This window comes from Kogia breviceps, chromosome 1 (assembly GCF_026419965.1).
Source record: "Kogia breviceps isolate mKogBre1 chromosome 1, mKogBre1 haplotype 1, whole genome shotgun sequence".
Lineage (NCBI taxonomy): Eukaryota > Metazoa > Chordata > Mammalia > Artiodactyla > Physeteridae > Kogia > Kogia breviceps.
In genome coordinates this window covers 195585441-195656728 of record NC_081310.1, presented here as the reverse complement: position 1 = coordinate 195656728, position 71288 = coordinate 195585441, and the positions used below count along the sequence as shown (strand labels likewise).

General features: G+C 51.8%; 1 protein-coding gene and 1 long non-coding RNA gene across 2 annotated transcripts; one reads left to right on the top strand and one right to left on the bottom strand.

Annotated features, from left to right (window-relative positions):
* Window positions 1–13799: 13799 nt before the first annotated feature.
* Window positions 13800–33347, bottom strand: GPR157 (G protein-coupled receptor 157). Its single transcript, XM_067018104.1, is given in 5 exon segments — window positions 13800–16443; window positions 16445–16530; window positions 17056–17250; window positions 20577–20790; window positions 32897–33347. Coding segments are annotated over 5 exon segments (1248 nt in total). The 5' UTR covers window positions 33280–33347; the 3' UTR covers window positions 13800–16073.
* A 5844-nt stretch (window positions 33348–39191) lies between these two features.
* LOC136792955 (uncharacterized) lies at window positions 39192–41715 on the top strand. Its single transcript, XR_010837592.1, has 2 exons — window positions 39192–39263; window positions 39410–41715. It is a non-coding gene; the product is annotated as an uncharacterized lncRNA (long non-coding RNA).
* Window positions 41716–71288: the final 29573 nt, after the last annotated feature.

Sequence of the window (71288 nt, the reverse complement as noted above, 5' to 3'; positions counted from 1 at the left end):
ATTTATAACTATAAAAGAACTCTAAAGAAGGGGGTTGGGGGGCTGGTCAGGGAAGACTTCCCTAAAAAAGAGAACTTGAGCTGAGATGGGAAGGATGAATAGAGCTTAGCTAAGCAAAAGGGGGTGGGGTGGGGATGGGGTGGTGGAGAGAGCCTTCCAGATAGGGAGTAGTATGTGCCAAGGCCCTGTGGTACAAGAGAAATTGCAATCAGTGTAGCTGAAAGCACAAAGCAGAAAGGAAGGCTGGATGGAGAGGGAGGCTGGGGAGGTAGGCAGGGCCAGACTATATTCAGCACTTATAGACCATGTGAAGGAGCTTCATTTTTGTTCTAGGAGCAGAAAGAAGGCATTAGAGGGTGGAGGGTGACCAGATTTGTGTTTCGAAAAGTTTACTGTGGCTGCCTAGAGGAGAACGGATGAGGGGACAAGAGACCAGTTGATTTGGGGAAGAGGAGAGGGAGCTGTTCATTGCCGCAGAGCAAGTGAAATATGCCAGTGACTTGGACCTGCGTAGTGGCAGAGATTAGAGAAGCAAATGCATCTGAGAGATATTTAGGTTGTAAAATTGACAAAACTAGGTGATTGACACCAAGGGGAATTAAGAGGATTTTTGTATTACTTTTAAAATAAAACAAAAAATAAAAATGGTCTTTCTGAAAATGAAGCTTTTCAGAATTAAAAAAAAAGTTTGTATAGGAAAATTTAACCAGGATGTAAACTGTTGAATGAGCATCACAAAGCAGGTCAGCAAATCCTTGGGCTGTTCCTGAAACGGAGCAGGACCCTGTGGTGCTCTTGGGCACGGAAGCCTTTCTGTGTCCCCCGTTTCTTGTTCGTAGGGAACAGACTCCCGCCTCCATGGCCATCCCTCAGTTCCAAAGGGCAGATTTGAACAGTTGCCAGTCAGGGACGGGAGGGAATGCAGAGACAAGGGAGGAACAGCCAAGAAACAATACTGCGGCCCTGGGGCAGGGTCCTGGTTCGCCTCAAGGGATACACATGACAGTATCTTTAAGCTCTTTATGGAACTAAAACCCCCAACAAATGGAAGATGTCAGCATTCTTCATTCCAGAGAAGCTTTTCAAGAAGACCATATGAGGCCAGATTAAAGGAACCACTGGGGCTTCCCTGGTGGCGCAGTGGTTGAGAATCCGCCTGCCGATGCAGGGGACACGGGTTCGTGCCCTGGTCCGGGAAGATCCCACATGCCGCGGAGCGGTTGGGTCCGTGAGCCGTGGCCGCTGAGCCTGCGCGTCCGGAGCTTGCTCCGCAATGGGAGAGGCCACAACAGTGAGAGGCCCGCGTACCAGATTAAAAAAAAAAAAAAAGGAACCACTGAAGCTCATCGGATTACCTGAGACCAGATTAAAGGAGTACAGGCCCTGCACACACCCTAATCTTATCAGCAAGCCCATGCTTGAACTGTAGGTATAAAACTCCTCACCAAATCCTCCCGGGTTGGGACACATAGTTTGTGAGGAGCACGAGCCCACTGTGTCCCCCTTTGCGTGGCAAAGCAATAAAGCCATTATTTTCTACTTCATCCAAAACTCTGTCTCCGAGATTTGGCACTGGCACACAGATACCGAGTTTTCGGCATCATTCTGAGACCAGACGATACCAGGACTTTAAGTCACTCTTGGTCTCATCTCTACTAGGAATGTTCTGGAATTTTAAAGTTTTGTCGGGGGCCTCTATTGTACAGACTGCTGTGGCTCCCCCAACCCATCCCCAAATCCATTTGCCCAGTCCTTTTAGTAATAGAATTTGGGGCAGGACCCAAGGCTGCCCAAAGGAAAGACTAGGTTTCCCATCACCCTTGCGGTTGGCAGGGACATATGACAAGTTCTCTCTAAAGCAACATATGTGAAGGTGTCATGTACTGGCTTGTAAGAACCTTTCTCTCTTCTTTGTTCCTTCTGCCATCCTGCTGCCTGGAATACGGCTGCCACCAGCTTGGACCACAAGGTTGAGGCCACACAGGACGGAGCAAGAAGATGGAAGGAGCTTGGGTCCCTTCCCCTTTGAAGTCCTGCTCCAGCCCAGACCACTGCCTGGACTTTCCATGAAGGAAAAACACTCCTCTTTTTTCATTTTCTGTCACTTGTGGCCAAACCCATTTCTTACTGATATAACCATCAAACATTTGCCTGAAAGTCTGTTAGGACAGAAAACGGGAAGGGACTCTTACCCTTGAAGAAGCTGTGAAGACATGTCTCTCTCCTCTCTCTCTGTATGTATGTATATATATATATATATATATATATATATATATATATGTATGTATGTGTTTGTTTTGACTACAGCCTAAATCAGGTTTTTAAATTGCATGGTGGTCTGCCCCAACCCTATTTTCCCCTTAAATCCTGTTATTGATTTATGTGCCATATGATAGAAAGTGGGGTTCTTTAGGAACACATGCACTGCATTATAGCAGAAGTGCCTGCACGTGCCTTGGGCCTCGGAGGGCACAAGACCAGGCTGCTACCAAGGTGCAGAGCGTGTGTGGATTGCTTGATGGGAGGCAGGGGTGGGAAGGCAGGAAACAGCTCTGGGTCTTCCCCATTCCAGGTGTAGATAAGGAGGAAGTAATTAGCAGGTCCCGGCATGCATCCAGCTATCTACACAGGCAGCGCTCCTGTTGCAGGGGGCCTGGTAGGATGACACAAGACTTCCCAAGCCCAGTGCCCAGTGGGGCCAGCTACACCTCGCCCAGGCCTGCCTGGATTCTGGCCATCAGAACCCAACTCTGCAACGCGGGTGGAAGGAAGAGGGAGAAAACGTGCCTGATCCAAACCCTCTTGCTCCACAGGCCAAGATTTTATCAGATGCCCCCAAGGCAGAAAGGCTGTGGATCACGCTGACACACCTGGTGAGTAAACTTCAGAGAGGATACAAGGTTCCTAAGTTTTCTTTCCAAGAATAGAATTTGACCTCACCTATCAGAGTGCCCATGCACTCAAGAGTGACCTTTGGGAATCATGGACAGAATGCATGAAAGCCAGGGGGTCTGGAGGCTTCTCAGGGACCCACGTGGCTTCGTTGGTTACACATTACCTTGGGTGGACAACTTTTTTTTTTTCAAACTGTGGTAAAAATACTTATAACAAAAATTTGCTTTTTTAGGTGTACAGTTCAGTAGTGCTAAGTATATTCACTGTTGTACAACCAGTCTCCAGAACTTTCTCATCTTGCTAAACTAAGGCTCTGTATCCATTAAACAATAATTCCCCCCAGCTCTGGCAACCTGTTTTACTTTTTGTTTCTATGAACCTGACTACTTTAGTTGTTTCATGTAAGTGGAATTGTAGAGTATTTGTCCTTTTGACTGGCTTATTTCACTTAGCGTAATGTCATCAAGGTTCATCCATGTCATGAGCAAGGATGTGGAGAAACTGGAACCATTGTATGTTGCCAGTGGGAATGTAAAATGGTGCAACTGCTGTGGAAAGCAGTTTGGTGATTCCTGAAGAAGTTAAAAGGAATTACCATTTGACTCAGCAATTCTACTCCTAGATATATTTTAATTCTAAAAGAATAAAAAAAGAAACCGGCACTCAAGCAAATATATGTATATGCATATTCATAACAACGCTATTCACAATAGCCAAAAGGTGGAAACAGCCCACACGTCCACCAGTGGATGATTGGATAAACAAATTGTGATATATACACACAACAGATTATGCAGCTATAAAAAGAAATGAAGTCCTGACACAAGCTTACATGAACCTCGAAAATATTATGCTAGGTGAAAGAAGCCAGGCACAAAAAGGTCACATATGGTATGATTCTATTTATATGAGAAATCCAGAAAAGGTAAATCCATAGAGACAGAAAGCAAATTGGTGGTTGCCAGGGGCTGGGGGGAGAGGGGAACGGGTAGTGATACTTAATGGGCGTGGGGTTTCCTTTGCGGGTGATGCAGATGTTTTGGAACTAGATAGAGTGGTGATTATATAACACTGTGAAGGTACTAAACGCCACCGAAGTGTACCCTTTAAAAAGGTTAATCTTATGTGAATTTCTCCTTAGTAAAAGCAAGGGAATAAATGCTGGAATACTCTAGAATAGTATGCTACTTTGCCCATGTCTTTCTGACTCTGGGGTTAGTGACCTTACATTAATAGTGTTCAAGGATAATTTTCAAGAGAAAAGGTAAAAATTATGACTTTTTTCCTTCCAGTTTTATTGAGATGTAATTGACAGCACTGTTTGAATTTAAGGTGTACAGCATAACGGTTTGACTCTCGTACATCACGAAATGATTTAGTGAACATCCATCATCTCCTATAGATACAAAATAAAAGAAAAAGAAAAAAATATTTTCCTCGTGATAAGAATGCTTAGGATTTACTCTCTTAACTTTCATATATAACAGGGTCCCCCAACCCCCAGTACCGGTAACCAGTCCAGGCCTGTTAGGAACCGGGCCGCACAGCGGGAGGTGAGCGGCGGGCGAGAGGGTGAAGCTTCACCTGCCGCTGGCCTGTCACTCCCCATCGCTTCCATTACCACCGGAACCACCCCCGCCTGCCCCCCGCCCCGTCCGCGGAAAAACTGTCTTCCACCAAACCGGTCCCCGGGGCCACAGAGGTTGGGGACTGCTGATGTATAACACACAGCGGCACTAATCATATTTATCATGTGGTAGTTTCCATCCCTAACACTTATTTATCTTATAACTGGAAGTCTGTACCTTTGGACCACCTTCCTCCTATTCCCTTCCCCCTGCCTCTGGCAGCCACTAACCTGACCTCTTTTTCTATGAGTTTGTTTGTTGTTTTTGGAGTGTAACTGACCTACAGCGCTATGTTAGCTCCTGGTGCACAACACAGTTATTCTATATTTCTGTCCTTTTCAAAGTGAGCGCCACGATAAGTCTACTTACATGAAATAGGTCGCCGTGCAAAGATATGACATCGTCATTGGCTATATTCCCCACACTGTACATTTCATGCCTGTGACTCATTTATTTTGTGACTGGAAGTTTGTACTCTTGCTCTCCCTCATCTATTTCTCTCCTTCTCCCCCCTCCCTCCCCTCTGGCAACTGCCTGTTTGTTCTCTGTAACTATGACTCTGAATCTCTTTTGTTATGTTTGTTCATTTGTTTTGTCTTTTAGATTCCACATATAAGTGAAATCATGGAGTATTTGTTTTTCTCTGTCTGACTTGTTTCACTTAGCATAATACCCTGTAGTTCCACTGGCAAGATTTCATTCTTTTTTATGGCTGAGTAGTATTCCATCGTGTGTGTATGTGTGTGCGCGCGTGTGTGTATGTGTGTGTGTATGTGTGTGTATGTGTGTATGTGTGTGTACCACCTCTTCTTTTTGGCTGTGTCTCCCAGCTTGTGGAATCATGGTTCTCTGACCAGGAATTGAACCCCCGCCCTTGGCAGTGAAAGTGCGGAGTCTTAACCACGGGACTGCCAGGGAATTCCCACCACCTCTTCTTTATTCATATTTCGATGGACACGGGTTGCTTCCATATCTTGGCTATTGTAAATAATGTTACAGTGAACATAGGGGTTCATATATCTTTTCAAATCAGTGTATTCATTTTCTTTGGATAAATACCCAGGAGTGGAATTGCTGGGTCATATGGTAGTGCTATTTTTAATTTTTTAAGGAACCTCCATACTGTTCTCCATAGTGGCTGCACCAATCTACACTCCCACCAACAGTGTGAGGGTCCCCTTTTCCCCACGTCCTCACCAATACTTATTTTTTGTCTTTTTTTTTTTTTTTTTTTTTTTTTTTGCTGTGTGCTGGCCTCTCACTGCCGTGGCCTCTCCCGTTGCGGAGCACAGGCTCCGGACGCGCAGGCTCAGCGGCCATGGCTCACGGGCCCAGCCGCTCCGCGGCATGTGGGATCTTCCCGGACCGGGGCGCGAACCCGTGTCCCCTGCATCGGCAGGCGGATTCTCAACCACTGCGCCACCAGGGAAGCCCTATTTTTTGTCTTTTTGATAACAGCCGCTCTGAAAGATGTGAGGTGATATCTCATCGTGGTTTTTTTTTTTTTTTTTTTTGCGGTATGCGGGCCTCTCACTGTTGTGGCCTCTCCCGTTGCGGAGCACAGGCTCCGGACGCGCAGGCCCAGCGGCCATGGCTCACGGGCTCAGTTGCTCCGCGGCATGTGGGATCTTCCCGGACCAGGGCACGAACCCGTGTCTCCTGCATCGGCAGGCGGATTCTCAACCACTGCGCCACCAGGGAAGCCCTCATCGTGGTTTTGATTTGCATTTCCCTGATGGTTAGTAATACTGAGCATCTTTTCATGTGCCTGTCGGCCACCTGTATGTCTTTGAAAAAATGTCTGTTCGGACCCTCTGCCCATTTTAAAATTGGGTTGTTCGGGTTTGTTTGATGTTGAGTTGTGTGAGTTCCAGCATCAGTTACCTACAACTTGCAGAATTGTAAGCGCAAAGGTAGTACCAGGGCAGAGCGCTGTGCCAGCGGGAGGTACGCTGTAAACAAGGCGCGACCTTCCCCCGAAGCACACACTTCCCTGCAGCCAGTTGAAAAGAACCTCGGCGGAGCATCACAGATATCAGCAAAGGCTGTAAATCAACGCCACCCCCGCCTCCAGTTGGTCCGTTGTTGAACGCTTACAGCATCCCACGGATTCTAGTGCTACGTGACGCCCCAGGACCAGAGAATACATTCCACGTGTCCAGCCTGGGGTCTTAAGGAGCATCTTGCGGAAGCCAGAAGCCCAGTGGGTGCTGCCGGGCCGCTCAAGTTCTCCCTGAAGCCAAACCCTGCAAGCGTCCGCCCTCGCTTCTGAAGCCCCTGCAACCAGAGCTCCTCTAGGTCTCCGAGGTCTGCGGCAGCCGCCTTACCTGGGAGCTTGTGAAAAATACAGACTCCACCCCAGACCCGCTCAATCGGAACCTGCATTTTAACCAGAACCCCGGGTGGCCCCGGCTCTCAAGAAAGTCAGAAGCCCTGCTCCGCGCTTTTCCGGAACGTGGCATCGGCGACTCTCCCTAGACACCCAGCCCCGAGGTCTCCCGGATCTGTGCCCAGCCAGGGCGGACTCACCCCCGGGGCGGACACAGTGCCCCCAGCGCTCTCCTCGTCACTCGTGTCACTCATCGTGGCGCTGGTTGGTTAACTTCAGACAGCACCTGCCCTCCGACGCCCGACGCTCCCCGTCTGCTTTTCCTCCTGGGGTGCTGGTGCCGAGACAGGGAAGAGACAAACGCTGTCTGCTGGTATTTGGGAAGCTCTCCCAGATGCAACGGGTCCAGGCAAATCCAGCGATTCGCTGGGTGCCAGGGAGAAGAGAAGCTACAGAAAATGTTAGCGAAAGGGAGAGTCTGCTCCCATCTCGGACACAATGGACCCGGGAAGATCCCCAGATGCTTGTTAACTAGGGACGCCCAACAGGGGTAGGTGTGAGATTGTTCCGTCCAGGAACTGGGCCTGGGGCACTGGAAACAGAGGGGAGGATCCGCTGTGGGGGAGGGGCAGGAAGTAGTAGACCCTTCAGGGGCTCTTAGGTAACTGGCCAGAAAAGCTAACCGAGAATAATAACAGCTGCGTCTTGTAGAGCTTTCCTCTGGCTCAGTCCTTGTACTAAGCACCGGGTCTCGTGTTAGTTTCATTATTATCTCCTTTCTAGATGAAATCGAGACTAAGAGAGGTCACAGTTCTTTGCCCAGAGTGACACCATCAGGGATGGCGGAGGCCCGGTTGACCCAGTTTCTCTCCTTCCAGAGCCTCGCTGTTCACACACCTGTCTCTCCTGACGCCCTTTCTTGGACCATGATTTGTCTGCCAGGACATGGCTGCGTGAAGAAGGGGCCGCCCTCATCAGCATCACTTGACTACTCCTAGGAGACTGGCCCAGAAAGATCTAAGTTGCAAGTGTCATCTGGAAAAAAATAAAGGCTCAACGTAGGAGCTGTGAGTTGAGTTTTATTCAGTATCTTACTGATGACCGTGGCCCAGGATACAGCCTCTCAGAGAGCTCTGAGAAACTGCTCCGGAAGAGGTGTTGGGGGAGCATATAGATGAAATTTTTTGACTGAGAAATGCATGTAGCCAAGCCTACATCCTGTAGAAGATTACTGCTAATCATAGAAAACAGATATCTCCAGTTAATGATTTTAGTGCTTTGCTATGCATGGGAAGGTGCATAGAATCTGGGGTCATCAAAATTCTTCCTTAGACATGCATCTTAACTATCTAGGGCCCCATGTGCCCAAAACACAGAGTACTTCATCCTGAATTCCTTTCAGGGTATGCTATAGGTCAGGGGCTAATGACTTCATCCTTGTAGAACTGGAATTGTGGGCAACATTTTTTTGTTTCCACAAGTAACTTCTACTTCCCTCCAAGAACTTTTAAGAAACGATGCTTTTTTTTTTTTCCCCCGGTACGCGGGCCTCTCACTGTTGTGGCCTCTCCCGTTGCGGAGCACAGGCTCGGGACGCGCAGGCTCAGCGGCCATGGCTCACGGGCCCAGCCGCTCCGCGGCATGTGGGATCCTCCCGGACCAGGGCATGAACCCGTGTCCCCTGCAAAGGCAGGCGGGCTCTCAACCACTGCGCCACCAGGGAAGCCCAAACGATGCATTCTTTAACAGAAAGCATCGTGACAGTTTACACCCCAAACTCTTTAAATTCTTCACCTCCAGATGCTCACGCCACTATGCCCACTGATGCAAAACTGGGATGTCATGATCCTCGCCCAATCCCCAGCACATTAAAAGGCCCACCTTAAACCACACTTCAAAAATGCCACTAAAGGGAATTCCCTGGTGGTCCAGGGGTTAGGGGTCCATGCTTCCATCACAGGGGGCACAGGTCTGGTCCCTGGTTGGGGAACTAAGATCCTGCAAGCTGTGCTGTGCGGCAAAAAAAAAAAAAAAAAAAAATCCACTAAATATCCTAATAAATGTCTCTCCCACTCTGAGACCCTATTAAGGCCCTGTTGGGAGTGCTTTTCCTTATCCTGCAAGCAATGCACGGCTTTGTCTTATCAACAGGCACAGGTCTGCAACCTGTGCGGTCACTAGGGCCTCTGATGAGAAGGGTGACCTCAGTTGGCCCCAAATGTAATAAGAGCTCAGTAAACATTAGCTGTTAGCTACTATCAATGTCCTGACCCCATAACACCAGGCAAACCTTTTCTTCATGGAGCCTGGATTCTGCTACAATAAATGATTCTGAGTTGTGGGGTTTTTTTGTTGAGGGAACCCACATGCTTCACTCAGAAAGTCATTTAGGGGCTTCCCTGGTGGCTCAGTGGTTAAGAATGCTCCTGCCAATGCAGGGGAGATGAGTTCGAGCCCTGGTCCGGGAAGATCACACATGTCGCAGAGCAACTGAGCCCACGTGCCCCAACTACCGAGCCTGCGCTCTAGAGCCCGCGAGCCACAACTACTGAAGCCCGCGCGCCTGGAGCCCGTGCTCCGCAACAAGAGAAACCACCGCAACGAGAAGCCCGCGCACCGCAACGAAGAGTAGCCCCCGCTCGCCACAACTGGAGAAAAGCCTGTGCGCAGCAAAGAAGACCCAGTGCAGCCAAAAACAAACAAACAAATTAATTAATTAATATATTTTAAAAAAAGAAAGTCATTTACCTCTTCCCCCCAAAATTCTAACTTTTTGGATGTGAAAGGCTTAACCCCCACATGCATGCTGGACTGGCCCTGGCATCTCACTCTGTGCCCAGAACCGGGCAGGCTCTGGGGGCACAGGCCAGGTGGAGTGGTCCCTGGAACTTCTGGTCCCTATGGACACCGTGGCATCTCAGAGGTCTGCTTAGAAGGCCGTGGAGCAGAGGGAGGTGGTCTTCAGGGCGTCTGCTGGCTAAGGGCAGAAGCAGGGAGCCAAGCAAGAAGGGAAAAGAAGGGCTTTCCAGGGAGGGGGAACAGCACGGGACAGCATGGAACTGCACTGTGATATTGTGATTTATAATCAGAAATATATATTTGGTCTTTATCCCATCCTGGCACATAGATCCTGAAATCTTGGAATTTCCTCAGCATTGAGAGTGTCTTTGTTATGTCAATGAGGTGACTTTTGGAAAAGCCCCCAGGTAAGCAAAGGATGGGGCTCGTTGCCAGGGGAACCAACCCTGTGATTCGGGAGTTGGAAATTTCAGTCCTACGCCACCATCCTCCTGGGAGGAGAGAGGGGCTGGAGGTTGAATAAACCACCAATAGCCAATGATTTAATCAATCATATAATGAAGCCTCCATAAAAACCCAGAAGGACAGGAAAACACAGAGGTTTGGGGAGAGTAGGACTTGGAGGACATGGAAGCTCCATGTCCTTTCCCCATACCTTGTCCTATGCATCTCTGCCATCGGGCTGTTCTTGAATTACGTCCATGGTAATAACCAGTGATCTAATAAGTAAAACGTTTCTCTGACTTTTGTGAGTTAATCTAGCAAATTAATCGAACCCAAAGAGGGGGTCTCCAGTGGGACTCTCCAGTCTACAGGTGGTTGGTCAGAACCTGGACTTTCAGTTGGTATCTGAAGTGGGGAGACAGTCTTTAGGACTGAGACCTTCACCTGCGGGTGTGATGCTGTCTCCAGGTAGACAGTGTCAGAATGGAACTGCAGGACACCCAGCTGGTCCTACAGCTGGTGTCAGACGATTGCTTGCTGGGGTTGGGAAAAACCACAAGCGTCACCAGCATGGAAGGGTGTGCTGTTTGCTGGGGTGAGGAAGGCGGAGGCGACCCCAGAGAGGGGGACAGGTACAGGTCAGAGGAGGCCTGAGAGCTTGGACTGTTCGCTGCGTCCCCTGGAGTCCCTCAGGCCGGGTCGCCCGGCCAGACTGTGCCTTGGGTGGTGCTCAGAGTCTCTAAGCAGGACGAGGGGGCTGGTGGGAAGGTCAGGGAAGAGGTGATGAAGGGTCACCGAGGGGAGATGGGGTGGGTGGGGGGAGGCACACAGCACCTAATGAGGAGTGGAGGGTCTCAGGAAGGTCTCTCAGCACCGGCCGGGAAAGGCTTCTTCCATTTTCTCACAGATAAGCACGTAGCGTCTGGTTCAAGGTATGGAGACCAAGGCAAGAGAGAGTAGCTCAAGCACCCTTCCAAGTGGTTGCCCGGAATCAGGGCAGGACACTGCTAATTTTGTATTGTTTAAGTTTGTGTATGCTGTATCTTTTTGTGTGTGATAATTTTCTTGTTTTTATTTTTTAAAATTTCCTTTTAATTTTTATTTTATACTGGAGCATAATTGATTAACAATGTTGTGTTAGTTTCAGGTGTACAGCAAAGTGATTCAGTTATACATATACATATATCCACTCTTTTTCAATCTTTTTTCCCATTTAGGTTGTTACATAACACTGAGCAGAGTTCCCTGCTCTATAGTAGAGGCTTGTTGGTTATCTATTTTAAATACAGCAGTGTGTACATGTCAGTCCCAGACCCCCGATCTATCCCTCCCCGCCAAGTTGCATCTTAATAATAAAATTAATATAAAATAGATGCAAGCCATTTCTAGGGGCTAGTCAATGTATTTTTAAATTAATTAATTATATTAAGACTTTATTTTCGTAGAGCAGTTTTAGGTTTATAGCAAAATTGAAGGGAAGATACAGATTTCTCATGTGCCCCCAGCTCCTACACCTGCACAGCCCTCCCCAGCATCAACACCTCCCACCAGTGGTACCCTTGTCATCTGGGATGGACCTGCACTGACACATCATTATCACCCAGAGTCCAGAGTTTACATTAGGGCTCACTCTTGGTATTGGACATTGTGTGTTTGGACACATGTGTATTGACAAGTATCCGTCATCATAGGGTCATACAGAGTGGTTTCACTGCCCCAGAAATCCCCTGTGCTCCATCTCCCTCCCCCCAACCCCCGGCAACCACTGATCTTTTTACTGTCTCCGTAGTTCTGCCTTTTCCAGAAGGTCCTATAGTTGGAATCGTACAGCATGCAGCCTTTTCAGATCGAATTCTTTCACTCAGTAATGCATTTAAGTTTCCTCCATGTCTTTTCATGGCTTGATGGCTCCTTTCTCTTTAGAGCTGAGTAATATTCCATTGTCTGGATGCACCGCAGTTCATTTGTCCATTCATCTGCTGAAGCGCGTCTTGGTTACTTCCAAGCTTTGGACAGTTATGGATAAAGCTGCTCTAAACATCTGGGTGTAGGTTTTGGTGTGGACATAAGTTTTCCACTCATTTCAGTAAATACCAAGGAGCGTGATTGCTGGTAAGCGTACATTTAGTTTTGTAAGAAACTGCCCAACCCTCTTCCAAAGTGGCTGCCCCATTTTGCATCCCCACCAGCAATGAATGAGAGTTCCCGTTCCTCCACATCCTCGCCAGCCTTGGGTGCTGTCAGTGTTCTGGATCTTGGCCATTCTAATAAGTGGGTAGTGGTATCTCGCTGTTTTAATTTGTGTCAACTGGTGACACATGATGTGCAGCATCTTTTCACATATGCTTATTTGCCATCTGTGTATCTTATTTGGTGAGGCGGCTGCTAAGGTCTTTGGCCCATTTCTCAATCGGGTTGTTTGCTTTCTTATTGCTGTGAGTGTTAAAAGTCCACTGTAGGGCTTCCCTGGCGGCGCAGTGGTTGAGAGTCCGCCTGCCGATGCAGGGGACACGGGCTCGAGCCCTGGTCCGGGAAGATCCCACATGCTGCGGAGCAGCTAAGCCCGTGCGCCACAACTACTGAGCCCACGTGCTGCAGCTACTGAAGCCCCCGTGCCCCAACTACTGAAGCCTGCATGCCTAGAGCCCGTGCTCCGCAGTAAGAGAGGCCACTGGAATGAGGAGCCTATGCCCTGCAACGAAGAGTGGCCCCCGCTCGCCACAACTAGAGAAAGTCCACGTGCAGCAACGAAGACCCAACACGGCCAAAAATAAATAAATAAAAATGTGAAAGAAAAAAAAGAGTCCGCTGTACATTTTGGTAACAGTCCTCTGTCAGAGGTGTATTCCCCCCAAGCCCCAGTTTCACTGAAGAATAACTGACACACCTCACTGTATAAATTCAAGGTGTACAGCACGGTGGCAATTTACAGACATTGTGAAATGATGACAATAGGTTAGCACCCACCATCTTGTATAGATACACAGATGTGTCTTTTGCAAATATTTTCTTCCAGTCTGTGGCTTGTCCTCTCGTTCTCTTGATAGCTGATGTACTTTTAGCTTTACAAAATCCAGAAAGCAGAACAAATAAACAAGGAGCACCTTTGGGAGCAAAGTTCCCGAGATGTAGCAGTTAAAAAAAAAAAAAAGACTTGAAGGCAGGGCTGCACGGGCTGCAAAGGTCTGCACCGAACGAGGCAGCCGGCTCCGATGGCTGGGTTTGGAAGGCTGCTCCCTTCAGAGAAGAGCCCCTGTGCCCCAGGAGTTCCCGGCCACCTGGGAGCCTTAGTCGCCACTGCAGAGGGTCACCGGGTGTTGGGATAGAATCGTGCAAGAAGGGAGGCGTGGTTGGTGGCTCAGTATCTGGAGTGTCTCACTCATGAGAGTTTAGCCCTAAGCTGCGGGTCCTTGGAACTTGGCTCTGTTGAGCCCTCATATGGGACGGGGCCTGGGAATCTGTATCATAAACACCACCACCCCTGCTCCCAACCCAGACCAGGGGTTCTATCAGGCAAACCCAGGAGAAGCTGGCTATACCGACCAGGTGGCCACCCACCCGACTGCGTCTGCCCACAGAGAAGCACACAGACATGGTCTCCGGGGCCCAACCGCGTGGAAAGCTCTGGACCTGCCCCACAGCACAGGCCCGTCGGAGCCGCGCTGCCGACCCGCACCCACATCAACGGCAGTCGGTTTACCAAATACACAAAAGAAATATAGTTTATTTAACTTAAAATAGCAAGACTTTGGCCTTGACCCAGACGGTCAGGGTTTGCATTACAATTTTGCACGTGCACAAAAACCTCCCGCGATGCCGTTAGGCCGAGACGGGAAGCCTGCAAAAATGTTCTTTTCTTGCTGTGGACACAGGCACAGCTCTGTCTGCACCCTTAACCCCGGGCCAAATCATAATCTTTACTAAAAAACAAAAACAGACACAACTCTGAAGCGCAGAGAGGCAGAAAGTGGTTCGTAAACCTGAGGAAAAGACCAAGGCTCAGCAACTGCCTGAGAAGAGAGCGGCTGGGGGCTGAGACGCAGGCCCTGTTCAGGACGAGGTCACACAGCTGTGCCCGGGAGGTGAGGGTGGATAAACGTTAACCACACTGGCCGAGAGACAGAACCGACGGGCGCCCAGCCACGTGTGAAAGGAACGCACTTTTGTCTGGCTCTGATCCGAGGCAGGAGACCCTCCTGGGCTTCATGATGGTGCTGTTTGCAACGCTCCGGGCACCAGGACGAGCCCCTCCCCTGCCCGCACGGGTCCGCCACTCGCACTAACACGTTCACCCGTCTGCGGAGACGGGGTGGGGGGCAGACGGAGGGAAATGGAAATACTCAGCGGCGGCAACTCACAGGTGGAATGAGCACGTGAGGGAGGCCCGGGCACACGGAGATGCTCTTCCCTGAGCCCCGAATCCCTCCGCGGGTGTTTCCCGGCTGCAGCCGGTCTGGGGCAACCCAGGTGTCAGGCCTGTCCTTAGAGGCCATGCCCAGCGGGCATCGATGGTGCAACCCTCTGAGCCAAGGCCTCTGGGGCCCCCTTCAGAACAAGAGGTATTCGAGCATCATTCCCCCAGGGCCCATACACTAACTCAGCCGTGAGTCATCTTCTCTTCTGCAGCAAACAACTTCCTGAATTTCTGCTCCATTCTGGAAGCTAACGTGAGGCTCTTTACCAGCTAGGCACCCATGATGAGCTGTAACGTCTTTAGGGGAACCCCAGACTCCCCTCGCGTGGGCCACTTCTGTAAGGAGACCACCTTACTGACAAGTAGCTTTCTGTAGGGCAGCCCAGAGCTTTCTTTGAATCCTAAAGGGATGTTCACCTCTTGCTGATTTTCATAAAACCTTCTTTTAAAAAGGGAACCCCAAAGGAGCATTTTGGACCTAGTTCTGTAGAGGACTATTCCTTTCAGAGTCTCTTCCTGTTACAGATTTTGCTTTTGAGAGTAAAAGAGGAATCAACAGTAGGGTGTGGCTTTGGTTTTAATCCAGAACCCTCTTACAGGTTCAGAAAATCAGTTTTGCAGAGTTCTCATGGGACCCAAGGGAGGGGCACCTATCGGGTTAGTTATACTTTTCTTCCCCAAGGCCCTGCACCGTGACTGTTACACCTCCCATTCCTAGCCAGTGGCTTCTGTGACTGAACAGAGAAATTGCTTTCGGACCTAAGACGAAAGGGTTGGTGGAAGAATCATAGGTTATAGAGATACGGATGCTTCTTTTAAATCACCCCACGATGCATGCGTCACTCTCCCCAGCCAATCCCCCAAACCTTCACCTTCAGGGAGGACAGTATTTGGGTGCTCCCTAACCCTCTGGTCACCTTTCCTATAAAAAATTAACCTAGGAAGTGAATGAGCCAGATCCTTCCCCGACTCACCCGTTTCAGTCTTTACAAGAACAGACCCAAGTGACAGTGGGGCGTCTGGGGGGACTTCTGCAGTGGCCTCTTCCTGTCCTGTTCCAGCCCTTGCATTGAAGGAGGGACCTGCATTTTAATTTTAAGTGCCTGGGGGAGACAGGAGTCTGGATCCTGGCCTCTGCTTGAAACTCAAACACAATCCATGCGTCAAGGGCTGGCAGCCCACGGAGAGAATTCGGGAGGCCCCAGGGGACCAGCTGCCCTGTGCAGCTGTGTAGGGCTGTGATCATGCTGGTGACCGGTGCGGGGGGGGGGGGGGGGACCTCCTGGTTAAAGGTAACTGGCCCTTTCGTTGACCAGCAAAGCCATCCGAGAAAAGCCAGGCTCTCGGAGGAATCTCAACGCCCTGACAAACCAGGAGTCTGCTCCGTGATACCTCAGTTGGGGGCTACGTCGCTGGTACCCCCTGACATTTTCTTGAGGATGGGTGCCCAGTGTATATCTATCTCTTTGTGCTTTTCCCACCGGTGTGGGTCCCTCCAGCGGTAAACAGTGCCGTGTGGTCGTGAGGCCGATGACGCCGGGACCGCAAGGCCACCTGGCAGTGATCAGGCACCACGGGTTTCCCTGAATCTCAGTGCAGCCCTCATGCCCACGAATTCCCCTGCATGCAGATGAATGCCGTGCGAGGGGGACGTGCTTGAGGGTCGAGGAGGTAGACGAGCTGAGTTTGCACTGCTCCCCACGGGGCTCAAGAGCTCTGGCAGCCGAAGGCTTACAGCGCAGCCGATGTCCCGCTCCCTGCAGAGGGGACTCAGCGCCGCCGCCAGCCCCAGGTGGGCAGCACCCACGCCAGAGCTAGGAGGGGAGCAGCTCCGGTGCTTGGAAGTGCATCTGCGGCTTGCCCGCCACGGAGGGCGCAGAGGCCTTGGGGGGCCCACCGGGCTCTCGGCGGCAGCAGAAGGCCGAGGGCAGCAGGAGAGAGACGAGACGAGTCCGGACGGCGCGGGTGCAGAGCACGAACATGATGCAGTTGGCGCCCCCCTGAAAGGTGTTCCCGATCCCCTGGCAGGGAGAAAGGAAGAGGAGTGAGTGCCAGGGCCGGCGCGGGCCTGAGCAGCGCACGCAGGGAGGCCGGGAAGTGCTGGGGACCCGGCACCGGTCATCCACCCCTTGAGGCTGCTCTGCGGGGGACCCTGGCCACGTGGGCCTTGGGCTGAGCACCGGGCAGGCCTGAACTTGCAGGCGTGTCCCCGGGTCTTCCGGGCTGGGAAGGACTCAGGGTCAGTCAACTCTCCCGGGGCTACTCCTAGGCCACTGGACAGCAACTCAACACCCCCGGGCTGCCCCCGAGCCACACGACCTTCCACCTTCTCCCGTCAAGGCTCCCTGTGGGGCAGCGAGGAAGGCGAGGCGGGGCAGAGCCCCCGGCCGGCCTGCCTGCCGGGGACAGGGATCTGACCCTGCTGACCCCGCGGTCGGTGGGGCCGGGAGCCGCGAGGGCGGGGCGAGGGCGGGGCGGGGCGAGGGCGGGGCGAGGCGGGCCGGGGCGGGGCGGGGCGGGGCGGGGCGGGGGCGGGGCAGACCTACGTGCAGAACCACAAGCACCGGGGTCCGCACTGCCGGGGAGCCACAGAGGGTCAGGACGAACCGCACGGTGCTCCAGACCCGGAGGCAGACGAAGATGAGCGGAATGAGGACCAGCTTCTTATCGGCCGCGGAGGCGCGGCGCTGGAGCTGGTGCGCCCGGGACACGAGGGGCCGGTACTCGGAGAGCGCCTCATGCTGCGCGAGGAACACATAGAGCAGACGTGAGCGACGGGGGCCCTCGGGCCCTCCCGCCCCCTCCAGCCCCACCACAGGCTGCCCTCGCCCCGGGGGGGACGCGGAGGTCGGGAGCCGCGCAGTGCCTGAGGCCGGCAGCCCAGGTTCCCACCTCTGGCCCGTCTCCTCCATCCACTGTCTGCTCCACACCCCACGTGGGTGTCTGAGGCACGTCGGAAACTTCTCAGGTCCGAAACACGTGCCTGCTCTCGAACCCCAGCCTGCTGCATGCTTCCCCATCTCAGCTAACGGGAGCTCCGTCCTTCCAGCCGTCCAGGCCCCAAACTTGGGAGTGGCCTTTGGTCCCTCTCTCTGTGCGACAGCTCACGTCCGACCCATAGGCAAGCCCTGCAGGCCCTGCCTTCAAAACAGACCCAGACCTGGATGGCCACTGCCACTGCCACCAGCACGGTCCAAGCACCACCACCACTTCTCTGGGGAGTTGCCACTGCTTCTTCGCGGGTCTCCCTCCATCACCCTGACCACCTCACCCTGTCCCCACTGCAGTCTCACTCTCAACACAGAAGCAGCGTGGCTCGTTGAAAACCTAAGTCGGATCAAGCCAGTCTTCCACTCAAAGCTCTTGGTGTCTCCCCATTTCACGTGTTCCTTACGGTGTCCCCAACCCTAGTCTAGCTCTGACCTCATCCCTGCTATGTACCCCCTGTTTACTCTTCTCCAGACACACGGGCCTCCTAATGCTCCAAACATGCCAGGCACACCCCACCCCAGGGCCTTTGCACAGGCTGCTCCCTGCCCTCTACGTGGCTCACTCCCTCACCCTCTTCAAGACTTTGCTCCAGTGTCGCCTTCTGGATAAGGGCTAACCTGACAACCTATTTAAACTGCAAAGGCGTTTCCCCGGGTGGTCCTGTCCCCACCTCCAGCTCTTTATCCTTGTCTGCTTTTCATAGCTCTTATCATCCTCCTTCCTGGACGCCATTCACCCTCGTTTATCAGGCCCATCGCTCATGGTCATCCTCCTCCTCCAGAAGGCAAGCCCCCCCTGCCCCCCGGCCCTGCTGTGTCCCCCCACCCCGCCGGCCTGCCCCACAGCAGGGGCTCTGCCCGAAGCTGGGACAGGAAGAAAAGCTGAGCAGCCGCCAGCTTTGGTTTCCCCGCTCCTCGGAATGCCCTTCAGTGACAGGAAAGGCAGTTCCAGATCACAACCGAATTTGTAAAAATAGATGAAAAAAACACTGCTCTATAACAAAGAGGCGTTCTTGAGCCTGGTCCTCTGTGGGGGAAACTGAAGGTTCAGGTGAGAAGAGCCACACCCCTTGGCATCTCTGAGCACCCAAGCTGCTGCAGCTCACCTGCTCAGAGCACCTGCTTCCCCTCCCTTGGGGCCTTCAGCACCCAGAGAACGGCACCACCCACCCCCTCCAGGACCACAAGGGTGGGCGAGGGAGCCGGGCACTAGCCGGGTGCCAGCCAGGGCTGCTGGTCCGCTCTTTCTCAGGGCAAAGCTCGCCCAGTTCATTTATTTTTAGCTCTCCCTCCTAGCGAGAGGCAGGGAACGACCCGCACATTCTCACCTCCCTGCTCACTAGTATTCCTTTTCTCTGGAAACACCCACAGAGTTGTAGGAGAGGACCATTCTCACGGGGTGGTCAGCCTCACAGGCAGGGCCCCAGGCTTCCTGCTGCTGCTACAGGAAGGGCAGGAAGGAAGACGGACACACGAGGGACTCCCCTGGCGGTCCAGTGGTTAAGAGTCTGGGCAGGAGGGAGAGCTGGCGGTGCCACTTTAAAATCTGGTGGTTGGGGGACTTCCCTGGCCGTCCAGTGGCTAGGACTCTGTGCTTCCACTGCGGGGGGCACGGGTTGGTTCCCTGGTCAGGGAGCTAAGATCCCGCGTGCCCCGCAGCATGGCCAAAAAAAAAAAACCACACACGAGGAGGGCATGGGGAGGTCCTGGGCAGAGCCTGGTGGGGGTCCTGGGAGCTTTCATCGGGGAGCCCGGAACCTTCCCAGGGCAACGGGAGGTGAGAAGGGCAACCCCGGCCCAGGCAGGAGACCGACTAAAAAACCCCAAGTAGACAAAGAGGATCTCAGACCCATCGGTAAGCCCTGCCAGCATCTCTGTCAACGACTCCAAGCTGAGCCAGAAGAGGGCGGCAGGGAGGGGTGAGAATCAGGTACACTTTGGAGTAAAAAGAGAACCCAAAGTGTACATCCCACATACAGGGTGGTGATCAGGTGTCAGACAGCTGCTAGGAGCGCCCTACACACTTGGAAATGACCGTTGAGCCAGCAGCACACCCGAAAGTCAAAAGTTGGGGACCTTCTTGCCTACAATTACAGCCTTGAAAACTCAGAGCAAAAAAGAAACACAGGCACCACACCAGCAGAATGTGCCTGGAAGTCTATCCCCAGAGCTTTCACGATGTTTCTGCTCCAGCACCGTTTCATCTTCCATCGTAAGTACACTTCTGCCTCCTCCTGGGAGGGCAGGATCCATGCCTGAGTTCTCGTTAGCATTCCCACCGACACACAGAGCTTTTGCGCATAGTAGATGCTCAATAAAAACGCACTGAATGAATGGTTGAGCGGACCAACGGGTGGGCTAATCTGAGGCTTTTTGGGGTAGCAGTTTGCTTGTGGTTAGGAGAAAGCCCATACTTTACATGTGCGGAACCGGTAGTCCAGGGCAAGGAGCAATTTGGCCAGATTATCGGAGGGAAACCATTCTCTCCTAGAATTTCTGGCCATAAGTCTAGGAGACTTCAGAGCAGCCCAGCCTATTATTGACTTATGAATTCCTGAGAGCCTGAAAAGTCTACCACTTATAGTATTTTAATCAGCAAGGAGAAAGAAGTGAGTTATTCGTATCGCGGACTGTGGAAGTGCACGCCACTTCAATTCTTACTTGGCTCCTGCTCATCTTGCATCCAAATTCCTCTCCAGGTTAAGCGACCGTGGCGACCTGCCCACGAGGGGGCAGTAGAGAGCCGCGGCCCAGAGCACAGGCTGCGCCCGCAGCCTCCTTGGTTTCACAGCAGCTCAGAGCTGGGCGAGTCTGGGGAGCCCCTTAACTTCGGCGAGCCCCCGTTTCCTCATCCACAAACGGAGGATAACAGGACCCGCTCCCGACAGGGCTGCATCATTAGCAAACCAGACAACCCACGATGCTTATTAATTCAGCGCACGTCACGGTGCCTGAGGCACAGCCAACCCTCCGTCAGTCTGGTCGGTCACCAGTCCCGTCCCCTCCGGCAGCCAACCCCTTTGCCGGGACACAGTGGCCACACAGAGCTCCGGGCCGGGGCCCCGTGGGGCACCTACCGCTCTGTTGATGTGCTTCCGGATGAGGAGGTAGAGCACAGGCAGCGTGACGTAGGCGAGCATCTCCCACGCCTTCCCGGTCAGCAGCATCCACAGCACGCGGTCCTCCGCCTCCAGGTCGATCCAGCACCAGCCCACGGACACGTCCGAGGCGTCGTAGCCGATCTTCTTTAGAGTGACAGCCGCCACGGTGATGACCAGCGGAACCCCCCAGCTGAGGAATAAGGAGCAAACGGGAGGCGGTGGGGTCAGACCCGCTCCCGGCAAAGCCAGCGAGGGCCAAGGGACCGGGACGCCGTGTAGGCAAGAAGGACGGTGCTCTCCAAGCACGCGGCAGACAGTGTCCCTGGAGAAAGGAGGGGCGGGAGTCCTCAAATCCCCCAACCCAGCCCTGCTCTGCCCAAGCCCTGCCAAGCCCGGGATGCCCTGGCCTCCCACCTGCACGAACCCTCCCAAGCCCTTGGAGGCCGGGTTCTATTTCAGAATCGCCAGGCTCCTCGCAGGTTGGTGCTGGGATGCTGGGGCATCGGGACGGCCGGCTCCCTCCCGCACCGAGGGGCCTGTGCACTGGCCCGCAAACACCAGCCCACGTGGACAAGCCTCATCCACACACCCCGCCAAGAGTCAGGCCCCTTGGCCAGCCTGGGCCCAGGGGTGCACACACTGGTGGCTTGGGGTTGTCTGGGTCCCGTGCACCCACAGCAGGAACTAGAAGAGGGGCCCTGGGCTCTGGGCGGACACATCTCCTCGGTCCTGAGCCCTCCTTGCTCTACGGGAAGGGGCGGGCAAGGGTCCAAGGGGGCCCACTAAAGCACAAAGCCTGGGGCGGGGGCCCCCTCTCAGTGCAGTGCTGGGCTGACTTTTCTCGAGTTTACTGCAATGGCAACACAGCTGGAATTAGGGCTGAGCCCCAAGGCCCCTCCCCAGTGGTCCCCGCACGAGTCTCCTCGCCAAACCTTTTAAATCAGCCAGCGGGACACACAGAAGCTGTGTGGCGGCCCGGCAGGGTCGGTAAGAGCTTGGACTGCGATGCTGCAGGCTGGGTCCGAGTCTCGGCCCTGCCCCACGAGGCTGCAACACATCCGTGTTTTTCTCCACAAAGTGGGGATGATCACGGTGCCTGGAGCAGAGCATCGCTGTTGGCTGTCACAAGAATAAACTCATCTGTGTTACATCCAGCACGCGGGACAGGGTAAGCGTGTCCGCATTTGCGACCAATGTTGTCAGTGAGGCTTGTCCCCAGGTCCCAGGATCCGGGCCTGCGGTGTAGCCACCAGGGATGCATGAGGCCTGTGCGGTCTCTGCCCCCAGGAGGACACACGGGCCTACGTGGTAGGTCAGCCACCCAGAGAACAAGCAGTAAGTAAATAAGACAGTGTCATCAGGAAAACGTTTAGTTCAGAAACTGGTTCTGTCTTGAGGGTTCTGTGTAAGGAATATGGCTCTTTCTGAAAGAAGGTCATAGAACAATGATGAGGCCACAGTTACACTTAGTCTGGTACCAAAACGAGGCTAGAAGGGCTGTGATTTTATAAGGTTCTCCAAATGCCGCAGGGCTGGGGACGAGGCAGGGCAGGGATGGCGAGGAAAGGGAGAAAGTCTGCTTCCTGGGCCCAGGAAAGGCTTGGTACCTCCTCCCCTCACCGGCCTCTGCAGGAGGGACCAGAGCCTGGGGCGGGTCACTGGGTGCCACCCTCAGCTCTGCTGCTCCGACAGCCCAGCAGAGACAGAAGCAGCACATCCTCTTTGAAGTCACAAGAGCACGGAAGGGGCCGAAACCCCATAGAAAGTAAAGGGTGGTGGGGACTTGCCTGGTGGCGCAGGGGTTAGGAATCCACCTGCCAATGCAGGGGACACGGGTTTGAGCCCTGGTCCGAGAAGATCCCACCTGCCGCGGAGCAACTAAGCCTGTGCGCCACAACTACTGAGCCTGTGCTCTACAGCCCACGAGCCACAACTACGGAGCCCGCGAGCCACAACTACTGAGCCTGGGCTCTAGAGCCCGCGCACAACTACTGAGCCTGCGCTCTAGAGCCCGCAAGCCACACCTACTGAGCCCATGTGCCGCAACTACTGGAGCCCCCGTGCCTAGAGCCTGGTGCTCTGCAACAAGAGAAACCACTGCAATGAGAAGCCCGCGCACTGCAACGAAGAGTAGCCCCCGCTCACTGCAACTAGAGAAAGCCCGCACACAGCAAAGAAGACCCAATGCAGCCGAAGATAAATACATAAAATAAATAAATTTACTTAAAAAAAAAAGGATTATGAGAAAGGTACCAAGTTACACTTCAAATGGATGGAATGTGTCTATTTTAAATGTTTGTGCTATGCAAAGTTATTGATCTGGTGAGTTAATATATATTAGCGTCAGACCAAAGGGTTACCATTTAAAAACTCACGCCATCCTGGGATTTTAGGACAACTCATGTCAGCTATGAGCTCCATGAGGTGAGGGCCATGTGGGTTCACTGCTCTATATCGGCATCTACACCAGTGCCTGGCACATGATAGGGGCAAAACTAGGACCTGCTGAATGAATGAATGAACGAATGAATCAACTGAATGAATGAGTGAATGAATGAAGTTTGAACCAAGTGACTGAGACAGCTTTTCCCAATTTACTCTTTAAATATTCACTGCAAGGACATTACTGGAAGGAGGTGAAAGGCTTTTAAAGGGCTGAACCGGAAATCCTGAAGTTAGAGATGGGAGAGCAGTGCTTAGGGACCAACACCGAGCAGGACTGGAGCCGAGGATTCCCGCCCCAGCGGCGGCAGGAACGGAGAGCACAGGCTTGGCGGGAGGAAGCAGCTTCTTTCCCCCCTCGGCATCCCTACGGCCCCTGGGGACCACAGGGCGCCAGCCCCACATTTTACAACTTTAGGTTTGTTGTACAAAAGCTACCCAGTGATGTATTTCCTCTGTGTTACTGGGGTGTGCCTGGAGCTGAATCTGTGATGGAAAAGAGCCAGAGGGAAGACCAAATAGACGGCTTTGAAAGGGCTGAGCGTGTGGGTTGATCAATCAGAGCTGCTGTTTGAACTCAAGCACAGACAGCAGCTCTGCTGAGGCCAGAAGCTGCCTGGGGAGGTACCTGAGTGGAGGTGGAAGAAAAGGTGACCTCGGAGAGAGCAGTGCGAATGGAGTGAGAGGACGGTCTAATACCCGCCCAGCAGGCTCCGCCAGACGCGTAATTTACAGGTGCAGACAACGGTGTGCTGGTGATGTTTTAACATCAGAAAGACATCTGCGCACACGTGTGTGCGTGTATGTTTGTGTGTGTACATGCACAAACATAAACTCATTATGAATTTTACTGATATAAAGGAGGTGGGGCACACAATTGGTAAATAGTAATAAAATACAGAATACTCCTTACGGCACATTCCGCGCAGCCGATGGATTCTCACAGGAGGCTTCTGCTGCGTTTTGCAGAAACTCTGCTATCTGCAGCCAAGCTGTGGTCGCAGTCAGCCAATGGCAGTAGTTCCGTGATGAGAAGGTGGCTGGTGTTTTCATTTTCCTTAATGACTAAGATGGAAGTGAAATGAGGAAGACCTGGGCGACCAGACAAGAGCTGGGACTTCACTGGGTCGACCTGACATGAGCGACCTCTCTGTGGATCAGGTAATACTTTTCCAACACTGGAAGAATGCTTCTTCTTTTTTCCTGCTCTGGGACATGGCCCCTTCTCATCACCTCCCCCTGAAATATGCGGCTTCCCACCTGCCCTGACGTGGCTGCCGCCAGGGCTTAAGTACAGAGACAAGAAACACTTTTTTTTGTTTGTTTTTTGCGGTACGCGGGCCTCTCCCGTTGCGGAGCGCAGGCTCAGCCGCTCCGTGGCATGTGGGATCTTCCCGGACCGGGGCACGAACCCGTGTCCCCTGCATCGGCAGGCGGACTCTCAACCACTGCGCCGCCACCAGGGAAGCCCAAGAGACACTTTTGCATTTAACCTTGACTACTAACATTTTCTCTATCACTTTCTTAAATCTAGAACAGGGGTCCAGCAAACTAGAGCCCTCAGGCCAAATCCTGCCCAGTGTGTTTTTTATTTACTTATTTTATTTTTTAAATTGGAGTATAGTTGATTTAAAACGTTGTGTTAGTTTCACGTGTACAGCAAAGTGAATCAGTTATACATATACATATATCTACTCTTTTTTAGGTTCTTTTCCCATATAGGTCATTACCAAGTATTGAGTAGAGCTCCCTGTGCTCTACAGTGGGTTCTTATTAGTTATCTGTCTTATATACAGTCATGCATATGTGCCTATCCCAAGCTCCCGATTCAGTCTGTTTTTTAAAATAAAGTTTTACTGTATACAGCCACACTCACTGGTTATATATCATCCATGGCTACTTCCAAGCTACCAGAGCTGAGCTGGTCCTGTACAGGAAAAGTTTGCTGACATCTGCTCTACAAATCAACAAAAGTATAATTAGGGGACTTCCCTGGTGGCGCAGTGGTTAAGAATCCGCCTGCCAATGCAGGGGACACGGGTTTGAGCCCTGGTCCGGGAAGATCCCACATGCCGCAGAGCAACTAAGCCCGTGTGCCACAGCTACCGAGCCCGTGCTCTAGAGCTCACGAGCCACAACTACTGAAGCCCGCGCGCCTAGAGCCCGTGCTTCACAACAAGAGAAGCCACCACAATGAGAAGCCCACGCGCCACAACGAAGAATAGCCCCCGCTCACCGCAGCTAGAGAAAGCCCGCGCGCAGCAACGAAGACCCAACGCGGCCAAAAATAAATCAATAAATAAAATAAATTTTTAAAAAAGTATAATTCGGACCTAAGGAGTTTTGAGTATGTTACTTTTGTTTTTAATGCAATTTATTTAATTGTAAGTTTATATAATTTAATTTTAAATGATGTTCTATCTAACAATCAGCCCACAAAATGCCCTGAAATTTAACAATCGGGTCCTGCAAGCCGGCTCCAGGCCACCACTGGACAGAGGATGAAAAGGATAGGGGGCTGAAGCTGCCCTGCCCCAGGCTCTCACCTATAGAGCCAGGAGAAAATCTGCTTGGCGACCTCAATAAGCCAAGCCGTTCTCTGGCCACGTGGCCACCCTGAGTTGTAGGTGGTGTCCAACTCTGGGAGGAACTGTACAGAGACATGTGTGACCTAATTCTCACTTTCCAGAAATGTCTACTGCTAATTTCTGACATGTACCACCTAACAGTTTTTTATCCCTCCACGAAAAAGCAGCCATCAATCAAAAAAACAAACAAAATCAGAACAAGTAAGATACGGCCTAACAACAGCACATGCGAAACAGACCAAGGGCTGTAGCTGACTGGGACCCAGAAGGTGTGTGGTCCGAGGGGCTGCCCTGATGCCCAGACGTGGGTGATGGAGAACGGCCAGCAAGCTGTCCTGCCTCCGTGTGGACACCTGGGACCCACATTCTAAACCTGAGACTGTGAAGCTGGCGCCAGAGCGGGCGTGTGAGGACGTGCCGGGCCTGGAGCTGGGCCTCCAGTATCAGAAGACTCTTGGCGACGTCCCGCTAGCAGAGCAGACTCAGGCGGCCGAAGGAAAGGGCAGGCATCCTGCTCGGGCCCCAGGTCAAGGGCTAAACTGGCAGCGTCCCCCATCAAGGGAAGGAAGCCACGTGACCACGTGCAGGGGCTGCCAGGAAAGGCACCGAGGGGGGACATGGTTAAAGCAGGTGACCGTGGGGCTTAGGGGAGGGAGGGGTAAACTGACAAACGACCTGCAGACTGGTCATGAGCTTGGCTTTTGGAACTCGACACGCACTTCGTTCTTCAGTCGCCCCGTGAGAAGCTGAAGCACCGCGGGATCGGGCGGTGGGTGAGCAGGCCGCGTCCCACACCTGGATTCCGTGGCATTTGTCAGACGACCACGAGAGGCGGCCGGCGCCCACGAGAGCAAGGCTCTGGGTTTCCTTCAGAGTCTCCAGTCTGCACAGCTGGGGATCTTCTGAAACCACCTGTCCCACCGGTCAGGGAGGGGGACATCTGTGGTGACAGAGCCGCTTTCACAGTCCCCCTCCGCACCAAGGGCTCAAGGTCTGCTCAACCCGCCGTTGGATTCCCGCACTCCCCCCTCCCCCCAAACCTCCCCCCCTCCCTACAGATCGCTGGTGCGGGGCGGCACCTGATGGGAAGGCCACAAGAGGGTCTTCTCCCCCAAACAGCAGAGCCTGGTCCATGTGCCTGGGGCCTATGGAAGGCCTTGAATGTGACCATGACCCCAAGATGCTCTGAGAACCAAACCAACCGGCAACCATGTGCCAGTTTCGAAAGCTCTTGGGAGCAGGACAGAGCCGGGCCCGGAAGGATGCAGTTGCAGGGGGCACAGCCTGGTGAAAGGCATCCAGGCCCGAGGAGGCCGCCTGGAGGTTTCTGCCCCAACAATGGGCTCTTATTGTCAAGAGGGGGGCAGGGGGCAGGACGTGGGAGTTCAGGCTGTCAGCCACCGGCCAGGCCACCACGGGCTCGGTCTCTCGGTAGCCCTGGCCGCGGAGGTGGGGAAAGGTGTCCAAGGGAACTTCTAAACACTCAGCCCCTGGCACGGGCCTCTGCGGCCCTGGTTCTGTGGGTGCCCAGGGGCACTCGGCAGTGCTCAGGGGCGCCTTCCTGCCCACCTGGGCCTGGGGTAGACTCTGGTGCCGCAGCGGGTGTCCCACGGACACGCGAAGGCAGCGCAGAGACCTCACTGCAGCAGGGCCCTCGGCAAACAAAGCCGGTTTAGCTCTTGTCATTTTGGGGAGCACTGTATGACGTGGGGTGCTGTTCACGCAGCCACTGGGTTCCCCCCCCCCCATTCAGACTCTGCCCACTTGGGGCCTTGTCACTGGGTCCCCGCTGTGAGTGAGCCGGTGTCTGATTAGACAGCTCACAGGCTCTCCCCTTCGGGGCCCACGGGTCCCCTTTTCTCTGCGCTGGAACTTCCCAACCCCCAGAGCAGGGGTTTTCACGGTGAACTCGGGATGCCATAGACTTCTCTCTTCCTCCAGAGCCTCCGGCAAATGCCAGAGGGGGGGGGGGCACGTGGGCCGGGGGTCATGCGCACACCTATCCCCGCTTCAGTGGAGCCAGAAGAAACCCAAAGGCTGCTCGAGGCTGCCAGCTCGGCCTGGGCTCCACTGCTGACGCGGCGAGACGAGGCGCCCCAGCCTGACCTCCCCCCGACAATCACAGGACACATCTGGCCCAGCGGTGAGGGGAGAGTCCATGACCCTGCCGTACTGATTCAGAAGGAGCCCACCGCCTTGCAGGGGAAGAGGGGCTGAAGACTGCTTTTGATAGGCAGGTCACCTTCTGCAGGGGGACAGAGATGGTTTCCTGCTGATCTTATCTGAAGGGAGACGACCCCGCCCAGAGCCACTGCAGGCTAAGCTGCCCAGCCCTTTCTTAGGTGAGAACTTCGAACACTCGGTCACGGATGCTTATCCACATGCATGTAAAATATGGGCACAGACTTAGAAAACAAACTTGTGGTTACCAAAGGCGAAAGGGGAGTGGACAAATTAGGAGTTTAGGATTAACATAAACACACACACCACATAAAAGAGATAAACAACAAGGACCTACTGTACAGCACAGGGAACTATACTCAATATTTTGGAATAATCTATAAGGGAAAAGAATCTGGAAAACAATATAAATATATAACGGAATCACTGTGTTGTTCACCTGGAACCGACACGGCACATTGTAAATCAACTATATGTCAGCCCATCAATAAAATATGTGGTGTCGGTACCATGCCGCCTCCACAGCTAAGACACAATAAAAAGGGACTTGTCACAGGGCTTTCCCTGAACACAGAATAGTCTCACACTTTAGAAATGCGGTGGGGCTTCCCTGGTGGCGCAGCGGTTGAGAGTCCGCCTGCCGATGCAGGGGACGTGGGTTCGTGCCCCGGTCCGGGAGGATCCCACGTGCCGCGGAGTGGCTGGGCCCGTGAGCTATGGCCGCTGAGCCTGCGCGTCCGGAGCCTGTGCCCCGCAACGGGAGAGGCCACAACGGTGAGAGGCCCGCGTACCGGGAAAAAATAAATAAATAAAAAATGCGGCAACATCCAGAAGAGTCACCTCAGAATGCTGTCAGAATCAGGGGATGTGAAACCCTTGGGTGAGACTTTGAGAAGTTCCAGGAGGTTTATCTCAACAAGATCCTTATTCATTACAAAAGGAAAAAGAGTAACTGTGGTACAGAACTGGCAGATATCACCTTGACCAAGCGATCAAAGCGAACATCACCCAGACGGAACAAATCAACGTCGCCAGCCACCACCGGGTAGGGAGCGAGAACAGGTTTCTGTGAGATTCCAGCCCAAGGTGCAGATCCTGAATCCCCTCCCGAGGAAGCATCAGGCAACCCACGTGAGGGGGGACATCCTACACAATAACGGGCCTGCACCCTTCAAAAAGACCAGTCGTGAAACACCAAGGAAGGCAGAAACACTGCTCCCGATTGAAGGAGGATAAAGAGACATGAAAACAAAGTCCCTTTGCTATCGGTGACCTTATTAGACAACTGGCAAAACCTCAACAGATCCACAATCAGATTTTTTTTTTTACCAGACACACACACATTTTTTTTTCTTTTTAGTTGCTTTGCCTTGTTCCTTCTTCACATGACACAATCAGATATTGGCACTGCTCCACGTTACTCTCTGTTTTGGGGAGGTGTACGTGGTCACGCAAGACACTGTCCTTGCCTTTTGGAAATAAATGCACACTGAAGGATTTAGGAGTTGGGGGCATCAGGTCTGTAACTTACTTTTTTTTTTTTTTAATTTTATTTTTGGCTGTGTTGGGTCTTCACTGCTGCACACGGGCTTTCTCTAGTTGTGGCGAGCAGGGGCTACTCTTTGTTGCGGTGCCCGGGCTTCTCATTGCGGTGGCTTCTCTTGTTGCGGAGCACAGGCTCTAGGCGTGCGAGCTTCAGGAGTTGCAGCACATGGGCTCAGTAGTTGTGGCGCACGGACTTAGTTGCTCCCCAGAGCAGGGATCGAACCGCGTCTCCTACATTGGCAGGTGGTTTCTTAACCACTGCACCACCAGGGAAGTCCCTGTAACTTACTCTTACATGGTTTCAGAAAAATAATAATTGGAGAGGATAAATAAAGCTAACATGGTAAAGTGTTAATAATGGGGGAAATCTGGAAAGTTAAAAATAAACGATTGTCGAATTATCTCTCAGTTTAAAAAATTATCATCAAGACCAAGAGACAAGATGGAACCCTAAAAGGGGCACTGACCTTGAAGTTCTAACCCTGAGCCTCCTGCTAACAGCTCTGTGGCCTTGGGAAAGTCTCATTAGCTGCGGCTGGAGGGTGATCATCTCTGGGTGAGTCCCCTGGGTTATGGAGGATCAAAGCGGGATCCTTGCAAGACCTCAGAAGCTTGATGTAGCTTGTGATGACAGGCAATCTCTCAGAGGATAAAGTCTAAGCTGCCCTCCTTCCCCAATGAGATAAAGTCTTTCTGTAAAGGAAACTATGTCAGGCATTATGATGGGGTCCCAGGGGCCACGCAGGCGCTTTGTGCGAACTTGCCTATGACCCTCTCCAGCCTCCTGCGGTGCATGGCTGCATTTAGTTTTATAGATGGCTTTTCCCACTTAACGCTGTATCATACCGTTTAAAAAATATATGACTTACAGAGTTCATGGCCAGTATTTAATGGCAGCATAACACTTCTGGGTGGGGTGCAGTCTATAACTTACTGATCCCCGATTTTTTGAACATTTAGGTTGCTTTCAAATTCTCATCACTGTTCTGGCTAACACTGCCACACAAACTCCTTTGTACATCCAACTTTGCATGTAATTTGGTTTATCTCCCTAGACTAGATGCCTACAAATAGGATTGCTGGGATCCAGGGGTATGAACCAAATATTTTCTACATGGATTATTTCAACTTACATGGCCAATAATAATGTAGGAAAACACAAGTTTCATCTGCATTTATCACATTAGTATCCTGCCTTACTATTTTTTTCCCTCTAATTTAATGATAAAATGGTACCTCATTCTTGTATTGTTTTGAGTATTCATGCTTTTACTATTTCGTCAGAATGCCCTTTGTCCGTTTCTCAAGATATTTGTCAGTTTAAAAAAAAAAATCAACTCATAAGCATAGAGAGAGCAACCTTTTGTGTTGTCATATTTTAAAATATTTTCCGGGGGGCTTCCCTGGTGGTCCAGTGGTTAAGAATCCGCCTTCCAATGCAGGGGATGCGGGTTTGATCCCTGGTCAGGGAACTAAGATCCCACATGCCGCGGGGCAACTAAGCCCGCGCGCCACAACTACTGAGCCCGCGCACCACTAGAGAGCCTGCGTACCACAGCGAAGACCCGACACAGCCAAAAATAAATAAATATTTAAAAATAAATAAATAAAAACAAAATATTTTCCAAGACTGTAAGGTTTGAAGAAGAGGACTGATTTGCAGTCATTTGAAATGGTTCGCGAGTAGGTGTCTGGGCAGCCGGAGTCTGAAGGTGAGATTTCCCACGCCAACAGGTCCTTCAGCAGCAACAAACTAATCCTCCAAAGAAAGACACTGAAGAGTCCTTAGCAATACAGTCTGGGAGGATCTAGGTCAATACATGAACCTGTTGGACAGGTCTTACCAAGTCTCACACCAGCAACATGAGTGCTGACTTCTGACAGGGAATGCACTGTCAAAGTCCCTTTCTAGCTTGGATACAAGTAATTTTCTTTCTTTCTTCTTCTTTCTTTTCTTTTAAGAAGCAGGTAGATCACATTCAACAGACAAGAGGAACAATTCGCTTCCTTTTCATGGCCAGAGAAGGACATAGATGGGCTTTCTTAGGAGGCCTTCCCTAAACATCACAGAAAACATCCCTAGAGGTGAAAAGAAAGGTTTCTTAGGAAATGTCTTTTCTATAGGAGCTGCACCAGGTTCTCTTTATCACTTGAAAAATACGTTGCATTCAGTATTTTTCAAAAGAGGGGGAAAAAGATAAGAGAATCTTGCAAAGAAAGTCTTGGGCTCCTTTTCAAGTACACGTGAGCTCCACGCTGCCCACAGCCAACCAGGCTGCCAAGGACGGGGTCTCCGAAATGGTTGGTGGGATCGGGTTGGATGCGGGAGTGGGGGAGGCAGCCCCGCTCTCTGTGGGTCTCTGCAGCACCTGAGGCATGTCTGAATGGCTCGCTACAAACATTTTGACTTGAACAGCTGAGAAGCAGGCCGTTGAGTTTCCCAGGGACCAGCTGGCCTCCATCCAACAGCTCTGAGACCTAGAGGTCAAGTGACTATTGCAGGCTTGTGATCTCACTGTTGTGACACCCAGGTGACCTGCCTCTACCAAAATGCTGACTATTTTCAGTCCCTTGGAAAGAACTCAAGTATTTAACAGAGAGGACCTATAATTAGGGCAGCATTTGGTACTCTTATCTGGAGGAAGGAGAAGAGGAAAGAAGCTCTATAAAATTCCTGCCTTGGGTTCACCAGAGGACACCACCAGATGCGTGAATCTTGAAGTTACACCAGGAAGGGGCCAACCTCCTATAGATGAGGGTTACTTGGATGAGACCCTTCAATGCCAGGGCAGGACAAGGCCTTGGTTTTCTCTACTCTCAGAGACTCCAAGCCGCCGGCTGCCCTCTTCCAGACCAGCCTCTGCCTCTGACCTCAATTTCAGAGCTGCTGAACTCTGGAAAGAAAGTAAGATTATCTAGAACAGAGATAACAAGAGATTGGGGCCTGAGGTTTAGAGATGAGCAAAGATAAAATAAACAAGACTGTCCTTCCTAAATTCTACAGCTGAAGCGCTGCATCTGGCAGAGGGCTGGGTGGAGGGCAGCCTGAGAGCGGCCGAATGCACCACACCACACTCATCTCCCAGCCTGACCGGGTGCTTCTCCTCAACCCCACGGTCAGCAGAGATGGCAGCAACGCACTGAAGCAGGAGGCCAAGGGCCCAGAGCGGCCTCGCTGGCTCTCCAGGTGCTTCCAAGTTACCAGGGCCAGGCTCTGAGGGTGAGCTCTGGCCCACCCCCCCCAACCCTCCAGGGCCTACGCTGAGGCGCCCGCCTCACTGGGAGGCTAGGGCTGGGGCCGCATCAAAGGGGCGCCCCCTGCGGCGATCTTCAGGACACATTCATCTCCCAGGCAAGCCTAGCATCCTTCTGCTGGCCCAGGGCTGTCCCGGGACAGGAGCAGACACTGCCCGCTGGGCGCCTGGCCAGGGGTCCAATCAAGACGCAGGGCCCAGAGGGTGGCGAGGGCCACAGGGGCAGCAGACAGGATCCAGGCAGGGGTCACTGGACCCGAGCGAAAGCAGCGTCACCGCCACCCACCTGACGACGTGGAAAGCCCAAAGCAGGCGGCCGTCTCCGGGGCCGCGCGAGGTGCGGACGATGCTAAGATACAGGTAGAGGGCGATGGCCACCGTCCAGAAGAAGGAGCTGGTGTTGGCGAAGGTGGAGAGCGCGCCCTGCAGCACGCAGTCCCACGAGGGGCCCTCGAAGTCCTGCAGCACCCCGTAGAAGTAGGAGGCGGCCGAGAGCAGGTCGGCCAGCGACAGGAAGAGCAGCAGGCGCCGCGCCCGGCTGCGCAGGTCAGGCCACAGGGCGTGCGTGGCCACCAGCAGGCCCGAGCCTAGCGCGGAGAGCGCGCACGATAGCAGCACCACTGCGCGCTCCGACGGCACCAGCTCTGTGGGGGGCGCGGGAGGTGGCATGGTCAGGAGCGGAGGGGGCCGGGGCCGGGGCCGGGGCCGGGTCGCCGCGTGCGGCGGCCTCCGCCGCCGCCGCTGCCGCCGCCGCCGCCGTCTGGGCACATACCAACGAGCGCCTCACATGCCGGTGTCCGCCCCGCCCGCGTCTCGGCCCCTCCCGGGCCCTCCAGGTCCGCCGCCCAGCGGCCCAGCGGCCCCGCCCCGCCCCGCCCCGCCCCGCCCCGCCCCGCCCCGCCCCGCCCCGCCCCGCCCCGCCCCGCCCCGCCCCGCCCCTGTACACTGGCCCCGCCCCCGCCCCGCCTCACCACGCCCCCGCGCCATCCACGCTCCACCCCGCGGCGCCCACGTCCCGACCCCGGTCGCGCCCCGCCCCCGCGCCCCACCCTCGCCCCCTCACCACGCCCCTGCGTCCTCCACGCTCCACCCCGTGGCCCTCACTTCCCGATTTCGGACCCGCGGCCGGCCTTAGAGCCTTTCCCGCAAGCCCCATCCACGCCCCGTCGCCGCGCCCCTGTGCCCGCATCCCTAGGCGCTCCCCGCAGCCCCCGGCCCCATCCCCAAGGCCCTGCCCCTGCCCTCCCACCACACCCCTGGCGCCCACTCTCCACCCTGCAGTCCCCAAGTCTAGTCTGCAGCACCGCACTCCTTCCCCCACCCCCCCACCCCGCGCATCCTCCAGAGGCCCCTGCTCTTGCCAGCCGACTAGGACGTCCAGTCCTGGGGAGGGATGCACTGACAGTTTTTTAGGGCTAATATTACCTTCTTTCTTTACAGCCAGCATGTGTGCGGGGGTGGGGGGTTATCTTGTGGGGGTGGAGGAAGTCTTTCCACTGGTAGAAAAGGCAGCTGTCAAAGTGATCCTTGTTCCTTAATCAGCCACCGGAGGTGTTCGCTGGTAGGGTGGCGGTGGTTACTTCCTGAACGGGGTGTTTCCAACTTTTCTTACAATGAGCACGCTATTTTTTTAAATAAAGCTTATTGTGTGAAATTGTTTTAAAGAAATTGAAACATTTATTCCCAATTTTACTGGGTTTTCTTTTTTGAAAATTTCATTTTAAAAAATTTGGGTTACCATTCACGTGCCGTAAAATTGGCCCTTTTCAATGTACAATCAGTTATTTATAGCATATACACAAGTTTGTGCAGCCATCCTCATTATCTAATTCCACAACATTTTTGTTGCCTCAAAAAGAAACACAGTCGTGTCAAAAGAGAGGTAACAGGTCCCAAGTGGTGTCACTGTGCTACGCGTCACCAAACCAAGACTTCATACCTAACCTAACTGCGGTTTTAAGCTCTCCTACGAATGTGATCTTAACCAGTCAGTCTGGAATTTCCCGGTCAGCACTAGTGAAGTAATCCTTCTGGTAGATCCCTGCCATCCCCCAAAGGAAGGCAACCTTGCCTGAAATACTCAGCTCTTTGCTAGACTCATTTCCTTGTCCCATCTCTTTCTGCCTGTAAAAGTCTTCCCTTTTGTACGGCGCTTCAGAGCTCCTTTCTATTTGCTTGATGGGACACTGAGTGATTCATGATCGGTGAATAAAGCCAATAAGATCTTTATAATGTACTCAGTTGATTTTGTTTTTTAAAAGTAGTCATTTCCCTCCCCCCGCCCCCCCAAACTACTAATCCACCTTCTGTGTCTATGGATTTGCCTCTTCTGGGCATTTCACAGAGATGGAAACCAATAGGTGGTCTTCTGTGACTGGCTTCTTTCACTTAGCTTGTTTTCAAGGTTCATCCACGTTGTGGCATACATAAGTACTTCATTCCTTTCTACAGCTGAATAATATTCCAGTGTACGGCTATCCCACATTTGTTTCTCCATTTATCAATTGATAGCCATATTTTGGCTATTATAAATAATGCTGCGATGAGCATTCATATACAAGTTTTTGTGTGGACATATATTTTCAGTTCTCTTGGGTATATACCTAGGAGTGGAATTGCTGGGTCATATGGTTACTTCATTTTTAACTTTTTGAGAAACTGCCAGACTTTTTTCCAAAGTGGCTGCACCATTTTGTATTCCTACAGCAATGTATGAAGGCTCTAATTTCTCCACATTCTCCTAACACTATTTATCATCTGCTTTTTGATTCTAGCCATCCTAGTGGTGTGGTGTTTCATTGCGGTTTTGATTTACATTTCTCTAATTAATAGTGAAGTGGAGCATCTTTTCCTATGCTTATTGTCCACCTGTATATCGTCTCTGGAGAAATGTCTGTTCAAATCCCTTGCCTATTTTTAAAAGGAGTTGTATTTTTGTTATTGAGCGGTAAGAGTTCTTTGTATATTCTGGATACTAGACTTATCAGATACGCAATTTACAAAAATTGTCTCCCATTCTGTGGGTTGTCTTTTCATTTTGATAGTATACTAGGAAGCGCAAAATTTTTATTTTGACGATGTCTAAATTACCTATTTTCCCCTTTGGTTGTTGTGCTTTGGTGTATTATCTTTGGTGTCATATTAAGGAGCCAGTGCCTAATCCAAGCTCATGAACATTTACACCTATGTTTTCTTTCTTCCCAGGATGGCAGAGCTTTGGTCACTGTAGCTTTTTGTAGTAAGTTTCGAAATGGGGACGTGTGAGTCGTCCCACGTTCTTTTTCTTTTTCATTATTTTAGCTGTTTGGTGCTCCTTGCAATTCAGTATCAATTTGAGAATCAGCTTTTCCATTTCTGAAAAAAAAAAAAACCAGCTGGGATTTTGGTAGGGATTGCATTGAATCTGTATATAAACTTGGGGGAATAATGCTATCTTAATAATATTAAATGTTCTTATCTATGTCCAGGGGATGTCTTTCCATTTATTTAGGTCATCGTTAATTTCATTGAATGATGTTTTGTAGTTTTCAGTTTACATTAGATTTGATTTTGCATGTGATTCATAAAAGGCAAAGTTTATCATCTGCATAGATTCTTTTTGCACCTAAATTTTAAAAACATTGTGTTATGAACTATGCATACTGACAAGTACCTAAAACACAAATGTACAATCTGATAAATAATTATAAAGCAAATACCCACCCAGAGCAAGAAGTACATTAGCAGCCCACCAGGAACCTCCCCCCAGCCTCTTTCTTCCCCCTTGGTCATTTTTTTGCTTTTCAAAAACCATTCATGTATGCATCCCTGAACAAAATAGTATAGTTTGACTGTCATTGAACTTTTTTTTTTTTTGGCTATGCCCTGTGGCTTGTGGGATCTTAGTCCCCCACCCAGGGATTGAACATGGGCCCTCAGCAGCAGAAGCGTGGACGCCAGGGAACTCCCTGAGCTTTATATAAGTGGAATAACACCCTCTGTTCCCTTTTCTGTTTTCTATTTATTTTTACGTGTATTTTAAAAAAGTTTTAATTGAAATAGTGTTGATTTACAATGTTGTGTCAGCTTCAGGTATACAGCAAAGTGATATATATATATCTCTCTCCTTTTTCTTACATTCCCTTCCATTATAGGTTATTACAAGATATTGAGTATAGTTCCTGTGCTATATAGTAGGTCCTTGTTGGTTATCTATTTTATATATAGTATTGCATATATTTTAATTCCAAACTCCTAATTCGTCCCTCCCCTCACTTTCCCTTCGGTAACCATAAGTTTTTTTTCTATGTCTGTGAGTCTATTTCTGTTCTGTAAATAAGTTCATTTGTGTCATTGTGTCTCCTCTTTTTTCGCTCAACTTATTTTTGTGAGATTCATCCACGTTCTCACACGAAGCTGCAATTCTTTCATTTTCATTGCTGTATAGTATTCCATCATATAAATAAAATATTTATTCATTCTACTGTTTTTGGACATGTTGGGTTGTTGGACAAGCAATGCTGAAATGAGCATATATTCTCTTTTAATCAGGAAAAAAGTTACTAGGGACAATTCTCAGCAGCTGGAGCAAGCGTATTCATGGACGTTGCTCTGCAGAGGTCGAAGAGCAGCTGCTTTCCTTCCGAGTCACTTAGGAAGCCCCTGACCTCCTCCTGAGAGGACCCCAGACCGTGAACAGACCCGGGCTGTCAACGAAGCCTCTCAGCTTTTTACTGGCCTGAATAGTTCTAAGCTTGGATTGTGCAACCAGCCTCAGCTTTGGCACGTGGCCATGCAAGAGGCTGGAATGGACTCTTCCTGGATTAGAGTCATTTAATCCTTAGGGTATTGCGGGGACAACAGGGCACAGGAGAGGTCTTTTCTCAAGCATCTCTGTCACACATCAAGCCAGACTATATCTTTCCTGCTTTACTGAGATGAAAGCCCTTTGCCCACCTCCCCAGGTGAGCCGTTGGTTATTTTACAAACTAGTTTGATCAAGAGAATGCTTGGTTTTCTCTGCACTGGAAGACAACATTCAAAGAATGGTCACACTTCCCTCTATAGGGAAAGAATGGGAAAGACATTCAATGATACAGCTTCAGATCGCTTAGATTTAAGCTTGATGCTAATTTTCCGTACTCCAATTGCACCGATGTTGCCCGGATGGGTGCAGAAACTAAGCAGGAGGTGAGAATCACGACTCCCAAGTTGCTGGGTGCCCTTAAGCCACATTGTGTGGTCTCCACCAAAGGGAGCCAGGGGTTCTGGATGCCCTGGCTCTCAACAGAGTTCCCGGGCTCTGCTTTTCCCATCCCAGGGCTGTTGGTCCTCCAGGGAGGCATGACCCAAACAGCAGACCCAGAAATACCCCAGGCTCCACGCTTCCGCTGATTGTTCCCGCCCATATGGAACGCGATGTCCTATGAGCCATATTTTAAATTTCTGGTATCTCAGTCCTCCCTCTCCCTCTCCTTCCTTGGAGGAATTGGTAAGAAACCCAGATGGATTCTTCTTGTGACCCTGAGTCATTTCCCTAGTGTCTGCGCCAAGCCAGCCGGTCCTCGTCTGCTGCTCCAATGGCCAATGTCCCAAGAGGCCATGTCTAAAGGTCCTGGCACATCATGACAGGCCCCCTTGCCCTGCCGTAGCCCTGGCTACAGAACTAAGGGACCCGGCCCCAGAGAGGCCCCATGGCCATGGCCAGTGGTTCAGGAGCAGATTGGCTTCGGTTTGCTTCTCCCCTGTCTTCCCACCCCAGTAACTGGCACAAGATTCTTCTCCTCTGACAACTGCAAAAGAGGTGGCAATTTGGAGTCTCTAGATTGGAGGGGCTGCAAATGATTTTCTGAGCTCAACTCCAACCTAAGTAACAAGCCATGTATGCGATTTTTAACACTAGTACAGAAGAGGGACTTTTCCTCCTGTCACTGGTAGAAATGTGGGCTGGTCACCTTTCTCATTTCCCTCTTTGAAGGTAAATATAGCTCATCTTGCCCTTTTCTACGTAGGTACCACAGAAAGCAATGGCCGTGGAAGAGGAACCTGGTTCACGTGGGCCCCTCTCCACGCTCCCCGCTCCAGCATCCCCAAAAGAGGTAGTGCAACGCCTGGCACGCTCGTGTGACCGTTGGACCACACAGATGGAAGAGCAGGACAACCGGACCGGCCACGTTTGTGCAGTTGTTACTCGTTGGCCTCCTTAATCAATAGAAATTGATCAGACGCCAGACAAGAAATTCAGGCAAAGCTTTACTGGGGCTCCTGCTGCAGCAGGGAGGTTGCAAGAATAAGCAACAGGTTCCCTTGCTCGCTTGCTTCCTGGGGGTGGGGGGCGAGCTGGTTCCTCATATGGGGTGAGGGGAGGGGCGCGTCGGGGGTCTGGCCAGAGGGTGGCTTAGGTGGTCTGCCCACCCCTTTGGTGGTGGTGTGTGCAGGGGGTATGCGCAGTACCCTCTTTTTGCTCCCGGCTCTTCAGAAGGGGCAGGTGGATTTTTGGTCTTTTGCATCTTCTTGTCCATAACAGCATGCACACAGCTATTTTCAGTCCCTTATAGTTTCTCTGTATTTTGTAGCTCGAGGAGACGTTTGTCCAGGTGCAAACACTGCAGCAAAGGGTCCCGGGACCCAGCCTTTTGCACAGTCAGGGGCCTCTTCTTCAAGGGGCACAGCTGGTGGGTGTATTTTCCTACAGATGAGACACTTAGGTCTCAGTGAGATGTGTTTAAACCCTCCCCACTCCCTCCCCATCACCTTGAGCCTTTCCTCTCCCTATCCCAAAGTCCCCAGCTTGCTGTGTACCCCGCCCTCCTGCCTGCAGAAACCCCGAAGACCCTGCTTCTGCCAGGCTCTTACATCGCACCAGCTCTCGGAGTAGCCACCACTGCGGCTCCAGCTGCCTGGGCCAAATTAAAGAATAGCCGAGCCACTAAAGGGAAAGTCTACTTTCCTGTGTACCTCTCTACCTGGGGACTCACTTTGCAGGTGGGACTGTCTGAAAGTACATTACTGGTACCAAGAGAGCGTGGAAGACCCAGGTTCTAGTCCTGCACCTCTGTCCTGGCCTCGTTGGTGGGCAGAATTCTAAAGATCTCCCCACTCAAGATTCCTGTGCCCTGGTCATTTCATCAAACACTAATCTAGGTACTGCTGTGAAGGGATATTGAAGATGGAATTAAAGGCTCTCACTCCCTGCCACCTCCAGCCCTCACCAAATTCATATATTGAAACCCTAAACCTCCATGTGATGGTATTAGCAGGTGGAGTCTTTGGGAGGTAGTTAGGCATAGATGTGGTGTGAGGATGGAGCCCCCATGATGGGACTCGTGTCTCCGTAAAAAGAGGAAGAAACACCAGAGCTTCCTATCTCTGTCATTTCAGGGTACAGCAAGAAGGCAGCCATCTACAAGCCAAGCAGGCTCTTTCCAGGAACTGAATCTGCCAGCACCCTGATCTTGGACTTCCAGCCTCCAGAACCATGAGAAATACGTTTAAGCCACTACTAAACAGTGGCTAAAAGCCACTGTTTAAGCCACTCAGTCTGCGGTATTTTGTTACAGCAGCCTGAGCTAAGTCAGGTCCCATGTCAGTGGCCCCTTAAGATACAAAGATGATCCAGGTTAGCCTGAACCCTCTAACAGGCGGAACGTTTTCTTTGGCCAGTAGCAGAAGAGGAAGTCAAAGAGCGTTGAAGAGTGAGGGAGATTCCAAAAGAGGAGGATTCGGCGTGAGGACCCAGCTGCCAGCCGTGATGTTGTGAGAGGGCCTGTGAAATGCTGCTGGGGATGAGAGAGACCCAGACACCGCCAGCCACATGGACGAGCTAACACAGCCGCCAGCGCTGGAGTGTGAGACCCTGAGCCGAAGACCCGTTGAGCCATGACAGACTTCTGACCTGCAGGGTCTCTCAGATAGTAACTCGGTGCTGTGCTATAAGCAGCCAAGTTGGCGCAATTTGTTACAAAGAAATAGAAAACGAATACACCACATGACCCTAAGGGGCTCCTTCACCTTTCTAAGCCCCCATTGCCTCATCCAGAAAACAAAGACAGAAAATCCTCAGGGTTGTGCTGAATAAGGGACATTGGGGCTTGTAGACAGAGCCCTGGAGATGGGGCTAAAAGGCCCAGAGTTGCTAGTTGTGTCACCTTGAGTGAGTTACTTAACTTCTCCTAGTCTCAGTTTCCGCATCTCTAAAATGGAGCCGACAGCAGTTATTTCCTTAGAAACTGAGGGGTAGCTGGGCTCATGGCCATCCAGCCAGAGACTACATTTCCCAGAACCCCTTGCAAGGAGGTGTGGTCACCTGACCAAGGCCTCACCAATGAAAGGAGAGTGAGGCATGTGGGCTGCTTTGAGGGTGGACCTTGAAACATGGCGCATTCCCTCCGGGTCCTGCCACCTCCTATGACTAGAACAGCGAGGTGCCAGCCACACGGCTTCAACAAGCAGACGGGGAGCATGACCTTCAGGATGGTGGAGAAAGAAGACGGAAAGAACCCAGGTCCCTGAGCGAGGGGGTTGCTGAGTCGCCCACTGACCTCGCATGTGAGAGAGAAATAAATATGTGTTTCCTTGTAGCCTGAGGGCCTCTTTGTTACAGCAGCCTGATCTCTGCCTTAACCAATTCAAGCAACTAATACAGTTAGTCCCCCACATACGAACCTTCAAGCTGCAAGCTTTCAAAGATGCGAATGTGCATTCAGGCGTGAGTGACATTGCAGCTTGCCCTCCATCTCCTGTCGCTGACGATCCTTCAACTCTACCATCTCCCACCTCCTTTCCCTCCTCGAGTCAGTGACTCTTTTTGCCTGTTCACTCGATGCCAGCTCCTGGATGCCAGCTGTTGTACTGGATTACTGTACTTTTTGTGTGTGTGTGTGGTACGCGGGCCTCTCACTGCTGTGGCCTCTCCCGTCGCGGAGCACAGGCTCCGGACGCGCAAGCTCAACGGCCACGGCTCACGGGCCCAGCCGCTCCGCGGCATGTGGGATCTTCCCAGACCGGGGCACGAACCCGCGTCCCCTGCATCGGCAGGCGGACTCTCAACCACTGCGCCACCAGGGAAGCCCTACTGTACTTTTTAAGGTACTGTATTGTAAGATTAAAAACGTTTTATTTTTTGTGTTTGTTTTTAATGTATTATTTGTGTGAAAACTATTATAAGCCTATTCGAGTACAGTACTGTATAGCCGACTGTGTTAGTTGGGTACCTAGGCTAACTTGCTGGACTTACGAACAAATTGGACTTACAAATGCGCTCTCAGAACGGAACTCGTTCGTATGTAGGGGACTTACTGTACAGGGAAAACAGTTCCAAGGGTGGCAGTGAACACTTGGGGATGCTATGTAAGCGTTGATTAGCCCAGAGCCCCCTTTTCACCCAGGATTTTGTTTTGTAAATGGAGCTGTTATACAAATCCCAAGTGATTTGTCAGTGCTTCTAAATAAGTATTTAAAGAATATTCTAGCAGTTCAGTGAATCAAGGAATTCTAGTAATTTATTCATTCCACAAATATCTCTTGAGCTCCTACTAATTGCCTGAATATATAACATTGAACAAAACAAAACACCCGCCTTCAAGGAGTTTTCCTGCTGGTCAGGAGAGAGATGATAAACAACCAACAAATATATAATGTGTCAAATAGCAATAAGTGTGGGAGAGAAGAGTAAATAATGGGGCGTGGGCAGCCTGGTGGGGGTGATGGGAGTGCTCTGTACAGGTGTCCAGAGAAGATCTCCCTGATGGCATGGCATTTGAACAAGATCCTGAAGTGAGGGACTGAGTCCTGGGAGACCCAGGGGAAGAACATTCTAGGCAGAGAAAACAGCATGTGCAAAGGCCCTAGGGAGGACCATAGTCTATGCTGAGGGAACAGCAAGGAGCCTCTGGAGGGGGAGCAGGGGGCAGAGACACAGGGAGATCATGAGGGCCCCGAAGTCAACGTGAGGACTTCAGCATTTCACACTGAGTGCCACCGGAGCTGAGCAGGGGTGTGCTGTGAGCTCCTTGTAAGGAATAAAGCCTGGCTTAGGGGCTACTGCATCATCGAGGTGAGGGATGTTGGAGGCAGAGGTCATGGATATGTTCTAGATACAGAGATGATAGGGCTTACAGAGGGGTCAGATGTGAGTGTGAGCAAATGAGGAGTCAAGGAAGATTCTAGACTTCCAAGTTGAAAGTCAGAGTTGCTCTTCCCTGGAAGGAGCCGACGTATGGGGAGGCAACAGCAGGAGCTCGGTTCTGGATGTGTTTGATTCCCTCTGGGTGAGCCAAGTGGTCGGGGGAGGTCGGAGTTCAGGGAAAGTCCTTCCTGGAGATAGAAATCTGGAAGCAGTCAGCGTAAAGATCGTGTTTAAGCCATGAGACCTGAGAGCTCCCAGGGACCAAGTGCAAAAGAGACATCTGTGGAGGGAACCCCGGGCACTGCAAACTAGGGTGAGGGGGGTGAGCCAGTGTGACCAGAAAGATGTTGTTAAGCAGGGACTCTTTTTATTGTGGCAAAATATATGTCATAAAAATTGCCATTTTAACAATGTTGAAGTAGACAATCCAGTGGCATTGATGAGCTTCACAAGACTGTGTAACCATCACTAGTATTTCCAAAACTTTTTCATCACCCCAAACAGAAACTTTGTACCCCTTAGGCAATAACTCCCCATTGCCTCTTCTCCCCAGCCCTGGCAACATCTACTTTCTGTCTCTATGGATTTCCCTTTTCTGGACATTTCACATCAACGGACTCAGACAATAGGTGGTCTTTTCTACGTGGCTTCTTTCACTTACTGTAACGTCTTCAACGTTTATCCATGTTGTAGCATGTAATGGCACTTCATTTCCTTTTATGGTCAAATAACATCCCATTGGATGGATATTTTGCTTATCCATTCATCTGTTGATGAACACTTGGGTTGTTTCCACCTTTTGGCTGTTGCTGCTATGAATAAGCAGTGACTTTTTTTTTTTTTTCTGCCATGCCACACAGCTTGTGGGATCTTAGTTCCCCAACCAGGGATCGAACCCAGGGCCCTGGCAGTGGAAGTGCAGAGTCCTAACCACTGAACTGCCAGGGGAGTCTCAAGCAGTGACTCTTAATATGGGTTTGGGGAGGAAATAAAAGGTATGAGCACCTCTCCTTCCCAGAAGCCCTTCAGAATCTTCCAGAGGATTTCTTTTGCTCTCTAAAAAAGGAGTATGGGCTAACCTAGGTTGAGAACTTGGCTTTAAAGCGAACAGAATTGGAAGAAAACTTTCAGTAAGAAGCATTATATCTCAGTTAGGCAGGAAATGTTGTTCTATATTACATATATATTCAACAGGAACATGTGACCGAAATGTTGATCGTGTACAAGCTGTGCTATGTCTTGTTCATCACCTGTGTCTCTGTAGAAAGTGCACTTGATAAAGGCAGGGACCTGTTCTGTGTAGAGCATGGTGTCTGTCACAGATCAGGTCCTCGGTCGGTGTTTGTGGGACAATTGATGGGTGTGTGGAGCAGCCAGGTGACAGAAGCTGGAGTCCTGGTGAGGGAAGCACAGTGGCCCTCACTGCCTTTCTAAGGCAGGGTTCTTACCTGCGGGCAGTAACCGAGAGGGTGATCAGGTGTGTCTGTTTTCACCAACTTCCCACAGGAATCAAGCAGTTCCTCTACTTACCAACCTGGAAAACAAGTCCCAGGAGTTTGTGTTTTTCTTGTTTTTTTGTTTTAGCACTGCCGGTGATTCTGTGAACAACAGAAATCACAAATATTTTCCTAGTACATTGCAGGTTTCTCAAAATACCACTCATGCTCATCACTACTTTTATTTATTTATTTATTTATTATTTTTTTATTTTTATTTTTTTTTGCGGTACGCGGGCCTCTCACCGTTGTGGCCTCTCCCGTTGCGGGGCACAGGCTCCGGACGCGCAGGCTCAGCGGCCACGGCTCACGGGCCCAGCCGCTCCGCGGCACGTGGGATCCTCCCGGACCGGGGCACGAACCCGCGTCCCCTGCATCGGCAGGCGGACTCTCAACCACTGCGCCACCAGGGAAGCCCCTGGTTATTAGACCAGCTGCTGCTGGACCTTATTTAATGTGCTAATAGGGGCACGTGTACCACTGTAACAAATTTGGTTTTATCAACTATTTTGATAATTATATTGCACTATACTTATTCTGCTTTGTAATCCACGTTATTTTTTTCGCTTTTATCCTTTGGGTCTATGGGCATTGGTAGATGGGCAGAGAGGTCACGGTATAACCAAGGTCAAAAGCCTGCTCTGAGGGCTGGCCCCCGCTTCCCCCTGTACGGTCATCCCTGGGACACACGTTCCTGGTTCCAGATTCACACCCTCTGGGTAACGGGCGGCTGTTACTGCCGCCTCTCGCCACCAGGAGGCGCTGCTTCCCCCCGTGTCAGATGAAGCCCAGGGGCAGATACAGGGTTTCCTCCTTCCATCTTTGTCCTAACCAGGGCTGGTAACGGAACCTCCTGGCAGTTTTTTTCCTATTCTCATTCTTTCCTCCCCCAGGCGCCTCTCTTTCCCTCCCCCATCCACTTTCTCTTTAAAAACAAACAAACAAACAAACAAAAACTTTGTTATGGAAAATTTCAAAATGTTCAAAAGTATACGAACCCCCAGGGAGCCATGAGCCAACTTCAATGGTCTTGTTTCACTTACATCCTACCTGGGGAACTTTCTAAGTGTGCAGATGCTCGGGCCCCACCCAAGATGGGGAAACAAGAGTCTCGGGGCTTACAAAGCTCCCAGGCCGTTTGGGAACCACTGATACAAACGCGGCCCCGCCTCTGGGATGCTCCCCTACCTCCAACCCAGTGTGGGTCTCACAACCTCCTCGGCCTCCGACCCCCCTCCCCGCCCAACCCTAGGTCTTCTCCCATCTCTGACCCAAATCATCTAGCTCACATCATTCCTCTTCCTCAAGCCCTGCAGGACGCGGGCACAGCTGGCCCCTGTCCTCTGTACGATTACTCTTCCCGTGTCTATCTGGAAGCGAGGATTCAGTAACCAAGCCTCACACCCTTGAGCATTCTCCCAGGGCCCCATTCTCCTGTCTCCAGGGTCTTTCGATGCCTCTTCCTGTGGCTAGAGAACAGACCGCAGGGTCGATCATTTCTCGGCTGGAAAGACATTAAGCTATTAAAACGATTTTGAAGTGTCCAGAAAAATCCCAGCGACGGGCTGAACGGTGTCACCCCCTCCTCCCCCCACAAGTCCATACTTGAAGCCCTAACCCCCAGGACCTCCGAATGTGACTGAATTTGGAGATAGGGTGTTTAAAGAGGTAATTAGGTTAAAAGGAGGTCATTAGGGTGGGTTCGAATCCAGTATGACTGGTGTCCTTATAAAAAGGGGAAACGTGGACACAGACAGGCATAGAAGGCAGAGCATGTGAGGACACAGGGAGAGGATGGCCATCCGCGAGCCAAGGAGAGAGGCCTCAGGAGGAATCGGCTCTGCTGACATCTTGATCTCGGACTTCCAGCCTCTAGAACTGTGAGAAAACAAATTTTCTGCAGTACTTTGTTAGGGCAGCCCTAGCAGACTAATACAATCCCCAAGTGGATACAATTCACAAAACCAACCAAACCCCTCCCTGACTTCTGATGAACCCGTTTCTGGCCAGCCCCAAGCACTGGACGTGGGTTCTCTATCTGTAGCTGTCCCCTGGGGGGCCCTGGGTTCAGCGGGAGAGAGGATCCTGGTCCCACCCAGCCCCACTCGCCCTGACCCTCTGGGTGGGTCGGTCCCCATCTTTAGCTGCAGCACCTGCTCTGTGCCAGGCCCTCTGGGGAAATGGGCACCAAGTCCTGATCCCACACTGGGTTAGGAGTTCGAAGTGGGATGACTAAATCCTCGTGACCTGCAGCCTGAAGGCGTGTGGAAGCTGTTAAGCAGAAGCAGCTACACAATTCACAGGCCTGGTGCAAAATGAAAATGCGGGCCCGTGTGCAAAAGTCGTTACTAATTTCAATTTGGCGACAGCCCAGATGCAGGCTCTACTAAGCGCAGGGTCCTGGGTGGCTGTATAGGCTGCACTCCCACGAAGCCGGCTCTGCTGTTAGGGAAAGGCAAAGGGAGGAGCGAGGCCAGCGCCCAGGGCACAGTGATGTCACCAGGAGCCATTGACTTATCACAAGGGCTGCAAAACAGCTCCCTGCCCCTTGGATCTGAGGCTTACAGAAGCTTCCAGACAATAAACTGAGGGAGACGGCTTCTACGCTGCTTCTACATTAACAGTTACTAGCTTCATCTCTTCTCTCCTATCTGGGTTCCATGTTTGAGGAGTGACTTCAAATAGAAAGAGACGATCTTCAAAGTTTGTCATTTAGAGACAGGATCATCTGTGATGGCCATGGCCTGATGCTCTGTTGTAGAATGATGCCTCAAGGGGATGGGGAGAGGTGGGCCCAGCCTGAACAATCACTACAGAAATGCTTCAGGGGCACAGAGCACCCACTGGCTAGAGGTACAAGCGCCTTCCGTGTTTGGTAGTTTACTTTAACGTTTCCAGTCCCAGTGAAGAAGGATGGAGGCATTTGTCCCAAGTGGTCTCAGGTCATGTCCAGTGAGAGGCGCACAGGATGAGGAGTGAGGGTCCCCCGCTTCCTTCCTCCGTGTAGGCGTATCGGTTAGAGTTTGTGAGTTTCAAACAATAAATGGGCCTCTGGTGCACTCCCATCTATGGGAAAATAAGGCAGCTCCTGGGTTGGCAGGAACACGAAGGCCCAGGACGGGGCCAGGGAGCTTGGGGGACCCAGGGGGCCAGAGTGATGCCCCTTTGAAGGTGGGACCAGTGAACTGTAAGCGTACCTCATCGGCACCCCAAGCTCACAAAGACTCACACTGGCCAGGGGAGCCCCCGGACTGCATCCAGTGGGGTGAGCGGTTTTCCCAAGGACCGGGCAGCTACAGCTAGGAGAGGGTGCTGGGCAGCAAAAACCCCCAATGCCCACTGGTCCTTGGCACCCCTGGTAGCGGCCTGCCAAGTGCAGGGCATGGACTAGGTGCTGAAGTAATACTTTCATTTTGACTGGACTCCCCACCATGCCCACCAATTTTAACCATGGATCCTTAGGAGAGCCCCAGAAAAGAGTGGCAAAGGTCATTTCGGTTTTTGTCCCCCTTAAATGTATAACAGCTGCCGTTTATAGATTATTTTGTGCGTGTGCGAGCACAAGCTTGGAGAGCAGAAAAGAATTTGGTTTTAAATATTCCAGGAAACCTCAACCTAAATGACATCAGTTCTCGTCCGTGCCTCAGTTTCTTTTTTTTCTTTGCGGTACGCGGGCCTCTCACTGTCGTGGCCCCTCCCGTTGCGAAGCACAGGCTCCGGACGCGCAGGCTCAGCGGCCACGGCTCACGGGTCCAGCCGCTCCGCGGCACGTGGGATCCTCCCGGACCGGGGCACGAACCCGCGTCCCCTGCATCGGCAGGCGGACTCTCAACCACTGCGCCACCAGGGAAGCCCTCCTACTGGGTTTTAAGAGCTCTGTAGGGTCCCTCTGGCCATATAGACAAATTAGGGAACAAAATGATCCTGCAGTTCGTTTGCTGAATGGGCCCTTAATGATCAACTCATCTCAGAGGCACCGTCTGATGCCTCGTCTAAAGAAAGTGTATTTTTAAAGGCACTGGTTGCATAGATGTGTTTAAATATAAATGTAATACATATGTGTATATACATATATATATACACATTTTTGTTTTCAATAAACTTTTTATTTTGGAATAATTTTAGATTTACAGAAAAGTTACAAAGGATGGCACAGAGGATTCCCTCATACCCTTTACCCAGTTTCTTATAAATGTTAACGTTTTACACAACCATGGTACAGTTGTTAAAGCTAAGAAATTAACATTGGCAAATGTTAAAAGATCTTTCTTGGGTTTTCCAGTTTTTCTACTCATGTCCTTCTTCTGTTCCAGGATCCAATGCAGGGTATTACACAGCATTTTGTCAAATATAAATATATATGTTGTAACTTTTTATTTTGAAATAATCATGGATTTACAGAAAACTGAAAAAAAAAAAAAGGTACAGAGAGATCCTATGTACCTTTCAGCCAGTTTCTCCCAGAAGTAACACCTTGTGTAACTATAGGAAATACTGAAACCAGGAAATTGATATTAGTATGATCCACAGAGCTTATTAAATATATATGCATATATATTTTAAAATCAAATATATATTTTTAACCCTCACTTTGCCTCACAGTCTAAGAAGATCAAATACTTTCCCTCAAAACATGAAATTTGCATCTAACTCCACCTGCCTCCAAACACGCCAAGTCCCACCATGGCATTCTTGATCCTTCTCTCCGACCCACCAACTACAAACTAGAATCTGCCCATTCGTTCTCAAAAGCACAAGTGCACTCTGCCCCGGGTCTGGATATCCTCAACTTACTGGACTTTGAACTCCCCAAATTCAAGGCCAGGGTGCATGCGTACACACGAGTGTGTGTGTGTGTGTGTTTATGTGTGTGTGTGTGAGAGAGAGAGAGAAAGAGAGAGAGAGAGGGAGAGAAAGAGACACATGGAGAGAGAAAGAGACAGAGAGAAGTAGCTCTGTTTGTCCCAATGTGTACTAAACTCACAATATCATCCCTCCTGTCTCTGCAGGAGTGGAGATAAAGAGCTAGATGTATATCCCAGTACATTTCTTCTATTACCATCAAATAGAAAGACGACAGAAATATTCTATCCATCTGCTCTAAAGACTGCATAAGTGAATTCAACTGCCACAAAGACATCAGTTGTTTGTTTGTTTGTTTGTTTTTTTTGCCGTACGCGGGCCTCTCACTGTTGTGGCCCCTCCCGTTGCGGAGCACAGGCTCCAGACGCGCAGGCTCAGCGGCCATGGCTCACGGGCCCAGCCTCTCCGCGGCATGTGGGATCTTCCTGGACCGGGGCACGAACCGGAGTTCCCTGCATTGGCAGGCGGACTCTAAGACATCAGTTTTATCCAAGACCCGCACGGAAGCAAAGACTGTCTGCTGTTTCTGTTTCCTGACTGATTATTCAGGAATGTCTACAGGTGACCTCTGCCTGTCAGAGAAGGATCATTTTTCTTGTTTCTGTACTGACATAACTAAAAGCAAAGCTAGGTAGGAAAAGAGGTTACTTTGCAAATGATTTTACCTGAACTCAAATTTATAGGCTAGTTAGATCATAATCCAAGGGTGTGGTCCCTTTGTTTTAGAAGTTCAAGCCCCTGAATCGGTTGGTGGTTGGAAAAGGCAGGCGTTCTTTACTTCAGCCTAAAACTGGGGAAAAATGTAAAGATTTCAGCTCATAAGCGATCCCAAATGCTGCCTCGGTCAAAACTCCCGTGAGGGATCGGGGGGTAGGGGGGGCCGCTCTGTCACTGCAGCTGGCATCCCAGGCATTCGGTGGCCGCCCTGCAGCCCCCGCACTGCTGGGTGCGGGTGGGGCGTGGCGCAGCCGAGGGGGAGCTGTGGCCACGTGGGCGTGGGCGTGGCCCGTGCAATGTGCATGACAAAGGGACCATCTCTGAAGCCAGCCCTTGGAGCAGAGGAGGAACAGAACCGTTCCCACAGGAATCCGTTTTGGCTGCTTGCTGTGCTCTCCAGCAATAAGAGAAACAGGACTGGCTTAGGCTGGAGGAGGGGCCTACCCCTCAGAGTGTGTCAAGACCAAGGGTCAATTCCAAATCCCAGAAAACCTCTCTGAGAGCCCTCTGGCTCTTATAAAGTGGTCAGAATGGAAATAGGCTCCTCTCCCCTCCGGCATTCGGAAGCACTGAGAAAGGCAAGACAGAGCCAAGGGAGGGGGTCCAGGTGCCCCCGGCAGGGGAGGTGCCCTGGGCAGTGGCTGGGAGGGTAGCAGCAGGGGACATGCAGAGGCTGGGGGGGTCACAGCGAGTGCTGTCCTTGGTCTGCTTGAAAGTTACCCATCGCTTCATGGACCCTGGAGGCTTGTCTTAGTCATCGGGGTCAGAGGCGTCAGCCACTGGCACGTGGTTTCGCCACTGGGACATGGGTGAATTCCTATAAGCGCCAGATTGGAGAACAATGGAGAAAATCAGTGGGACAGAGAACCGGGGAACTCACAGCTCAATGCCAAGGAGCACGGACACCAGGGCAGAACGGCAAGGACTCAAGGCTGGTTTAGCGGACTCTGGGGAAGTGCAGGGCCGCTTGATGGGTTATCCCAGGCTCGCCGGAGGCCATGGGCGTGTCTCGTGGTCCAAGACCTGGAAGAGCCACCACTGTGTCTTGGTTCTCCACCTTCTGGTGGCTTGGGTCGAGCTCCTGTGGCCATGGTTATCCAGCTGGCCTCCCACCTCACTGGACCCAAAGCTGGCATCGGTAGGTGGAGCTGGTGGCACCCAGAGAATCGAACTGTTGTCCCAGCTGAGCTCCCTTAGAGGAACCTTTCTCATCGGCCACCAGAGCAGAAAACACCACTAGCTCCTCATCCTCATCGACTTCCTGGGCCCGGCTTCGGCTGAAAAGAAAAACTCTCCCCAAGGCAGACACATCTCCTAATGCCCACGCGGGAACATTCTCCAAAGTGTTATGACTGCATTTGAAATTTGCCTCACGCAGAGAGAGAGTGCAGGGTATTCACGTTCAAATCATTCGGCAAAGCGGGTCTGCAGGACAGCGACACCACCCTAGGCCCATCTCTAAGGACACGAGCCCACGGTTAATAGTAGAGTCTGGGGACTTCCCCGGCGGTCCAGTGGTTAAGATTCCGCCTTCCAATGCAGGGGGTGCAGATTCGATCCCTGGTCAGGGAACTAAGGCCCCACATGCCGCAGGGTGCAGCCAAAAATTTAAAAAAAAAAAAAAAAAAAAAAAAAAGAGTACAGGGTCTGGAGCCAGACTGCTTGGGCCCTCTTTCTATCAACTGCATCCTTTGTTACTTAAAAAAAAAAAAAATCTATTATTATTATTATTATTATTATTATTATTTGGCCATGCTGTGTGGCTTGTGGGATCTTAGTTCCCCAACCAGGGATCGAACCTGTGCCCCCTGTAGTGGAAGCACAGAGCCCTAACCACTGGACCACCAGGGAATGCCCCTCCTTCGTTAGTTCTGCTCTTTGTACTTCTGTTTCTTCTCTGCAAGACAGGTCTAACAACAGACTCTTGCTCCTGAGATAATACATTCAGGACGGGGCTTCAGACACAGTAAGTGCTCATAAACACCGGTGATTATCATTCCTACGTGCAAACTTCTCCCAGCCAGAAACCACCCATGGCCCAGGCTGTGTGCCTTTTTCCTTCCACACCCGTGAGCAGGCCAGCTCCGGGGGCCGGAGAGCTTGCTACCCCGGCAGCCCTTACCAGCCGACACGGTGGGGCAGAGCCTCCGGCATCCTGTCCCGGCGTCTCATGTGGCTCGAGTGTCTCGCCTGTCTCTTCCCGCTGGGGCAAAACAACGTGCAGCACTTCTCGGGCAGTATACTTGCTGATTGCTTCCTTCGTCATCACTCACAACAACCAGCTAAGACACTGCCAAAGAAACACTCACAGCTGGCCCTGCTGATGACGGCCTGCAGGCCGGTCCCGCGTCTCCCTAAGACCTGCGGATAAAGAAATGTGGGGAGGACAGAGAGACTGGAGGAGAAAGCTGAGACCAGCAACACGTCCCAGCAGGGCAGGCCCTCGGCCCACTGACCAGGAGAAAAAAACAAGTCAGCACTTCACTGGAAGAGAAGAAGTTTGAAAATGACGGTAGTTTAAAATCTGCACGTCTGGGCTTCCCTGGTGGCGCAGCGGTTGAGAAGCCGCCTGCCGATGCGGGGGACACGGGTTCGAGCCCCGGTCCGGGAAGATCCCACATGCCGCGGAGCAACCAAGCTCATGCACCACAACTACTGAGCCTGCGCTCTAGAGCCCGCGAGCCACAACTACTGAAGCCCGCGCGCCTAGAGCCCGTGCTCCGCAACAAGAGAGGCCGCCGCGATAAGAAGCCCGCGCACCGCAACGAAGAGTAGCCCCCGCTCGCTGCAACTAGAGAAAGCCCGCGCGCAGCAGCGAAGACCCAATGCAGCCAAAATAAAAAATAAATAAATAGAAAATCAAATCAAATCAAATCAAATCCGCATGTCTACATGAAAAGCAAGCAACAGAAGAAAGCAGCGCTGGCTGCTCCCCGATCCCCGGCACCGGGTAGAGGGTGCATCAGTCAGAGTTCTGGAAGAGGAGGCGTGGATTAAGAGATTTATGTCAAGAAATGGGCTCATGTGATTGCAGGGGGCTGGCAGGCCAGGCCGAAATGCACAGGCTGGAGACTCCTGGGCCGGAGCCGGTGCTGCCGTCCACACCCGGAATTTCTTCTTTCTCGGGAAGCCCAGCTGTGCTCTTAAGGCTTTCAACGGACTGCACGAGGCCCACCCAGTTCTCTGGGATGATCTTCACTCAGTCAACTGATGGTGGATGGCAGCCCTCCCACCAGCACCTACATTAGTGTTTGGTTGGGTTCCTGGGTCCTACAGCCTGGCCACCTGGATGCCTCAAACTGAGCACCACAGAGAGGTGGCCTGAAGACCTCATGACTCACAGCTTTGGATGCAGACCACCCATGGGGCAGTTCCTCTCCTGTGTAGGTGGGGGGACATGTAGGGGGTGTTCTCAGTGTGACCTCTACCCCAGCACAGGAGGTCCCCGAAACCTGCGTTCCGGGGAAGAGCATATGCAGAGGAAGGCAGCTCCCGAGCCAGCGCACGTCTCTCTGCCTGAGAGGAGAAAGCCCCTGGGAGGGCATCCCACACACGCCGCAGGGGGAGGCTGCAGGCTTGTCCTTTCTTGGCTATGAAACATCCAGCGGGGGCTGATGGGAGTGCCCTCTTACCGCAGTCTTCTGCCCCCAGACAGGTGAACGCATGATGCTGTGTCCCAAAAGCAACTCAGGGAGGACCCTCCTGGCGGTCCAGTGGTTAAGACGCTGCGCTTCCATTGCAGGGGGGGGTGAGCGTTGAAGCCCTGGTTGGGGAACTAAGATCCCACACGGCGCGCAGCACAGCTTTTTAAAAATACGTTTATTTATTTAGTTATTTTTGGCTGCGTTGGGTCTTCGTTGCTGCGCGCGGGCTTTCTCTAGTTGCGGCGAGCGGGGGCTACTCTTCATTGCGGTGCGCGGGCTTCTCATTGCGGTGGCTTCTCTTGTTGCGGAGCACGGGCTCTAGGCGCGCCAGCTTCAGTAGTTCTGGCTCACGGGCTCTAGAGCACAGGCTCAGTAGTTGTGGAGCACGGGCTTAGTTGCTCCGCGGCATTTTGGGGCAGGGAATCCCCCCAATATTTTTTTAAAATTAAAAAAAATAAAAGCAAGCCAGGCGAGACCTTAATTGTTATCTTTCAGTGTGGAAAAAATGTCCCAATATGTCCAATTTTACCCCAAAGGTAAGTTCAGGCAGAGGACATTTATCAGGTTAAAGCATCGGTTCTCAGCTTTCCTATGCATAAGAGTCGCCTGGGGGCTTCCCTGGTGGCGCAGTGGTTAAGAATCTGCCTGCCAATGCAGGGGACACGGGCTTGAGCCCTGGTCCGGGAAGATCCCACATGCCGTGGAGCAGCTAAGCCTGTGCGCCACAACTACTGAGCCTGCGCTCTAGAGCCTGTGAGCCACAACTACTGAGCCTGCGTGCCACAACTACTGAAGCGCGCGTGCCTAGAGCCCGTGCTCCACAGCAAGAGAAGCCACTGCAATGAGAAGCCCGCGCACCGCAACGAAGAGTAGCCCCTGCTCACCACAACTAGAGAGAAAGCCCGCGCACAGCAATGAAGACCTAACGCAGCCATAAATAAATAAATGAATAAATAAATCAAAAAAAAAAAAAAAAAAAAGAGTTGCCTGGGAGCTTGGGAAAGGGGCAGATTCCCAGCCCCACAGCGGAGCTTCCGATCCAGCAGGTCTGGGAAGGGGCCAAAGGCACTTTCTGCAGTGACCGTGTCCTCCGGTAAAAACAGGGACAAGAGGAGTCCAAGAAAAGGCTCCCCCTCCCTTGACTCCCAGCCTAGGCCGGCCCAGGCGGAGGACCCTGTAAACGGGAAACAGAGGCAGGCTTCCCAAGGTAAAGACAGCTACGTGGAAACAAGGGGCTGTGGCATGCCTGGCTGGTATGAGCTCTCTGGCTGCAGACCCGCACGTGGTACTGCTGCTGAGGGTGGGAGGGCCAGTGAGTTTCACTGGGGTGGGACACGTCCTGAACCCAGCAGCGGTCTGGAGCAGGTGTCACAGAGTGTGGGGAGATGGAGACAAGGGACCTGCCACGTCCTGGTCCAGCCCACCCTCAGGCTCAGAAACAGTCTTGAAAGGAAAGATGGCTCAGAGGCTTCCCTGGCGGTCCAGCGGTTAGGACTCGGTGCTTTCACTGCCTGGACCCGGGTTCAATCCCTGGTCGGGGAACAAAGATCCTGCAAGCTTCGTGGAGCGGCCAAAAAGCAAACAAAAAACCAAAACAGAACAAAATAACAACAACAACAAAAACCGCGGCTCAGAAAAGCATGATGGGAAGCTGGGGGCATCCAAGCCAAAACAGATGCACCTTCTACGTCTAAGCAGACCCTGCCCCTGGCTTCCACGCAGAACCCCATTTTCTGAATCTAGGCAGTTACCTGGATGAAGGGGTCTGCCTAGGGAGGCTGCCTCCCCCCACCCTCCCGCCCAGGCATCAGGGCTGATCAGCCAGGGCCCTCAGATGGAAAGGACAATCTTCCAGCCCGAGAGAGGAGGCTGGGACTTCAGGAACAATCTTTTCAGTCAGAGAGAGGAGGCTAGCATGAATAATCAGTCGGTGTCCCCAATTTCCTGTGTTCCGTGAAATACAAAACACACCAAGTCAGCAGTCTTTCACCAAATCAGACTTTCCTGGAAAGTCACAACGCAAGTGAACATACTTTTTCAATGTACTTTCCTTTCTACTGAAAGGCCTTTGGTCCAGTTACCAGGCGAGCTTCTGCTGCATTAACACAAGATGTTTGAAAGGCCCGGAGTTCAGTTCAGAGCTGTGATGTTAAACAGATTTCACTTCTCTTCTTACAGGGGCCCTTTTGAGCCCCAAGCCCAACACATCTTGCTGCAAAGTCAGTGCTGCTGGGCCAGGGAACCAGGAGGCACACAAGAAAACCAGAAGTCATCTTTACCAGGGGCGTTTGAAGTTCCTAGCACTTAAGTTCTAAGCATTAAAGAAAAAGTGGATTCTGGTAACAAGGCTCTTGGATGTTACGATTCCTGGGAAAGCAGGACCCCCTCTCCGTCCACGGAGATGTGGAAGTTCACTCAGGAAGCTTCCTAATCCCACAGCGCGCCTTTCAGAAAGCACCAATGTCCCCTTCATGCACCCACCCATCACATACGGGCTTGTGAGCCTGTGATGTACTACTGGGTGCTGAGGACCCCATGAGGAGGATGTCCTGGACCTTGGGGGATCCATGGAGAGAGAGGGACAGGCAGGAAATCACGACATGCAAAATCACAACCGTAAGCAGTTCTGAACCACAAGAGCAAGTGCTTTGGAAGTGCCTGTCCTGGTGGAAGGAGCACGGTACTCAGAAAGACTCACAGTTTTGCATCGCACACACCTCCGCGAGGCTTTGAAAGGAATCCGTGATGTTTAATACCAGCCCTAACGTCCTCTTGCATTTCACAGTGATGTCAAAAGCTGGAAGAAATTTTTCTGTCCTTGCATTGATTTCATCCAGAAAACCTAACCCAGTGGCAGGAAGGTGACAGCAGGTCAGAGATCCAGAGATCCGTCCAGATCTTCAGGTGATTCCTGTCCAGGTCGAAGTGGGGGCAGAGACAAACCTGCCTTAAGAGTGGGGTCTCAGGGTTGGGGCAAAAAAAAAGGCCTCAAAAATTACTGTCAGGTCCGTGTCCATCAGAACCAGCTTTCCCAGCATTGCAGCCACCACCTCCATTTTCCCTGAGGTTCGGGAGCTACCTGTGCCTGCCCTGCAGAAAAGAGAAAACTCCAGCAAGTCCCTGGGAGGTGATGCTGGTGCAGGCCCATCCCTGGCAGACCCCGCAGTGTTGTGGACAAATAGCAGACGGCTCTGGGCAGCTGCCAGCCAGATCCCTGTTGCTGCTGCCCTTTGCAGAGCTGGAGACGTGTTCACCTAACACCTCTGAATATTTAGAACTCCTACTGTTTCCTATTCCAGTTCTTAGGGACGGAGCCTCGAGCAGCAGGTTCATCAAGAAGGAGAAAAGCTCCAACTCTTAAAAACCACCAGCCCAGGGCTTCCCTGGTGGCGCAGTGGTCGGGAGTCCACCTGCCGATGCAGGGGACGCGGGTTCGTGCCCCGGTCCGGGAAGATCCCACATGCCGCGGAGCGGCTGGGCCCGTGAGCCGTGGCCGCTGAGCCTGCGCGTCCGGAGCCTGTGCTCCGCAATGGGAGAGGCCACAACAGTGAGAGGCCCGCGTACCGCAAAAAAACCAAAACAAAACAAAACAAAAAACCCACCAGCCCAGATGCTTAAGGAAGAGGGCCTCCTGGGAGGTGAAAGGCTAAGAGTGGACACCACAATTATCTGAAACTGCCCTTGCATTAAGGATCGAATATAAAAAAAATACACATATTTTAGGAGCAAGAGTTGCTGTACTGCCCCCGAGTCAGTTACAAAGCTGAATAAATGTAAATTTCCAATGTAGCAGATATCGCCCCAAATCCACACCCTCTCTCCTCCTGCTCACAGACCCTGATTTGGTTCAGGTAACCCACCCTCCTCTCCCTGATGGGCCTCACAAATTCCAAAACAATAACCCCCTCCCTTGCCACTAATTGGCTGGGGCTGGACACGAGGCATAATTCTGGCCAATGAGATGTGTGGGCAAGTCAGCGGGGGAGGGCCTTGGGAAGGGCTTCCTCACTTATAATGAGAGACCCCAGGAAGAGCCAGGCGGGAGGGGAGCTGGTGGGAGACAAATCAGTATGTGGAGGATGGCAGGGCAGAAACAGGGACGAGCCTAATTCCCTGACCTTGCTAAGCCCTGGATATAACCCATCACAAAGCTGCCCGACCTCTGCACTTATGTTTGTTTTGTTTTTTTGCGTTACGCGGGCCTCTCACTGTTGTGGCCTCTCCCGTTGCGGAGCACAGGCTCCGGACGCGCAGGCTCAGCGGCCACGGCTCACGGGCCCAGCCACTCCGCGGCATGTGGGATCTTCCCGGACCGGGGCACGAACCCGTGTCCCCTGCATCGGCAGGCGGACTCCCAACCACTGCGCCACCAGGGAAGCCCTGCACTTATGTTTTATAAAAATTTTAATGTTCTGATTGTTTGTCATTTTGAGTAGAGTTTTCTCCTACTTGCAGAGGAAAGAATCCTAATCAATATATTGCATAATCTAAGCAATTCAGGCACCACAGATTACCTTGGAATAAAAATTTTAAAAAAAGCAAACCACTTAACAAAGAAGTCTCTGTCACAAAAGTTTCAACAGCAGAAACAGCTTTCTTGTCCTCTCCCTGTAAAGTTCAAGGGCAATTTGAGACCATCACAGCATCTGCTCTGGGCATCTGCGTGATGTGCCGGGATGCTGGCAGACAGGGGAGGGCACGGATTGCAGAGAGGAAGCGGTACCTACGGTTCAATGATGCCAAACGGGACAAAACCAGTCCCTGTTTGGGGTGGGTAGTCCTGGGTTCGTTCTTCAGACCTGTGCTCTTTCCCTTCCTGCCTCCGGGCCAGAAATCCCCCCAAAGACTAAGGGAACAGCTCCCTGGCTAAATAAAATGCGGGTGAGAGTGCCGGAGACCGGCTTTCACAAGTCTAGTCTTCTGAACAGGAGAGGTGATCTGAAACTTCAAACAATTTCAAAATAAAACCCAGCCCAAGGGCTGTAATATAAATTTTGAGTTTTGGAAGAAGCCCAGCACTCCCCATGCTTCTCTGAGTAGGGATTGAGGGCAAGGCAGCCCCCAAACCGAATCCTCCTTATGGAAAAGGAAAACAGCCCACCTAACCACAACAGTCTTCCACTGGCTCTCCGTTTGCAGTTACAAAAAAAATCTCATCGTTTCGGGACCTCGCCTTCCTGATTTGCCATTCAGCATGCAGGCTCCGTAAGAAATTTGCTTTTCAGAACCAAGGACCAGACAGTTAGACCTGTTTTTCTAACGTCAAGGTCAAGTTTCCCACACGCAAACAGAGCAAATCCTCTCCAAACACGCTCACGATTTCCCCCGAAAATCCCAAAGGCCTTTTTCTCAAGTCAAAAGTGTTGCCTGAAGTTGACAGCGAACTGAACCAGCAGCAAAGATAAGACGGTGGGTTACCTGGTTTGTGGGCTGGGGGAGGACCCGGGATGAGACACTCGGCTGCGGCCCTACAGCCGCAGGGCTGGCTCCACCTGTCCGACCTGCCAGGCTCTCCGCCACACCTCCAGGCCTGGGCTCACTGCCAGGGCCCGGGCCCACCACAGGTGTGCAAGTGCCGGCACACGGGTCTCCCCCACTCTGCTCCCACCCTGTGGCCTGCCCCCCCCAGCCAATCAGGCACTGGAACATGTCTCCTGAGTCATCTGGATTCTAAATCTAAAGCTGGTAGAGCAAAGAACAAAAGGGAAGAGGCAGGAGGGAGGGGAAGACGGAAAAACCCAGGCCCACACGCACCCAGCGTCTCAGGGATGGTCGAAGGTGGAGGCAGGTGGGGCCGTGAGCCTGGGCAGGGCCTTCACGGTGATGGTCAGGGTCAAATTCCAGGGCTGCTCTTTCCCTCTGGGCGGCTATTTTGGGAAAGCAGCTACTGCGACGCTGGAATCCGGAAGACTCAGAGCTCTGCCAGCACCGGCACAGGTGAAGGCAGGGAGAACAGCCCCACAGAACAAAAGGCAAGTTCCGGGCGCCCCGGAAACTCCACTCTGAGCGCCCACAGGCCCACCCATGCCTCTCGGCTCCAACCCTTCGGTAAAGATCTCTGGGCACCTGGAGTAGGAACTGTCTGGTTTGTGAGAGGAGGTCCTGGACTTGATGTGTCAACCCAGGGCTGATGGGCACGGCCGGTGGGGCTGGTGACATCTGGTCCAGCAGCATCGCTGGCTATCATTGTCGGGCCAATCCAGGATGAAGTGCACGTGGCGGCCAGATCTAGCTTCTGTTCCCTTCTGTTCCCTTGCCCCGTTCTCTGGCCCGGCCAGCGTAAGTTGACAGCGAGCACGGAACTCTCGGCACCGGCCGAGTGTGAGGCCACAGGTGGTGCCGGGCGGGAGGGCGGCCGGGGGGTGGGGTGTGGGCAGCAGGGATCGCATGCTTCCGAGGCAGCCAATTAAGTCGAGCCTCTGGGCACACTGAGATCTTCCGATAACTAGAGTTTTCCAGTGCAAGGCAGGTTCTGAGATCTAAAGCCCCCACTAGGAAACCAGAACCCATTTCCCTAAGGAGTCGGTGAGGGACAGGGCTTAACTCCTTGACCTTGCTGAGCCCTGGATATAACCCACCACAAAGCTGCCCGACCTCTGCACTTACGTTTTATAAAAATTTATGGGGCTTCCCTGGTGGCGCAGTGGTTGAGAGTCCGCCTGCCGATGCAGGGGACGCGGGTTCGTGCCCCGGTCCGGGAAGATCCCACGTGCCGCGGAGCGGCTGGGCCCGTGAGCCGTGGCCACTGAGCCTGTGCGTCCGGAGCCTGTGCTCCGCAACGGGAGAGGCCACAACAGTGAGAGGCCCACGTACCGCAAAAAAAAAAAAAAAAAAAAGCAGCCTTATAGCACAGGGAGATCAGCTCGGTGCTTTGTGACCACCTAGAGGGGTGGGATAGGGAGGGTGCGAGGGAGGGAGACCCAAGAGGGGAGAGATATGGGAACATGTGTATATGTATATATACTTGTATATATACATGTATATACACGTGCTGATTCACTTTGTTATAAAGCAGAAACTAACACACCATTGTAAAAGTTATACTCCAATAAAGATGTTTAGAAAAAAAGATGGTATAAAATAATTTCCATACAACAACAAAAAAATTTATAAACATTGAGGCAGGAAAAGGAGCCCAAGAGAGGCCCAGTGGCGGAATTCAGACAGAACCCAGCCTCCTTCTTCCGGGTTACAGCCTCGATCACCAAACGTGGGTAGGAGAAGGCGTGGCCTCCGACCTCAGGGTTACGTCAGTCCTCAGGGCTACGCTGTGCTTTGTGAAGCCCCGTCTCAAAGCCAGCGGCTTTCTCTGAGGCCCCAAGAGGGGCCACAAACAGGCCAGGCCTTGCTCAAGGGTCCTGACGCACAGCAGTGAGGCGTGACTCTGGGTGGGTCCACCGGCGACCTGACTCTTCCTCTTCCTCTTCCTCCCCATCCTCCCTCTCCTCCTCCTCCCTCCTCTCTCGCAAACAGCCAGTCCTCTGCCTTCTTCCCCCGCCAGTCCTGGGTCAGAGGCCTTAAGAAAATCACCCAAGCACTGGCCACTTCACACCGCCCTGACCCTTAGATCATCTGCTAGTCACTGGGCTAAGACCTAAACTAATGGGAGAGAAATGCTTGGCGATTTGAGAAAACTGAACTGCAAGGGTGCTCACAATAAAATTGTCAGCAGGAGCCCTGCTTACCCTTGAATGTCCCCTCCAATTTAGTAGACAGGAATCTTTTACATTTACGTACAAAGTCCCATGATAAGTCACTTGGGATCCCCCAAAGTAGGAAGGCTGCTTGTGGTTAGAGCTGGGTGAGTCAACGAAGCAAACAAATGAGCTCGATGAGGTCAGCTTCTTGGAGAAGGAACAAAGAAAACTGCACCCAAGCGAGAAGCAGCTTACAATGCCAAGGCAGTGGTCACTGAAAGCCCATTCTGAATCTCCCAGGCCGGTGGCTCTCAATGGGGACAATTTTGCCCCCCGGGGGAGATCTGGCAATGTCTGGAGACCTTATTGGTGGTCACGAGTGGAGGCGGGGATCCTCCTGGCAGCCAGTGGGCACAGGCGTGCTGATAACATCTCACCGTGCACAGGACCGACCCACAGCAGAGAATGACCCGCCCCAAATGGCAACAGTACTGCGATTGGGAAACGGCTCTAATACCACGAGAAAGATTTTCCTCTCTTCTTTAAAAGTCCTGGACAAATGGTCACCTTTAGTCACTGGACATATCCCTCAGCCCAGAGGGCCACCTGCTTCCTGCTGAGCCAGGCGATCACAGGTCAATATCTTTGCAGGGGCTTCTAGGAATAGACCCCAGCTTGGGCGAGCTGCCAGCTGCCCCCAGCCAAGGGTCCCAATCTTCAGAACTGACCCCTCCCCGCGCCCCCCCCCCCCAATCCCCGCTGTTCAGCTGCGGAGACCTCCCAGTAAAGCCATGGAGAGAGAGCAGTGACAGTCCTCATTATCACAGCAGATGACCTCACCTGTGGCAGGTGCTTCCCGGGCGTCAGTGACCTTTCACTTACTTTGTCTCGCCCGAATAAATAAGAGCCTTGCCCATTAAAGCCGGCGTTCTGCGTTCCTGACCTGCCAGGCCAGTGGGACACGCAGGAGCCACACGTCCAAGTGCACAGGGGGACGGGGCAGGGAGAGCATGTGCCCACCTCCACATCACAGGAAGGCAGGGCACTGCGGGAAGCTGGGAGCTGACCGAGACGCCCAAGCTGAGTCCAGCCAGACTCCATCCCCTGCCTCCCCTGAGCGCGCGGGGGCGGGGGGGACGGGGGGGGCGGGCGGGCGGGCATCCAAGGAACAGGATTCGCAGAGTCACTCCTGCCGGTGAGCCACCAGGGACCGGAGCTGGGCCCATGGCACAGCATCTGGGGGTCACCCTGTCTCTTAACTGCAGACTCTGCAATCGAGCGTCTGGATGTTGAGTCCCGCAGAGACGGGGGCTCTGGAAGGATACGGAGCACATCACGCTTCCGGAGGTTTTTCTGCCATTAGGCTCAGCCAACGGTCAACAGAAACCACCCCAAGAGCTGGGCGGATGGGAAGGACCCACGCCCAGGCTGACAGTGGCCGCCTTTGCGGAGTTGGGACTAGGGGAGAGGCAGGCCAGAAGGGGCCCAACCCGTTAACTTCATCTACCTCCGAACTGTTTGATTTTTTATGAGCATTGCTACGAATCTTATACTTTTAAAAGAACATTAACAAAGCTGAAGAACGAGGGCAGAACATCTCGCGTCCATGCCTTCTTTGCTGGGAGCACACTTTACCTGCTCAGGAATCTCTGCACTGCTATCTTGATCGGGCAGCTGATCCCGGGCACCAGACCCAGAAAGCTGCCCCAAGGAGACTCTGCAAAGGCCAGAGAGAAAGGGAGGAGACAGAGCAGCTGTCTCCCGCTAACCTCAGGAAACAAGAAGAGTCCCGGCCAGGCCAGCAGCCTGGGCGAGGGGGAGGCTGCCGGCCCGACACCCCTACATCTCCCACCAACACTCCCCGAGCAGCTGGCTGTCACCATGATGGTGGAGGAAAGTCACGCACGGCTAAAACGTGTCTCCCCCTCACCCCTCCACCACACCTTTAGGCTCAGCACCTTCTCACCTCCCAGTCTGCCCACGATTGGAACAAGGCCCAGCCTCCTTGAACTGCCACGCTGACCTCCGTGTACCTCACTTCGGACCCGCGGAACCCGAGACCTGGTTTTCCACGTACAATCAGCTGCTGGCCTGCAACGCAGCACTGTCGCCACGGCCCGACCCCTCACTTCTCTCCACCCCGAGAGTTCTGGGCCCCCCTCCTCTGACTCTGTTACCCACAGCCTGGTTGAATAACTCACACACACAGGTGTCCCCAAGACCGTTTGCCTTCCCAGGTTCCCCTGTCCTGCACGGGGGACCCAGAGACAGGGCTGGAGCTGGGGAGACAGGGGTGACCCAGTCGGATAACTCACATGCTCTCACGTTCTCATGGGCGTCTACTTCACCACTAACATCAAAGGAAGATTAGAAATGCAACGTTTGGCCATAACAACATCACGTTTTAACAGTATAGTATACGTCGCAAACTGTCGTAAAGACAAATGGATACGTTGATAAAAGAATATTCAAAATAAATGGTCTAAAGCTTGTGTGTGTGTGTGTGTGTGTGTGTGTCTTTAGCTTAAGGATATACAGGTACAGAGAAGAAAACACAGGCAGAACAGTCTTTGACCATAAATCAAAGCAATATTTTTTTGGATCTGTCTCCTAAGACAAAGGAAACAAAAGCAGAAATGAACAAATGGGACCTAATTAAACTTGAAAACTTTGGCACAGCAAACCATTGACAAAATGAAAAGACAACCTACTGAATGGGAGAAAGTATTTGCAATTGATGTACCAATTAAGGGTTAATATCCAAACTATATAAACAGCTCATACAACTCAATATCAAAACAACAACAACAACCCCCCCCCCCAAAACGAAAAAGCCCGATTAAAAAATGGGCAGAAGACGTGAATAGACATTTTTCCAAAGAAGACACACAGAGGGCCGACAGGCACATGAAAAGATGCTCAACATCACTAATCATCGGGGAAACGCAGATCAGAACCACGATGAGATATCACCTCACACCTGTCAGAATGGCTGTTATCAAAAAGAGCACAAATAAATGTTGGCAAGGATGTGGAGAAAAAGGAACTCTTACACACTACACTGTTGGTGGGAATGTAAACTGGTGCAGCCACTACGGAACACAGTATGGAAGTTCCTCAAAAAAGTAAAATAAAAATAGAACTACCATAGATCAAGCAATTCCACTCCTGGGTATATATCCATGCCCCCCCCCAAAAAAAAAACCCAAAAAAACTCTAATTCGAAAAGATACACGCACCTCAATGCTCACAGCAGCATTGTTTACAATTGCCAGGATATGGAAGCAACCTAAGTGTCCATCAACAGGTGAATGGATAAAGAAGACATGGTGTGTGTGTGTGTATATATATATGTATATATATATATATACATATATATATACATATTATACACACACACACACACACACACACACACACACACACAATGGAATACTACTCAGCCATAAAAAAGAATGAAAATTTTTGCCATTTGCGAAAACATGGATGGACCTGGAAGGTATTATGCTAAGTGAAGTAAGTCAGACTGAAAAAGACAAATACTATATGTTATCACTTACATGTGGAAACTAAAAGTTAAAACAAACAAATGAATATAACAAAAAAGAAGCAGACTCACAGATGTAGAGAACAAACTAGTGGTTACCAGTGGGGAGAGAGGAGGGGGAAGGGGCAAGATAGGGGGAGGGGAATAAAGGTACAAACTACGATGTAAAAAAAATAAGCTACAACGATATATTGTACAGCACAGGGAATACAGCCAATATTTTAAAGTAACTTTAGATGGAGTATCATCTGTAAAAATTTTGAATCACCATATTGTCCGCCAGAAACTAATATTATGAATCAACTATACCTCAATAAAAAAATAATTAAAAAACCTAAAAAAGGGCTTCCCTGGGGGCGCAGTGGTTGCAAGTCCACCTGCCGATGCAGGGGACGCGGGTTCGTGCCCCGGTCCGGGAAGATCCCACGTGCTGCGGAGCGGCTGGGCCCGTGAGCCGTGGCCGCTGAGCCTGCGCGTCCGGAGCCTGTGCTCTGCAACGGGAGAGGCCACGACAGTGAGAGGCTGGCGTACCGCAAAAAAATAAAAAATTTTTAAAAATTTAAAAATAAACTAAAAAAAAAAAAAAAGAATATGCAGGTTCAAAGGCAAACAAAACCAGTATTCCTAGTGGGCTAAACGGAAAAGTCACTTGGATGCTATGGAGATACTGCCTCTCGGGTTCCCACAAGAAGGGAGCAGCTCCCTGAAGCCGCAGTCTGGGGTCTGGACTCTGGACGTTAACTGGGCGTTTGGAATGCAGGGGTGGGAGAATGGAAGAGATACAGATGCCAAGCAGACATGAATTCCCTGCACTGAGCAGTAAATTAATGGGGGAACCTACCCTCTGCCTCACATAGGGAGGCTCGAGCATCTAGTCCAGTTTATGAGACAGGGCAGGAGGGCCCGATGTCCCTCTGGGATCAGACAGCTCGAGGCGGGCCTGACGGGAATTATAAAGGAGAGGTGTCTGCGGACCCCAAGCGCCGTCCGCTCTGCTCCTGTCCCTACAAACCGATGGCTCACTTTCCACCCACGCCCACGAGTATTCAGGGTCCTCAAACCCTGCCTGACCGCTGATCCACTGAACAAAACCCGTCCTCAGAAGAACCAGACACCACAACCTGCAAACTGGCTGGCTGAGCAGGAGACTCGGCCCGGGTTCGAGGGATTTTGCATCTGACTGTAGCGTGAATTTGCCTTCTGGCTTAAGCCAGAAGAATGAAGCTCTAATTTGTGAATTTGAGCCACACACCAGCTCACTGAAGGAGACTGGGAGGCGGTGGCAGCGGAAGGGGAGATTTCCCCAAGATCACAGCCCAGGACCTTCTGCTCACTCGGATGCCGGCTCTCCTGCCTCTGCACCTTGCGGGGCCGGCCGCTCTGTCTTGAGCACCCACCTTCCAGCTTCAACGAACAACCCTTACTTGGCCTTCAAGTCTCGGTCGGCCCTCCTCTGCTGGGGGAGGCACAGTACATGCCCTGGCCGTGGGCTCTCAAGGCCACCCCGAGCATCACCCATCAACGCCCCGGGCTGCTGTCAGAGCCAGGAAGCCCTGGTTCGCACCCTCTGCTCGCTAATGACGAGGCTGAGCTGCAGGTGTATCGTCTGTACAAGAGGATACGCCACGCGGGTTGAGACGGCAGATGGGAAAGTATTTCAGAAACTGTAAATGTAAGGAATTATGTTTACATGTCAGACTCTCGTGAGCACACCTAATTTCTAGGGTGCCAGTGATTTGGACTCTTCAGAAGTTTGTTAGCTGGGTTCCCGGAACCAGGAATGCCGCAGCCCCAAGGGACCACAGTGTCAGTGTGCAGGACCCAGCCGGGCGGGGGTGCGGGGGGAGTCCTCTTAGCTGAGCGCCTGTGCTCAGAGCCGACCTCAGGCATCTGGAAACGCCTCTGCGACACAGAGAGTACATTGCTGTAGTTTTAAGCCACCCAGTTTGTGGTCATTTGTTACAGCTGCCACGAGACCCTCAAACACCCCTGGGGTCATCAGGGAACTCGCTGCAACAGGGAGAGGGAAGGGACAGGGGCTTGTGGGGGAGGGGTGAGAAGAGACCTCTGGGCAGCCTGAAACTCCTGCCCCTCCTCAGAATGGACTGTTTCCCCCAATGCTGTGCTCTGTTAATACTCTCACTTTCCGTTCATCAGCACTCTCCTCGCATAAACCTAGTCACCCCAACTTCACACTTAGATGAAATTCAAAATCAAGTAAATGACAGGACTAACGTTAAAAGCAACGAATCAAAGCTTTGTTTTCAAATGACACCCCCCTCCCTTATTCTGATACTGGGGTGGGGCACGATTGCCCTTGAGATCCACTTATTAACTTGTACCTTACACACAGTAGTGCTAGTCTGCTGTAGGGATGGGGGTTTCTAGCCCCGCGGTAATTTAGAAGCAGCCACTCAGAAGGGAGGAACAGGTTTGCTGCCATCGGTTTCACTGGCAAAACCAAGGAGAGACCAGGTGAGGGTTGCAGAGCCAGAGAAGAAATGTGAATGCTATAGAATACACTTACTAACACGTACAACAGCCCGGTGCCCTGAGGCAGGGGCCTTCAGGCCACACCGTTGCCCACTTCACAGCACAGCCATGCATCTTCAGAGTGGTAGCCTGGCTCAGCAGGAGAAGGTAAAACCAAACTGTGTTTATTCTGCTTTAAGAAGCATACTGTTCCCTTTGTCCGCCTGTCCCCCCCGGGCCACGGTCCTAGGCAGAGGGTGTCCCACCCTCTCCTCTTGTGAACTCTGCCCTGGACGCAATGAGGAGACTGGCGCAGAGCTGGGACCACAGCCCAGAAGGGGCTCACCAAGCGTGCCAGCCGCGGGAACACATACATGAATGGATAAAGGAACAATAAGAGATGGGTGAATTTAAAGTTTTGATTAAATGTCTGAATTCCTCACTGGGCTTGGCCTCTCTCTCTCTGCTGACTCTGCCTCAAGCTCCTGGGGCTCTGTTTCTCTTTCATAAAATTCCTGGGACCATTTAACCATGGAAACAGCCATGACGATATTAACGAGGGCGGTCCTCAAAATCCAGGGGGATCAGGAAAAATTGTAAGAAATGCCGCCAGTGTCTCAACTTCTTTAAAAATTGTAAATTGCTGGCAGGACAAGAAACTATGAGGAACAAAAGGTCCACAAATAGAATGAGAAATGGTGGTGGACAGACCCTTCAGGCCCCGTGACTGTGGCCTCCTAGTGCTCAGGCCCTTGAGCCATCCCCTCCCCTTGGGTGTGGATGGGACCCGGGACTTACTTCTGAACAAGAGAAGAGGGCTAAGGTGGCAGGATCGCAGATCTCAAAGTGCCTTCACACCATTCGGGTTCTGGGTGGCCCTGCAGTCTCCCGCACGTCGTGGGTGAAGCAGCAGAATGACCACGACTGCAGACTGTGAGCCATGTTACCTGCATTCAAGCCACACTTGTGCCCAGCGATGTAAACCCCCTAAACCTCAGTTTCCCCATATGTAAAATGGGTACAATAGTAGCTTCCTCACAGCCTTGTTACAAGGATTAAATAAGGGAATATCTGCAAAGTGCTTAGCACAGCATGTGGCACACAGTAAGCACTCAATAAATGTTTGCTATTTATGCATTACTGATTCACCTTCTGTTGTCCTGACTGGACGGTAAAGTCCGTGTGGGCAGCGATGGTCTGTCCTGCCCACTGTTGCACAGAGCCTTGAACACGGGGTGGATCACAGAATACTTGTGAATGATGTGATCCTCTGTGAGGCAGGCAGGATGGGAATTTCTTTTCCAAGAAGACGGGTTGAGAGATGTTAAATTCTTACCCAATAGCACAGAGGAAATGAGGGGTAAAACAAGGACCATCTCACTACCAAACAATGTCCTTTCTATTTCTCCACTGCCTTCAACACGACTTCTAACAAAGTTAATCTGACACGTATTTAAGGATAAGTGTTAGCCTCCAGTACGGTAATTAGACTTAAATGGAAACAATTCACATAACTGAACATAATTAGCACTGTGTGTACACACTCAAGCTTGCATTTCTGGAAGCGGTCTAGAGAAGGTGTGATTCTCTGGTGAAGAGGAGGGAATGAGAGGCTGGGAAGGGTTTGCTTTTTTAAAAAAAAATTCAGGGCTTCCCTGGTGGCACAGTGGTTAAGAATTGCCTGCTAATGCAGGGGACACGGGTTCGAGCCCTGGTCCGGGAAGATCCCACGTGCCGCGGAGCAACTAAGCCCGTGCACCGCAACTACTGGGCCCGCGCTCTAGAGCCCACGTGCCACAACTACTGAAGACCACACGCCCAGAGCCCGTGCTCCTCAACAGGAGAAGCCACCGCAATGAGAAGCCCGCGCACCGCAAGGAAGAGGGGCCCCCCGCTCGCCGCAACTAGAGAAAGCCCACGCGCAGCAACGAAGACCCGACACAGCCAAAAATAAATAAGAAAATAAAATAAATAAATGTATTTTTAAAAATTTCAGTGTAGAATGATGTGGCTTAGGAGTGGCTCGCAGGGAAGGGAAGTTTTGAAGTACGCTGGGGTTAAACGGCTTTTGAGGGGACGGGACAGGCCTCAGCGGGTGTCGAGGTGGAAAGCTATTGGGCCCCACGGTGCAGGCTCGGTCTGAAATATTACTCTGGGCCCGTCCTCCCTTCTCTCCTACTGAAAGGCCACCACAGCTGCCTGCTCACCCCCGCGGGGTCTCTCTACATCCCAGCCCCCATCCCTCCCCGGCTCTGCCCCATCAGGGAGGTGGGCTTTCAGGGCAGGGAGATGGCTGGGTGGTACCCAGGGTAAGTAAACTCAACACAGGCCCCCAAGCAGCTGTTTCTCAGCAGATTATCCAGAACAGTTTCTCTGTAGCTCCAGGTTGGAGGCAAGGGATTTGAATTTGCTTTGGGTTTTGGGTAGAGAACTCTGAGAACCACCAACTGCCTTGCGGTGACCCTGGAGGAGGAACTGTATCCATCAGTGGCCGATGACATGGTCCAGGAATTTAAACTTGCTTCACCCCATCACTGGTGGTGAAGTTTCCTAATCAAAGGGGGTTATAACGGCAGTAGGCACCCACTTTCAAGTCTAGTTTAATTAATTTTGTTGTGAGATGATGTGACAGCCTCAGAATATGTTTAACACCAAGTTTAGTAATCAGTTCAGCTCAAGTCAACGAACAGCCCTCCCCCAGTATGGACACCCCCTCCCCCACTACTGTCAGGCCAGCTCTTTCTCCTCTGCATGGAACCTCCCTTTCCTCCACCCACTTTCCTCATAGGGTGCTGTGGGGCCGTGGCTGATCTGCCAGGAGGAGGATGGGCCCGTTCAGAGGAGTCGATGAGAATCAGGCAGGAGCTGCCCAGCCCAGTGCTAAGTGAGGTGGGGGGGGCTGGGAGCAGTGAGTCAGCGCCCTTCTCAGGAAGGGACAAGACAAGCATCAGATGACAGTGCAGTGAGAGGTCCCTTGGTACCACGGAGGTCGGGGTGGGGCCTCAGGACTAGACGGGTCAACCATGGGCGCCATGCATGAGAGCTGCCCGGGGTCGGTTACCACCTGCCCACAGCCAGGGATATGGGGGCAGAGTGTATTCTTTTTGCATCCACCCAAGGCATTTTGCTCCACTTCAACATCTGCAACACTAGTTAACAACAAAAATGAAAGCTTCAATCTGTAGCAAGGGGAAGAGAGGGATATTTGCAATGCAAAAGTCCAACACACACACAAAATTCCAAAACCTCACTACATCATATCAGTGTAAAGGAAGGTTCTTCTGATTTAGTGAAAGTATTAAATATCTGTGAAAGCAAAGCTCGTTATCACTGATGATACCTAACAGCCACCACAACGCCCCGCTGCATGGCTGATGTACATGATCTAATTTATTTTACACTGTGGCTCTAGGAAGTAGGTCCTAACATAAGCCCCATTTTACAGATAAGAAACTAAAGTCCAGGAAGGTGAAGTCATATTTACAGATTCAAGCAGCCAGTGACAGAGATGGGCCTGGAAGGCCAGTCCTTGACTTGAAGCCACGCGCTTCATGGACGCTGGGGAACTGAGATGCCTTTGAATGGAGAGACAAGACCGCAGCGTCCCGCAGCGTCTGCATGGCATCCACAGCCAGACCCAGAATGGGAGGGGACGCCCAAGGTTGGCCACCAAATGCTTTCATTCCCAAGGACTCTTTCGCTGAAATTGGGATTTAAAGTAGCCCCTGCCGGCACCGCCCCCCTCCACCGACTAACACACACACACCTGCCCTCGTTGTCAGACAGATTAAAATAAAATTATGCCGATTCTTTGGGAGCTGGAGCCGGGACTCTCTTTCTCAAGGTGGGGTACAAACACGAGACACAGGCAATCCCTTCAGCAAAGGCCACCGGGGCAAACTCAGCAGGAACTGCTGGATGGAGAGTTTTGCGGGGAGCATCCACATCACTCCCTAGGGAGGTGAGTTCCAAGGTCTTCCTCACTTTTCAGCAATCAAAAATGAAGATCAGAATAGATAACCAACAAGGACCTACTACTGCATAACACAGGGAACTATCCTTAATATTCTATAATAAACCATAAGGGAAAAGAATCTGAAAAAAATACATATATATGTACGTATAACTGAATCACTTTGCTGTACACCTGAAACGAACACAACAGTGTAAATCACCTGCACCTCAGTGAAAACAGAA